Source organism: Camellia sinensis, chromosome 6 (assembly GCF_055761805.1).
Source record: "Camellia sinensis isolate YWXY chromosome 6, ASM5576180v1, whole genome shotgun sequence".
Lineage (NCBI taxonomy): Eukaryota > Viridiplantae > Streptophyta > Magnoliopsida > Ericales > Theaceae > Camellia > Camellia sinensis.
In genome coordinates, this window is record NC_138966.1 from 86,588,642 (window position 1) to 86,660,730 (window position 72,089).

The window sequence follows — 72,089 nt, forward strand, 5'->3', positions numbered from 1 at the left end:
TTGCAATCCAATCGGAGAGTTTTTCGGTGAAGAATGGCTCCATTTGTGGAAAAAACAAAGCTGGAATGAAGAAACTACGAAGTCCTAACTTTTGTAGAAGATAAGGTACTGAGTGGAAGACAAGTGGCAGCAACCTGGTGACTCCCTGCATCACTGGCCGACCGACCAATTAAGGTAGCCGACAGGCTACCTTTTGTGGTCGACCGGCCACTTTAGTGGCCGACAATCACCACCAAGTGGCCGACAGCCACTGTTTGTCTCCAGCAGAATTGCCTTGGTCTCTCTGTATGATAAGAATGCTGAAAACCTGTGTTTTGTTCTACTCTGGATACATTCTGCTGCGGTTTTGTTGAGTCGTTCTCAAGTTTGTTTCAATTTGTTTATCGAGTTGTCTCAATTTGTTTATCGAGTTGTTTTGTTGTTGCTTATTGAGTTATATTTGTTTCATTTATCAAGTTGTTGTTTGTTGAGTTGTTGCATTGTCCCGTTTTTATGTAAAATGGTGCAATGCGATGCTCAGAATATAAAATGCAGTACATTTTTATCCAAAAAATTGTTTTCATTCCAATCATGGTTTCTTTTTACAAAGAGTACAGGTTTTAAAGGAAATAAAACTACCTAAGGCTGTACAATGTGCTAACACTACTAGCAAAAAGAAACAAAGCAAAAAACATTTGAATTGACGCTAGCCATCTCAGGATCCAGAGGCCCTCTTCATCCTCTTCCTGGGCATGGACTCGAAGCTATCGCCATTAGCGCCACTGTCCGAATCTGAGCCGGAGCCTGAACCAAAGCTGCCTCCGCTCCCATCCTCGGAGCCCTCTTCAGCATCGTCACCACCCTCAGAACTCGAGCCATTGCTGTCATCTCCACCCTCAGATGACACTTACTAGGAACTCGCTGGCTCCTTATCCTCACTGGTCTTATCATCGTCACCGCGCATGATAGGCTCCCGACGTCTCCTTCGACCGTGTGCCAGAATCTCTCTCCCTACTGTTGGAGAAGGCTCCGAGGGTCCTGTCTGTAGAGGTGTGACCTAAAAAGGCAGTTTGAATATATTAGCCATAGTATGAGTATCAGATGCAAGTATAGTGTGCAGGGTGAGTACATACAGAAGTCAGATACAGTATGTGAATGCAATGTGTCAGATATGATCTATACATGCAGTGTGGGAAAATGTTCAGTTGGGATGTCAATTTAAGTATATCAGTAGAAATATGATAACCGAAATGCAAGAAAGCTGAAAAATTACCTGAATGACGTGGGAGCTAAGCATCGTCTCTCTCCTCAAGATCATGCCCTCGAACGAGGCCAATACCTTAAGTAATCCCTCGACGTATCTGGTGGAGGCTACAAATGCAAGTTGAAATGATCAGTGAATGAATGAATGTCTGAGTATCTGAATGATAAATGAAAGCTGTAATGCATACCGGTGGTGCATCGGGTGTCCTGACATATCTGTGACTAGGCAACGGAGGCTCAATCGGGATCTAATAAGGCTCTCCAGAATACTGCCAACCCGTTAGCTCGGTTGGAAGGTCTGGCCATCCAAAACTCTGCCAAATAAAGGGTATCCCTCTAGCCATGCCCTTTCGTGCACGGGTCCTGCTTGTTGAAGGGGCATCTACTGCTTGGGCCCTACTCGACGAAGGAATGTCAGCTGCCCTCCCCATGTGAGCACGAACACCTGTCAACGGAGGCATGAGGTACGTCTGTAGATAAGTCGTATAGTCCCCCTTCCCAATGAAGAGGTCTGCACCCCATATGAAGTCAGTGATCTCCTGAGGGGAGAGACTCTCTGTGGCTCGCATAGAAGACAAAGGTGGTAAAGAAACCGACTGTGACGGCAGACCTAGTGTCTGGCGCATAAAGCGCTCGCCAAGAAACCAGGCTTGGCCTACTAGCCCCTCAAACAAAAGCCGATACCGGGAAGCACCCCAAGCTCCGGCAAACTGAAATCTGCCATCCTCTGGCATCGTCACCTAGGGCTGCCAGGTGACCTGCAGACATCAAGGGCATAGACTGATAAGTTGCCATTAGATATGTAAAATGAATTGGAGCTAAAAGTAGAAAGAATTTTGAGTTTTGAGTTACTTCTACCATCCTCACTGTGTCGAAATACCGGCGAAGGAATGAGAGGGTATCCTGGGTCCTCAGCTGGCACCGACCGTCATATCGATGCGAGTATGGCACCTTAAAAGGTGTCTCGACCTCCGGCTCAGGAGCAAGCGTCGGGAAATAGGCGTACACCCATAGCTGTGAAAAGTAAGAAGGCGGCAGTGAGAATACAGATAAACACAGAAAATGCGGAAAACAGAGTATGTGTGCAATGTCCAGAGAATGCAGAATGCAAAGAATACATAATACACAGATAATGCGGAAAGCAAAGTGTGTAGTACAGTGTAAAGAAAGTACAAGTGTAGAGCAGAGACTAGACTTCGTGTGTACAGTGTGTAGTGCACAGAAAGTGCAAAGCAGAAAGCATGGCAGAAAATGTAAAACACAAAAGTAAAGCATACCTCCCAGGCCCTCCAATAGCCGCCAACTCTGTTCCCGCTCCCGTGGGAGGTCGAGCTCACGTAGCAGTATAGGGTAGCGAGGCTGGCACTGCCCCAATCATAATGCCGAACCTGAGATAGGTCCACTAAGGCCCTTAAAAGATATAGCCCGACTGTGTTCGCCCTATCGGCAAACAAGGTAGTGTCGAAAAGGAACATCAGGAAACCTCATGCATACTGCTCAGTCCCCTCCACAGTCCCTGGGTCTGTCCCTCTGTAGTGGTCCCTGAACCAGGTGTATCGGACCATCCTTGATCAGAAGATAGGCGGGTGTGCTCCCAGTAAAGAGGTCCAAACGGCCTCCCACTCACCCATATCGAAGTCATATAGGATCAACTAGCCTCCCACCTCAAAGCCTGTCAACATGGTGAAATCATATGGGGTCATCGTCATATCCCCGGTGGTAGAGAAATGGAAAGAGTTGGTGGTATCCCACCATCTCTCTACCAGTGCACCCAAGAGGGTCCTGCTCGCCATGAGGTGCGATAGCCCCATGCAAAACAAACTGAACCTCGCCTCATCAATGATCTAGCGAACGCGGTTGGGGAGGTCCATGTACCACTCCCTCACTGTAGTGGACCTATATCCGCGGGTAAACCGGGAATCTACCTGTGTTCAGAATGAGCATAAATACAGTGTGTGAGTGTGTCCAGAATGAGCAGATGAAATACAGTGCAAAAGTGCGAGCTATGCAAGAAATGTAAAGTACATCACATAAATGTAAGAATGCAGTACATATCTCAGAGGCACCGTGGGACAGATGAGACTCTGGCATTCGTAATAGGAGATCTGCTGGTACATATCGTGCAAACCTGCTAAAGTGACGGACTGTACTGGGTGGTAATGCATGCGCCTTGGGGTGGTACCTCTCCGGATTGAAAGGTCGTACTCTAGGGAGCAACAACACGTACTCAGGCTCTCCCTCCATCCTCGGAGAACCCCCATCATGTGAAATGTCATCTGCCATGTGGAAAAAAGGTGAGAAAGTAGGCGAAAATGAGCAAAATAGGCAGAAAATGCCAAAAGTCAACAAAAAGTCAGCTCTCGGAGAGAGAAAATGGGAGAAAAAGTCAAAGCTCAGGAAAAGGCGTCAAACTCAAGACAAACTTAAGGGAAACAAACCTCAAGTGGTGAAAATGGAGGAAAAAGCTCCGAAAACAAATTTTGATCGGTTCAAAATGGAGGAAATCAAAAGGTTTTAGCGAATCAACTTTGCGAGGGGCGTTGGAAAACGCGTGTAAAGCACGGATCTAAGAGGAAAAAGTGTCTAGGAATGAAGAAGAGACAATTTTGGCACTGTGGGTGTGAGGAAATGAGATTTGGGAATGTGTTTTTAAAGATCTACATGCAAAAAGACTGAAATAGCCCAGAATTATCACAACTGGCCGACCGGTCACTTAGGTGGCTGATAGAATTTTCAGGTGGCCGGCAGGTTTTCAATGTTCTCCCTGTGTGCTTTTATGTTGTTTTGTGTCCTTGTCTCTCGAGAAAGTGCAAGAAAGGTTCACTTTTCGGCTCAAAGTGTCTCTGCGGAAGTTTTAACTCATGTCTTCGATGCATGACTCATCGTTAGCTGGCACGAACAAGGTGTATCCTTTTGAAATACATTGTAACTCCTCCGAGAGGTAAATCAGAGGTTACAACTGAATCAGTATTGTTAAGACGCGCATTTCTTTATTCATTGTTTTGCATCAAACATGCTATTGATGTTGCATTGAATATGCATTGATTATTGTGCACATAATGTGTATGCTGTGTTGCATTGCACTACACATGTTCTTATGTTTGCATAGAATATGCATGTCGCATTGTATTGCATTGTGCATGCCCTCACATTCGCATAGAAAACATCTATACCTGTTGCATTGAACATGCATTCGGTGTTGCATAGAACTTGCTCCATTTCTCGTTGCATAGAATATGCTTCTGTTTTGTTCCTTGCATGGTGTGCATGAAGCATGCCTCTCTAAGCGTTGTGTTATGGTTATTCATCTTGCATAGAACATGCATTCATATCTTGTTGTATCTATTAAGTTTCTTTCTTGTACAGACACAATATTGTATGTACGGTTCACTCAAAGCTGGTGCAACTAGACGATATTGTATTTACGGTTCATTCAGAGGAATTCCAGGTAAGATCATTCCTGTCCTTGGAACCCCCTTTTGGTTAGAAATATTCGGGTACACCCAGTGTTTATACCACTCCTTGCTTTGGTTAGAAGCATTGGGATGTGTGCCCGATGTTTATACCACTCCCAGTTAGAAGAGTTTGGGACATGTGTCCGATGCTTATACCACCTTGCTTTGGTTAGAAACATTGGGACGTGTGCCCGATGTTTATACCACTGCCGGTTAGAAGCATTTGGGACGTGTGTCCGACGCTTATACTGCCTCTTTGGTTAGAAAGATTGGGACGTGTGCCCGATGTTTATACCATTTCCCAGTTAGAAGTGTTTGGGACATGTGTCTGACACTTATACCGCCACTTTAGTTAAAAACATTGGATTGTGTGCCTGATGTTTATACCACTCCGCCTTTTTGGTTAGAAGCATTGAGACGTGTGCCCAATGTTTATACCACTTCCCAGTTAGAAGCGTTTGGGACGTGTGTCCGACGCTTATACCACATTGCTTTGGTTAGAAACATTGGGACGTGTGCCCGATGTTTATACCACTTCTCGGTTAGAAACATTGGGACGTGTGCCCGATATTTATACCACTTCCTTGGTTAAAAGCGTTTGGAACGTATTCTGACACTTATACCGCTTCTTTGGTTAGAAACATTGGGACGCGTGCCCAATGTTTATACCACTTCCTTGGTTAAAAGCGTTTGGAACGTATTCCGACGCTTATACCACACTGTTTTGGTTAGAAACATTGGAACGTGCTCTGATGTTTATACCACCCTCCGGTGTTTCCACCGCTCTCTTTTCCCTCTCACGCGCGGTGCGTTAGAATGCTTTGGTTAAATGCATATGGACGAATTCCAATCTTTGTACCGCTCTTTGTTTTGGTTAAATGCATAATGGTTGAATGTGTTTCACTTGTTATCACCACTTCTTTCCTTGCGTGTGCCATGCGTTGGGATCTTGTTTGCCCCCTCGAGTGCGCCTGACGGTTGTGGTTCTTACTTTTCCTGCATGATGCGCAATTAAGCTTGTATAATTTTCTTATATCCTTTCTGCATGAAATGTAGTTTGGTTCATGTTTACTTTCTTACATACCAGTTTGCTGTAGCATTTCTTTGCAAAACATTTGCATCTAGATGTTTCATTATAGCCCTCATTGCATGATCATAAGTTATGTTCTGCATCATGCATATCATTTGCATCTTGTCTCAGAACTACGCTGGTTTGATTCCTTGCAAAGGGATACATAGGCAGCCTACAGGCGCAACCGTTCTTTGTTTTGTTTTCCTATTTGTCTGAGTCTTCAGCCTTGTCAAAAATGGGTCATCTCTAGGCTTTGACATTCACTCCCGTCATTTCATGACTTCCGGGTTCTATCAAAGAGAGGCAACTATAGACACCTCATTTTTGACCGACCTCAAGACTTAGACGTCATCATTTGTGCATTCGATGATTGTGTTTGTTTGTGCTCGTTTTGAGTGTCTGAAGTTCTCGGTGGAATGCCTTGCCTTTAAGCCTCTAAACCCTCTTTGTTTTGTGCTTGTTTTTGGACCAAACCTTGGTGCCTCTTGCCTGGGGGGGGGGGGGGGTAGGGCCTTGTTGGCCATTTTTTGGCCTTGTCGGCCACTTTTCCCCTTTGTCGGCCACTTAAAGTGGTCGGTCGATTAGGTGAGGTGGCCGACAACCATTTTTCTCCTTTTTCAGATATTTTCTTTGCCAGCTGTGCAAGCTATTGATCACTGAATGCAATCTCCATACACGTGTATGGAGGGATGAATGCAAGCCTTTGAGGAGGTTGGATATTTTGTGAGCAAATTTCCTCTCTCTTTCTCTCTCTCTAGAATTCTCCCTCTCTCCCTATTTTGTGCTTGAAAGTGGGAATTCTCTACACTTTTGCAAAGAGACCCTTAACCAAACATCCTCATCTTGGAGATAAGGTTCTTTGAGGCCTAAGTGTGAGCTCTTAAGGTTGGTTTAAGCTGGAATTTGGACCTATTCAGTGCTGTGCTTCAAGAGGTATAAGAGTTACCTTGTAAGGTTTGTTTTAGTTGCCTGAATTGCCATCTTTTTACACTATTTTGGCCTAGTTTTCAACTACAAAAACTCTGATTTTTGTGTCTTAACATGTTGGCTTGAGATCATTTTGTGCAAAGGGGTTGTCTACCCTTCTTGTTGCCTAATTGTGAAGCTTTTTGCATCATCTTTAGCATATTCAAACCAAACCTTTTGGCCCTTTAAACCACTGAAATTCGGAGTTATTTCAGTGGTAAAAAGTGTGTTTTGAAGTCCAAAAATGGAGGGGGTAGCCTCCCCTCTTTGTGTCTCACTTCCATGCCTAGTTAGCATCCTATGGTAGTATGTTTTTATGGCTGAACCTAGTTTGATTCAGGCATGTTTTAGGCTCTAATTTGGCATGATCTAGCTCTGTTTTGGGCTTCTTTGATCATATGAACCATGTTTTGTATAGTTATAGTACGAATACCTTCACTAGTTTAGTGTTTTAGGCCTCCAAACACGCTTTGCTTGAGATGATTGCATGCTGTAGTGTCATTTAACATGTGATTTCAGTGTATATAGCTCTGTCACACTCTCAATTATTTCACTCTTTCATTGCTTTTGAGAGTTGTGTATTGAGTCTTGTTTGCGAGCTAACATGTGAGCATGTTTTTGTAGTCTTTTATGCTTCAATCTCAGCATGTTTTAGCCACTGTTTTGGCATGTTTTTGCTCTATTTTGAGCTGGTTTGGTCAGTTGAGCTTGGTATTGCATGCCTCCAGTGTAGTGCTCTTCACTAGCTTAGTGTTTTTGGCTTTTGGACATGTTGTGCATGAGTTGCTTGCATGTTGTAGTATCATTTTTCATGCCATTTTAGCCTGAAGTATTTGCAACCTCCCTCATTTCTTTACTTTTCCATTTGTTTTGAGGGTTGGTTAACCTTAAAGTTGTGTTTAAACTTGAGATAGAGCTTGTGCTCAATGGCTTTGATCCTCTTTTGAGGGTTTCTACTAACAAACATCATGCTCTCTCTCATGTCTTAAGTCATCCTTTGGTTGACCTCTCTCTCATTAGAGGACACTCACCTTGGACTTAACCAGTTAAAAAATGATTCGGTTATGTAAAATGCGTAAACAAAACATGACAAGTAAAACTTGAGCAAGTTAAGCATGTTGTGTTGCATTGCATGTGTTTGGATCAGATGTTAATCCAAACACAAGAAATGTGGGACGTTTCATACTCAAAGTAATGAAACGTGTCACGTTTCTTGGTCATCGTCGCCCTTGATCATGCATGATAGGGTGGTGGTTCTTTGAGTCTTATTTGTGCATTCATTAAGCTTGTACAAGCTTGACTCTTTGGCCATCATGCATTGAAAATGCTTGATTGGTGGCATGAGAGCCAAGTACTACACTCCTTTGAACTTGAGAAATGTTAAGGAGGGTGGCAGCACACACATTTCTTAAAAATTGCATTACTTTGCCTCTGTTGCTCTATATTGCAGCAAAAACAGAAGTCTGGAAAAAAGAGTGGCCGACCGGCCACCTGAAGTAGCCAACCAGCCACTTAAACTAGCCGACCGGCCAGTTAAGGTGGCCGACAGCCACTTTTTGTGGCCGACCGACCACCAGTCAATTTTTGTGCAAATGTGTTCCTATGTTGGAGCAGAGGCATTCTGGAAGTTGGTACGATGTTCAGAGATCACAGTAAATTCAAACAAAGGCAACCGATGGCAAGGCGATGGTTTTTTGGGAAAAAGCCAACCGAGCATACATGTCTCCCTCACCTCCGAGGCCTTTTACTTGCTTTATTTAAATTGCTCTAGTTAGTTAGCGTAGCTAATTGTTCAATTCAAGTGTTGTAATTATGAAGTTTAATTTGGTTTGTAATATTTTAGCTAGCTTAGAATAGTTAGTTAATTTATTTCAATTGTTGTAATTAATTAGCTAGAATAGTTAATTAGTTCGTTTTGTAATAATTAGCTTAGCTTAGTGTAGCTTAGCTTATTCATGCGGACCCTCCTTCATGAGGGCACAATGTTGTAATAAGTGTGCGTGCGTGTGTGCATGTCTTCCAACCCCACGTCTTTCTTCCTTTTATTTATCCGCTTTCGATGGTTAGTTTAGGGTCATATTTCGAATAGCATACCTTATGCTTCCATGTTTGCGTCATTCACTTGTCTTGCATGCACCGAGGCTCAACGCATCATTCAAACTGCATTGTATTTCAATACTTATTTGAATACGTGTTTTCAAAGCATGCTATCAAAGTTTTCCAAATACCATGATTAGGTAGCCGAGCCTATTTAGTTGCATTATTGAGTGTGTTGCATTAGGCATCTAAGCATAGTTAGGATCATGCATTGTTTCTAACTAGCTTTTGTTTTGGCTTGGAGTACACTGTAAGTTTTACGCTTTAGCATACTTGCATGAGTGTGAGTGTTGTCATGTTTCGCATGCTTGCTATGAGGCTATTTGCTTAAATGATTAACTGCATGAATGCCTATGGATGAAGGCTTTGTTTCTTAAATTGGAACAATTCGATGATTGTGAGTTTTAAGCCCACTTTGTGAAGTGGCAAATCATGTTTTAAGCCCACTTGAGGTGGTAAATCTGCGTTTTAGCCCACTTTAGGGTGGCAATTTCAAACCAATTTTGAAAACAAACATGATTTGATTTGTTCCAAGTCTTGCGACTTAGTCTATATTTGATTGTGTGTACATCACATAGTAAGGTTAGCTAAATAACTGGAATAAGAACACATGTGTATATCAAACAACATATCATGTTTAGTAAAGGCTGATCTTTGATCGGGCAAGTGGGGGTGCTCATTCCAGGACCTTCCCCTCTCGTACCCAAGTTCCCGAGCCGAGGCAACTTTGGTGATGATGGACACGTGGCCTTTGGCACGAGTTAGGTTTTCTTAAATTTCCCAAAACAAAATATGTAGGTGGCGACTCTATAATCTAGCAAAGCAGTCCAGTTTTGGCATTATTTGATTCAAAATCTGATTTTCCAAAATGATTTGACGGATTGGACTCTTCGGTGTTTATCATTTTCATATTGCACTTATGAAACTAGATTCAGAACCGTCACAGGAGTCCGAACTATAGGACCAATTCAAGCTCTTCGAAAGGGGGGCGTGAAGAAAGTCGAGTCTACAATTGCCTAGTTGTATCTCCTCACTCTCTACACTCCCAATCCGTAACGAAACCCTAGCCACCATCTCCATTCCATTCAGTGCATTCGATGTTTTGTTGCCTCTTCATCTTTGCTCCGCCACTTCTGCTTACCAGGTTACTCTCTCTCTCTCTCTCTCTCTCTCTCTCTCTCTCTCTCTCTCTCTCTTCTCTACTCCGTTCCTTCGAAGCCTAGAGAGAGAAACAGGGGTTACATGTGTTGTTCTTGGACTTCCGCTCTTATCTTTCATCGATCGTGTTGATCCGATTGCTTGCTTCTGTATAATCTTTGCTACCCATCTCTTTATATCTGGAATTCCTGTGTGATGTTTTTGTTAATAATCGAGGGTTTATGTGCAATTTTATAGTGATCCCTCGTTTTCAATTCATTTGTTTGAATCTATATACGTTATTACATAATATTGTTAGTTGATAATCAAGGGCTTGTGCTTGATCTATATTGATTGTTCCTAATTTTTTTGAGATTCAATGTTTCCTTTTAACCCATTTGTTTTAATCTACCAATTTTTTTTTTTTTTTTGTTTATTGGGTTTATGTGTTGTGTTGGTGGCTATCTAACAGCAGTTGTCATGGACAAGCAATTTTACTATCTATTTTTTTTTTGGGTACCATTTTACCAACCATCATTTTATCTGTGAGCCTATCTATATTTATATTCTGTAAAATTTTCTTCCTCAACTTCTTCCTCTACTGAATTCACAATACTACTTTGTCTTACATATATACAAGGGATGCCTTGGGGGTTGAGGCATCGCTGAGAGAGCAAAGAAATGTTTGATCTGTTAATAATAAGCATGTGTTTGTAACTTAGTTTAAACATGGATTGGGTAATTTTCATTGAGAGTCACTGATAGAAACAAAAATGGTGGTGTTAAATATAGCCTCCAAAGAAACTACAATAATATATAAGAATCCTGATGTTCATCTTCCATTCTTTACCTTCAGAATTCGGTTTTAGTACAGCAACACTACTGTGTGACTACCATAATGAATTATTTACTGCTCTCATTTGGTTTTAACTCTGTTCTATAGGTCAGGAAAGGAAGTCACTTGTTGCACATTATTAATATAAGACATTGTTCTAAACAATATTTCATTAAATTTGATCGATCCACTTAATTTTCTCAATTTTTCCAATGTGCCATTTTTATTGTATTCTTTGCATATGTGATCCTTTGATTGCCTCTATTGTTTCTTAAACCTTTCAAACTCCAGGCGGCATTTATTTAGTTGGCTCTAACTTTGGCTCCATTAATTATTATTTAGTTTAAATTTATGTGCCATTGTATCTAGTACTTTGTCTGCAATTATTAGCTATTAAGAATCTCCATAATTTGTTCAATCACCTCAATGCATCACCAAAATGGCAGTGAACCTGTTCAATCTCCACATACAAAGGCTATTGGGGTATTGAACAAGTTCTAAAAAGTTTCCCAAGCACAGCCCGTAGACCATCTAAATCCCATAGATACTTAACCAAAAGAGATAGAATAAATAAATAAATAAAAGAAACAGTCCCATGCACAACCCACAAGGGATTAGGTATAGGTCTTCAATACAACAACACCTCACCAGCAAAACACCAGCAGGAGCACTACTATTGCTGCTGGCAGCATGAACCAAAATAAAAAAACAAGTTCCAAACATAAACCATGCCTTGTTAAGGCACAATTGCAGCCTTGTCCAAACTTGCTTGCTTTTCAACTACAGCACCACTGCATTTAACATGACCTGAAGGTCCAAACACATAAAAGACAACCCAATGAATAAGAATATGTAGCTGGAATACCTGCAACAAATCTTAACTTCTATTGCTTGTATTGCATCATTTTGTTTTGGGGTGTCAAGTGTTGTAGATTATTTAAACATTAGTTTTTATTTTTCTTTCTCTTATTGAATTCCTCATATATATATATATATATATATATATATATCAATAATACATGCATATGTACTTGTAGTTTTTAGTTTTCTTTATTTCATTTCTTCACCCTTCCTCTCGTTATACTATTTTTAGCCGATAATAAAAAAATTTGTTTTGCAGCTGACAATTCTCTCCTTTTGGTTCTTAAATTCTACTCCTAAATTGGTAATTTTTTTGATAAATTTAATAAAGTTGATTTTTTCTTTGCTTGACTTTACGAATGACATTAGGGTATTTTTGTTTCTATTTTTTAAAACTTTTGAAAACAAAAAAGTAAAATAAAATTAGCCTTCAAAAGATGAAAAAAATTCAGGTTTAAGTCATAGAACTTGTACTCTCTCTCTCTCTCTCTCTCTCTCTCTCTCTCTCTCATTTATGTTTTCTCTACTCATTTCTGTCTAATTTTTTTCCTTCTCTGTTATTGTCATCTATCTATTTTCTCTATCTACTTGTATCTTCTTGCTTTTACTAGGTGTCCATGAGATTTTATGCTTGCATAAAGCCTATAAATAACTTTTTTTCTGTATAACAAAATTGGCCTCACAAATAGGAATAAAATTCATATTTAGTTAATTGGTTCTTGGTTTATTCACCTAACATAATCTTCACTTTATAGGTGACCAAATATGGACAAGAGTTGGATGTCCATTAGAAATAGATTGAGTTCGGAGTACAGAGAAGGGGTTAAGTTATTTCTCCAATTTTGAAATGACAAATGTTGGCCTAGATAATAGAATTCGTTGTCTGTGTATGGATTGCCTAAATTTTGAACATCATACCATTAAGGATGTGGAATATCATTTGATCCGAAAAGAGATGTCGCTTTCATACAAGACTTGGGTGCACCATGGGGAAACTGGTCCTGTCAATCAACCTTGTGTGTGGAATAATGACAATGGGGTTGAAGGTGCTATTGATGAAGGGACAACCAATGAATGCCTTGACCTTGAAGATGAATTGTATGCTATGTTAGAAGACCGTCGCACGACGAATACTTTTGATGATGATGAAAAGGATGAGTGGCATGATAATGAGCAAAGAGAGAATGCACAGAGCTTTGATAAATTGTCAGAGGATGCTCGGCGTCCGTTATACTTTGGATGTCAAAAGTTTACTTCGTTATCGTTTGTCATTAAGATGCTTCATGTGAAAGTGTTAAACAAGTGGAGCAATAAGTCTTTTGACATGTTGTTGGGTGTATTGAAAGACGTTTTACTGGAAAGTGATCAAAGGGTTCCATGGACCCTTTATGAAGCCAAGAAATTTTTGCATGACTTGGGTTTAGGATGTGTGCCTATTCATGCATGTAAGTATGATTGTGCTCTTTTTTGGAAAGAAAATGCAAATTTAGAAAATTATCCGATTTATAAGGAGCCTAGATACAAACTGAATGATGGCAAAGGTAAGATGATCCCTCATAAGATTTTGAGATATTTCCCGTTGACACCAAGGTTGCAAAGATTATATATGTGGAGAAAAACAACTATAGATATGAGATGGCACAAAGAAAAACATGTTGACGATGGCATATTAAGGCATCCAGCCGATGGTGAGGCATGGAAGGACTTTGACAGGCAACATATTGTGTTTGCCCAAGAACCACGTAATGTGAGGCTAGGGTTGGCCACCGATGGTTTTAACCCATTTGGAAATATGAGCAACTCATATAGTATGTGGCCAGTGGTAGTTATGCCTTATAACCTGCCACCGTGGAAGTATATGAAACAACCATTTTCCATAATGTCATTGCCTATTCCTGGACTGCAAGCACTAGGGAGAGATATTGATATTTACTTGAGGCCATTAATTGACGAATTGAAGGAGTTGTGGGAAGATGGTGTAGTTATGTATGATGCCTCAACTAGGGCAAGTTTTCGAATGCATGCAATTGTTATGTGGACTATTAATGACTTTCCAGCTTATGGCAACTTGTCAAGGTGGAGTACAAAAGGATATTTGGCTTGCCCCAATTGTAATGAGAATGTATCATCACAATGGTTAAGAAGTAAGATAGGGTACATTTTTGCCCACCGATACTTGCCTGAAGACCATTCTTGGCACAAAAGTAAGATCTTTAATGGTAAGGCAGATGATCGAGCAAGACCTTTGGAGTTGTCAGGTGAACAAATATTAGATCAACTGGATTTAGGAACATTTAAACCATTTGGAAAGCATCCAAGCAACGAGAAAAGAAAAGGGAATAAAAATACAGCACTGAATTGGACAAAGGAAAGCATGTTTTTCGAATTGCCTTACTGGAAGACACTCAAGGTACAACATAACCTCGATGTCATGCACATAGAGATGAACATAGGTGAAAATTTGATTGGGATTTTGTTAAGCATTGATGGAAAGAACAAGGACACGGAACAAGAACGCATGGATTTAGAGAATATGAAAATTAGAAAATATTTTCACTTAAAGAGGCGCGCGGATGGCTCCTTTGAAAAGCCCCTTGCATTGTACACATTGTCCCTAAAGGAAAGACAAGGTTTTTGTGCATTCTTAAAATCAATTAGGTATCCTGATGGATATGTAGCAAACATCTCTAGGTGTGTAAGCACTAAGGGCGGCAAGTTTATCCGATTTGAAAAGTCATGATTGTCATGTCCTTGTATAATGACTTCTTTCTATTGGGATGCGTGGGTATCTTAACAAGGACATTTCTATTGCATTGTTTGAGTTGGGAAATTACTTTCAAGAGTTATGTTCGAAAACAGTAAGGGTGAATGATTTGGAGAAATTACAAGAAAGCATAGTACTCATATTTGCAAGTTAGAAAAAAAATTTCCACCTGCATTCTTTGATGTCATGGTCCACTTAGATATTCACTTGCCTCATTAAGCCATTCTTGGAGGGCCAGTGCAATATCGATAGATATACCCTATCGAAAGGTATTATTATACGCTTATTGTAAAATTATTTTTTTAATATTATAGTACCGTATATGTGGTTTGTATAGTAATTTCATGTTATTTGTTGAAGATTACTCAGGATTTTGAAAGGGTATGTAGCGAATCGAGCTGGCCCAGAAGGTTCAATTGCAAGAGCTTACATTGTCAAAGAATGCCTCACTTTTTGCTCTATGTATCTTGGTGGGATTGAAACCGTATTTAACAAAGAGGAAAGAAATGAAGATGTTGGTGATGTTGGCATGGGGTATTCAGTTTTTTTACAAAAATTCATACTTTGGGCTAACTCAAAGGGCACTCAACGTGTCTGAAAATGAAATAAAAGTGGCTCAATGGTTTGTCTTGTACAATAGTCCTGAAATCGATAAATATCTAAAGTATGTTCACATTGTTCTAATTTAGTTACTATATGCATAACTTTTTCATTATGGTCGTACTTAAGTACTAATTATTCACATTTTTTTGAAGTAGAGAACACAAGAATCAATTACAGAATGCAAATGTACATGATATTACAAGATGGCAACAAGAAGAATATCCTATGTGGTTCAAAGAGCGGGGTAAGATATATAGATAAATATGTAATAAACATCATAAACATAATTCACTATTCCTAGATTGATATTAACATCATACATTCTAGTCACATGTTCATGTAGATAAATCAATTACAAGCTGAAGGATCATCGGAAGCAACTGATGAGTTATGGTCATTAGCTAATGGTCCTAGTCCAATAGTGAATATTTATTCGGGCTGTATTTGTAATGGCATTCAAATCCATACCAAAGATCGAGACAACTGTCGTAAAAGTCAAAATAGCAATGTGGCCATTCAAGGGGATCATCAGGGTATGTTAATTGATTTCTATGGTCACTTGACTAAAGTTTGGGAAATGGCATACATGTGCGGGCATCGAGTTATGTTGTTTCAATGCAAATGGTTTAATAGTTGTAGCTGCAGAACATTTTGCACTGAAACACATTTAACAACCATTAATGTAAGAAGTCGTTGGTATCAAAATAACCCATTTGTCTTGCCAAGTCAAGTGCAGCAAGTTTTTTATGTCAATGATACCAAATTAGGTGAACATTGGAAAGTCGTAGAGCGACTTCAATGTCGAGGAATATGGAATGTGCTGAAGCTTGAGGATGTAGATCCCAATGATACTGAATTGCCTATTCCGAATGATGTGTTCCAGCAGGATGAGACCACTGTAATTGTCCAAATCACCATTATAGATTCCATTAGCAACACTTTATATAGGACCGATATTGCACCTGATATTATTCCCAGTGAAGTGGTTCTGCAATCTGGTAGAAGTGTATACGTAGAGGCTACAAACAAAGATGATTTTATCTGTGATGATGATGATGATCAAAATGATTTTGTGGGGTGTTATATGTAAGTATACCTTCACTATATTTGTTGTTCATATTCCTAACTACTTGTTTTGTGTTTTCTTGGATTAATTACACTTTAACTCCTCCTGGTTTTACGCAAAAGCACTTTACCCACCTAAAGTATAAAAATATATACACATAGTAATTAAAACTACATATATAACCCCCTACACAACCCGTACAAGTAGGTATTTATACTAGAGACCAAATTAACCACCAATATAGAAATAGAGATCTACACATAATAATTAAGATTACACAGACTTTCCAACCAATAACATGGTAGGGCGCATGTTGCAGCCACCACCAAGTTAATAGTCTATTCCTTTGAAGAACAAGAGAGACATTATCCATGGAAGGGAGCCCATTCCAGCCACCTCCAAACCACCAAACCAGTCCCAACAGCTTTACATGAACCTGTCTAGAAAATAGGTTCAGTGATGAATTGCCAAGACAACACAAACTGTTCCAATAACATGCACTTAATATATGGGCTCACATCACTCAATCCACCAATATAACATAATAAATCATAAATTGATTATGAATAGGACATGTACTTTGTGTATCAAGACAATCATGTTCAGGATAACATATAGGCAGTATGAAGAAGCTTCGAATTATGAATAAAATTGCAAAAGTTCAACCTGTTGTCTTGGTTAGGACTTTAAGAGAGTTAGGATTTGCATTTTAATCCAAAGTGCAATAGGGTTATGTGTACAATTTTAAACTTTAGGGAGTTTAAGTGTTTTTTGACAAAATTACAAGGGGTAAAATGTAATTAACCCTTTTTAAAAATATAAAAAAAAAAAAAAAAAAAATTGATAGGAGAAGATAGACCAACTTCGTGAGGAAGCTTCACAGCCTGGAGCAACCCCAATGATACAAAAGCAATTTTATGTTCAAGTCCTTAGGAAGGGGCCAAGGTATTTGAAAGGTTTCGGGGTTGGTCCAAAGCCGTCTTCTGCTTTCAAGTCTACAGCTAGGTCACAAGCACATGCTGAAGAGGTAACATCACTGAAAGAGATAATTCAATCATATGAATGATGCTTTGAGCAGTTCGAACACTTTATGACACAAATGAAGGGTGATCATAGTGGATATGACTCTTTTGATGAGTAAGTACTTTAAATTTTATTACATATATTAGTGCTTTTAAAATAGTATTATTTTATAACTAACCAATTTCACTTGTTCCCTTTATGCATGTTGTTGAATTGACTGTTAATATTTGTTCCACTAAAGATATCTTTAATTTTCTAATCAGGATCCAAATCCTTAAATTTTTAATGAATTTGTATCATGGTAAGGAAACTTAATATATGTTAAGTGAAATTGAATATGTTAAAATCATCATCTTAATACAATATGTTAAGCTGTGATCATGACGTTCAAAAGGCTCTGTGTGATTGCTAGTTTGGGAGTGGAATTAGATCCACATAATTTTACAAAATTAAATAGAAGTGTAAGCAAAAATATTATTATTAACAACGCTTTCTTCATTTTTTATTTATTTATTTTTTTTAACTTGCAGGTAGCTAGAGGTGTAGTCATGCATGTTTATGGACATGATCAGTTTGCTGGTGCATGAATTCTAAGTTATGCTTATATGTGGACTTTTTGATATATTTCGCATTAGACAAATATGACACACACTTGGATATGAATGGTTTTTGAAATCTTTGATAATTTTCTCATATATGTTTTTGATTTGGTGAATATTCATTATAAACTAAATGGATGAATGGATGGTTATTTTGTAAAGTAAATCGATGGATGGATGGTAATTTTGTAAACTAAATGATGGATAGATGGTTATTTTGTCAAAAATTAATGTGTTCATGTTGACATGTGGTAGTAATTAGATGGATTAATTATTATTTTGACTTCCTTTTTTTTTATTGTAGATTGGATTGTTGATGGATTGATATGTTGAAATTAAGTGGATGGACATGAATTATGCATTAAATGTAAATGTATTACAAGTATTACAAAAAAAAAAAAAAAATAACATTACATTGACAAAAATGTTGTTTAAAATTGAAAGCTTTTTTGCAACCAATAAAATTTTAGTCGCAATAGGTCCTTGACAAGCTTGTAGTTGTGTTAGACTTTTCACGACTAAGATAGTTTTGGTCACCAAAAACCACATTTCAGTGACTACCATCGGTGGTCGCAATTGTTACCTTTCAGCTACTAGATTTTTCGTCGCAAAATGAACTACTTTCGAGAAATTGAAATACTTTCCGCAGCCAACATATATGGTCACAAATTCCTACTTTCCGCAACCAACTTTTGTTTTGGTCACCAAAAACCACATTTCAGTGACTAACATCGATGGTCACAATTGTTACCTTTAGCGACTAGATTTTTCGTCGCAAAATAAACTACTTTCGAGAAATTGAATTACTTTCCACGACCAACATTTATGGTCATAAATGCCTAATTTTTGTAACCAACTTTAGTTTTGGTCACCAAAAACCTTCTGTGATCGGTTTTTAGCTACTACATTGTGACCAACTTTTTTTGGTTGCTACAAATAATCAACGACTAGATATGAGCTTTCTGCGACCACTTTTGTGGTCACTAAAAGTGTTATTTCTTGCAGTGGTTTATGTGGTTCCGTCAAATGAATACATTCACTAAACCAAAGTCCAATTCCATTATCACTAAATAGTTCTACAAATAGATTATAAATCGAGGCACAAAAGTCTCGTAAATGGCTTTGGGTAAGTTTCAATAATAACAAGAGAAATGGATCTCACCAAATGACAGAGAAAGAAGCCTTCGAAGTAGAATTGAAGAAGATACCAAAATAATGGACCATGCTAATGGTGTTAGGAACCTTTGAAGTAAATAATGGACCATGTTGATGGTGCTAGGAACCTTCAAAGTAACCGTAAAACACCTTTAACACAGTAGAGATGCACCAAATCAATCCCTTGAAATTGGTAGTAAATAAATAAAAGATCTCTTCGAGGCTACTAGTACTAGTAGAACAAAGAGACACGTATCCACTCCAAGTGTACATGAGTACACACTCCATGTAATGAAAACATAGAGCCATGGTATTGATGAGCTCTTAGTCTTTCAAGTGTTGCTAATGCCTCCAACAAAATCAATGAGAATAATTCTATTACTTGAAATTTGGTAAGCTGGTTTTCCAAATTATGTTAACTGCTATCAAGCTAATTAAATGATATATTGGGTTTCCAAAGGTCACCTCATATATAGAATATATATATATATATATAGTCCATATACAACCCACACCAAACTTAAAAAATAATATTTGGTAAATGAATTGGATCCTATATTTCACTAAGGAAACAACTCCAATTCGAAGATGTGCAACCAGGTTTTGAAGGTGTATTATCAAGCTTCAAAGGTGTACAATCAAGTTTCGAAGGTATTGAATCATTGAATTTCCTTGGCCAATCTCAAAAACAACCATACAACATGTTACCATGAAGATAGCCATAATTTTGTTATTTGATTGGCCATTTTTCATGCTTTCCATTCTAGAAAATTTTAGCGAATATATTTTTTGAAATTTCATTTTTTGTTAACCATTTCATCAAAATTAAATTTTGATGTGAACTACAAATCCAAAAAGGATTTTGAACACCAACAATCATGGTACAAGATGGCCTTAAAAATTCAAACAACTTGACATTTTGAACAATCTCCAAAAATTCAAATTCATGAACATTATGTTGTTCATCATTCTCAGCCATGTTTGGCTTAAGAACATGTTCTTTGGTCACTTGATTTTCATCATTTTTTTGGCCTAATAGGTTGATTTTTCTATTTTAGCCAATAATGGCTTATGAAAATCCACCGTAGATATGTTGTTTCCATGGTCTAACTATCTAGGAATGGGTTTTTCAACCCTTCAAGCCTTATATGAAACATCATTTTTAACTGTATTTGGCTCAACAACATGCTATTTAGCCATGTAACTTCCATAAGTTGGTTTTACAAATGAGTTTTTTTGACCACCCAAGCCATTGATCAAGTCAACTCTTTTCCAATTTCAATTGTTAATGACTTGGAAAAAAATCTGAGAACGCTCACCAATTCTAGCCATTAAAGACTCGGTTAAAGTCTTTGGTAGTGAGAGTTACAAACTCGTTTCTCCATTGGTGAATTTCCATATCAAGTTACAGAGTTTCTCTAATTAAATAGTATCTTTTTTCTTCCACCAATAATATTGTAATGGATGAAAGTTTGTTTCATCAAGAAAATGGATCTCTTCCAGAAGATCTTTTTTTTTTTTTTTTTATGCCAAAAGATTTCATCTAAGCTATTTGGAATGGACAAATCCAATTCATTTTTCATTTCTTACACTTGACGTCCCACTGGGCGTGCAAAAAAATATATGTTGGCTATTTTGACACTTCAAAGGATAGAAACATAATTGTAGCATGCCAGTAAAGATCTGAAAAGTCCTTACAGATATTAATAAGCCAATTTATTAAACTATTGTGATGAGATTATTTTAGCCTCAATAAAGAGGACTTTATTGTAGTGTGCTAAAGTAAGAACCAATGCAATTTAACTTGACTTCGAAACAAAATGGGAGGGAGAGACTGGGAAGAAATGCAGTTGATTAATCAAAAAATGCAATTACAATCTTGCCTTTAGTAAGGGAAACTTTGAAGCTTTAACCGAGTTCTAGAATTATAAGAGTTATAGTAATTTACTCCTATGAAAAGTAAGTTTAGTTGTAGACATCCCATTTTTGACTAACCCTAAGACTTTGGACGTTTATAAGCTTCTCGATGATGAAATGGTAATTACTTCATCCCTAAAGATGCTTAAGGTTGTTATGAGCTGCTGTATAACCCCGTTTTAGCCAAAATCGTCTTTTTGTAAAAATGACCATTTTACCCCTTAACCCATTTTAATCAAAACCTAACTTTTTGGTCCCACTTAGAGGATAAAAGTCCAATTGAGCTTGGATTGATGAATGATTTCAAAACCTTTGACCTATTTTATATATAAACATCAATTGGGAGTCAAACGGACCTACTTAGGTCATGGGAGGGTCCAAAGACCCAAAACCACGTACTTGTGCAAACATGTATGACACACATGCCTAGAAGGAATGTGTTGCCACACATAGATTGCTCAGCCACACATGGTCTGTGTGCCCACACATGGCTTGTGCAGTCACACAATCCTGCGACGTCAAATTTTGTTTCAACGCTGGACTATTGGTGCGAATTGGACGGGAGGCCCAATGACTTAGCGATGAGGCAACCCTAGCTACCTCTATAGTGTTCCCTAGGCCTCCCCTAAGACTATAAGTAGGACCCCTGGCCCCCCCTCTTTGGGGGACCAAGCTTTTAGGCAATTTTTGAAGTGTTTAGAGTGAGTTAGAGTTGCAAACTTGACCCCCCCCACCCTCAAATCCTAAAATCCAACCTTAATACAGCAACTCTATAACCAAAAGTAGATCTAGGGTTTGAAGAAAAGTTGATCAAATCAAAACCAAGCCTAAAGGAAGCTTGCAAGCAAGGAAATCTCTTCTTTTCTTGCCTTTTCGGTTGCTTTTTAGTTTGATATTCAAACCAACAAGTAAGTGGTATGTTTTTTTTTTAAATATTATTTAAGCACGTTTTCATTGTTTGATAATGGTTAGGGTTTTAGTAAACATGAATCATTATCTAGGTTAGCCATCTTGCATGTTTTTGTTTTTTTTGTTTGATTGTTTTTTTTTTTTTTTGTATTTTTTTTGTATTTTTTTTGTATTTTTTTGCATGCTGTAATTAGTTGTATACTTGTTGCATGTTTAGGTCTTGATATCATCATACATATAACCTTGTTTAGTCATCATATAATGTTTAGTATGTTTAGATTTGTTTGTGTTAGTTGCTTTGTTTGCATTGAATCATGTCAGTAGCCATTAAATTGGGCTTAGGTTAATGATTTCTTGATTAGTAGCATTTTTACGATCATTATACATTATTTAATTCATGACATGCATGTTTTACACTTGACGATATAATCCAAGTAAGTTTCCTTGTTCTTCATAGTATATACATCTCATTTTGACCGACCCTAAAACTTTGAGTGCTTGTAGGCCTCCCAATGATGAAATGCTAATATCTCCACCCTTGGAATATTGAAAATTGTTTAAAGTTACTATTACACCCTTGCTTTGTGCTAAAAAATGACTTTTTTCAAAAAATACCAAAATACCCCTGAACCTGTTTTTCATCCAAAACCAATTTTTCGACCTCGAGAGATATAGGAAGCCTAATTGCACTTAGATTGATGATATTTTCCAAAATCATTGATCAGTTTTATCGAAAACATTAATTGAAAGGAAATTTGAGCTTACTTGGGCCATAAGCACGCAAAAGCCATGCAAAACCTCATCTAACTTGCAAAATTGACACCTAGACCCTTGGTTGCACGTATGCCTACAAGTGCGTTGCATGGCCACACCTCTTATGCATCATTGCACTTCCCCTTGATAGACAAAAATGGAAACCTTGCAAGGATAGCAATATGGCATTGGAGGGAGCCACTACAGAGAAAGGGTAGACGTGCTCGAACGTCACGAGCTCCGCGCGTGGAATGGTGCGAAATCCTTTTTGTTCTTTGGCTTACTACAGTTCGGACTCAAAGTCACAGTTCTGAATCTAATCCTGCAAAGTGCAATGCAAAACTGATAAATCACCAAAGAGTCCAAATACGACAAATCGTTTTGAAAAACTAATTTTTGTAAAGAAGTGCCAAACATGGACTGCTTTGCCAGATACAGAGTCGCCACCTAAATATTTTATTTTTGGAGAAATTTAGGAAACCCTGACTCGTTGCCTAAGGCCACGTATTCGTCATCACCAAAGTTGCCTCGGCTCGGGAACTTGGGTACGAGAGGGGAAGGTCATGCAATGAGTACCCCCGCTCGCCCGATCAAAGATCGGCCTTTACTAACATGATATCTTATTTTTGAAAACACATGCTTTCTTATTCTGGTTATAGCTAGCTTTACTATGTGATGCGCACAACGCACAAGTACAGACTAGATCGCCTAAGTTGGAACAAAACATCTCATGTTTGTTTGAAAATGGTTTGAAGGTGCTACTCGCAAGTAGGCTAAGACGTGGATTTTGTCACCCCCAAGTGGGCTTAGAAAACATGGTTTTGCCACTCTCAAGTGGGCTTGAAACTCGTATTTTGATGAATTGTTCCAATTCAAGTAATCCAACCTTTACCCACAGGCATTCAGTCAGTTATATCATTTAAGCAGTTAGCCTCATGACAAGCATGCTATCATGGCAATACTCACACTCATGCAAGGATGCTAAAGCATAAAAGCTTACCTAGTACTTCAAGCCAAAACAATAGCTAGTTAGTAATCAATACATGATCCTAGCTATGTTAAGGTGGCCAATGCAACACATACAAAATGCAACTAGAAATAGGCTCGGATATTCTAAGATGGCATATGAGATGCAACAATTGATACATGTATTCAAGTTGGAAATTGAAATACAATGCAGTTAGTATTATGCGCCGAGCCCGGTGTATGCAAGACTGATGAATGGATGCAAACATGCAAGCATAGGAATGCTAATTGAAATGTGACCTAGAACTAACCATCGTAAGCGGTTAAGTAAAAGGGAGAAAGATGTGGGGTTGGAAAACATTCACACACTCACGCACACTTATTACAAAATTCGCCCTCTCCACGGAGGGTCCGAATAAATAATATAAATTAACTAATTAATTAACTACCCTAACTAATTAATTATTACAAAACTCTTAACAAATTAAACAAATTAATTAAGCTACAAAACAGTTAAAGCGGCCTCGAGAAGAGGGGCAAATGCATGCTCGGTCGGCTTCGCTCAGAAATCCGTTGCCATGCCTCATGTTGCCATGCCTCATGTTGCCTCTGTTTGCACTGTTCTGCACCTCTGAAAATTGTGAGAATCTCTGTAATGCTTCTGAACCACCTCATGGTCATGCTGAAAGGCCATCGGCCAAAAGATATGGCCACCGGCCAGAGAACAATGGCCATCAGCCAAATTTTATGATATCGGCCAAAAATTGTTAGCCGATCAGCACTGCAGATAGCCGATCGGCCATCTCTTCTTGCAGACTGCTCCTTTTGCTGCAACAGAGGACAAACAAGGGCATGGCAATACATTTGTAAGAAAATGTTGTGCAACTACACCCCTTATCATGTTTGGAACTCAACAGAGTGTAGTGTTCGACCCTCGAGCCATCAATCACGCATTTCGATGCATGATGGCCAAAGAGACCGAATTGCACAATTCAATGTGAATGAAATGCACAAAAACACACAAATGCCTTGAACTCTATCATGCTGGATCAAGAATGTCGGCAATCGAGGATTGAGGCACGTTTCATCACTTCAAGTATGAAACGTCCCTCATTCCTCGTGTTTGGTTTGACACCCCAAACCAAACACAATGCAATGTATACAACATGGAGAAGCTACGCAATGCAACTTAAGCATGCCAAATGCAATATGACTCAAGCATCCACATAAGGCTAAGGTAACAAGCATACCAAATGCAATGCAACCTAAACATGCAAACATGCAATGTACCAAGCATGCAAAATGCAATGTATCCACAACAAGCATGAGATAACATGCAAACTAACAAGTATGCAACAACACGCAAGACGGATAACCATGCAACAACATGCAAAGATGGACTTAAACCAAAATGGGTAGGCCTCAGCCATGCCCAAATCAGTGGCCAAAATGCAATGAAAATGAAGACAAAAGCACATACAAACATGCATACACTTCGGTTCACAAACAAGGCATGAAGATACAAACTCTTAAGAGCACTTAAAGAGTGAAAAGTGTGGACATGTCACAAGCATCATAAGCTCTGAAATCATTCATGGAATGGGGCCAAACCATCCAAACTACACAAGTATGGCATGTAAGAGGCTCAAAACTTGAAGCTAGGAAAAGGGACTTGCACTAAGGCTATGCAAAACATGAAGCAAATGGCAAGTACAACCCAAAACAGTCCTAGATCATGCCAAAATGAGTCTAAAACAAGCATGGAGCAAAGCCAAAACAAGCCAACATGAAGGGCATTAGGCATGATACATACAAGGCCAATATGGGGTATTACACTACACCTATTAAGACCAAACATGGCATGACTTAACCAATGAAAAATAGAGTTATGGCATGTCAAAATAAGCCCCAAAACCCACTGAGATGGCATCCCAAAGGCCTAAGTATGGAGGCATGTACAAGGATCCATTCATGAGGCATAAAACACCAACTCTTCAAAGCATCAAAAGGGTGACAAATGCAAGTGTATGACTACACTGCATGGACTAAAATCACATATGGAATGATGCCAAATCATGAAAATGGTCTAAGCAATGCATGCTAATGACTTGGACACTCAAAGCCAACAAGCTAGATTGAACCAAGGCTATACAAAACAGTGCATGCATGACTAAAACAACAAGAAACAGAGCTCAAGCATGGTAAAACATGACTAAAAGCTTCTTTGAGTTGAGCCAAAATATGCAAGAATGATGGTCCAAATGCATGATGCATGTTAAGGCAAATGAGAGGATTGCAAGACAAGTGCGTGGTGCATGCAAGAAGCTATTAAACCAACCTTAGACAGAGGTATAGCATGCTAAAATAACAACAAATACTTGCTAAAATGGGGCCAAAACATGCTAAGAAAACATGCTACCATTATGAGCCCTTTATACTAGTGTGCAAGACACAAGGAGAGGGGGGTGTCCCTCTCCTATTCAAGACTCTAAAACCACCTTTCCACCACTGAAAATCTTCTGGATTTTAGTGGTAGAAAGGTCATGCAATGGTGGTTCCAAAGCTCAAAAAGAAAGGCACAAAACAAGGTCAAACAAGGCCTAAGAGGGGGTAAACTACCCCCAACACAAAAGTGACCTTAAACAAACATCACAAGCATGAAAAATCAGAACTTTTTACAGTTTAGAGTTAAGCTTAAAACAATATGCAAGTGGGTCTAAAAGCTTAAGCCAAAATGGGGGATTAAAAGGTAGTTGACTCACCCTTGAAGAACACCTTCAAGAACACAACTCCAGCAGCTTTTCTCTGACCAAAACCAGTCCAAGAATACTAAAACCAACTCCTAAGGACCTTAGCAACCAAAGGATGGTGTTCTACTAGGTGTTTGTGTGCAATAGTATGAAGATTCTACACTTTTGAGCACAAACAAGGGTAAAACAAGAGAGAGAGGTAAAATATGGAGAGAGATAGATATAGAACTTGTATCTCCAGATTTCAAAACCTCTAGAAAGGGAGGGGAGGCCGCCTTCTTATAGAATTTCAGTTCTCAAGCTTGTTGAACAAGCTTGAGTCTTGAAACAAATCCCTCCATACACGTGTATGGAGGATTAGAATTGTGCCCACCAGCTGTCACAGCTGGCACAAAATATCTGCAAAAAGCAGATGGAAAGGTCTCGGCTCAAAAATGTGGTCGATCGACCAAAAAGAGTGCTGATCGACCAAAAAGAGTGCCGATCGGCCAACACTTATGGCCGATGACAAGAAAACAAGGCTGATGGCATCATGCCTTAGCCGATGGGTTGTAGGGATGGCCAACAAGCCACCCTCTTCCCTCAGAAGCAAAAACACAAGTCCTTGGTTCACAACAAAGCACAAAACAGACAAGTTGAGAGATCCTGAGGCAAGGTGTGCAGCCGAGACCTTCGAGAACTCAAAACGAACACGAGCATGGATGATCATCGAGTGTTCAAACGATGGCGTCCAAGTCTTGAGGACGGTCGAAAATGGGGTGTCTACAGTTGCCCCTCTTTGACAGAACTCGAAAGTCATAAGATAACGGGAGCGAATGTCAACCCATTTTCGACAAGGCCGAAGACTTAGACAAGCATACAAGATGACAAAGAGATGCGCTCGCAGGCAGGGGCAATATGAAAAGGACATGCACGATGCCGAACATAACTTATGATCATGCAAAGAGAGCTATAATGAAGCATAACATGCAACAGTTTAAGTAAGCGAATAGGAATCAAACTACATTTCATGCAGAAACGACGTAAGAAAATTATACAATTCTCACTGCGTCTCACGCGGAGATGACTAAAAGCGACTACTGAGAACACCTGGAGTCTCAAACACAACATCTCTCAACGTAGCGCACGCAAGAGAGGAAATGAGCAACACTTCTCAGTGTATCACACGCAAGAGAAGGGAAGGAGCATCTCTCAGCGTATCACATGCAAAAGAGGAAAGGAGCAAAATTCTCAGCGTATCACACGCAAGAGAAGGGAAGGAGCAAAACTCAACGTATCACATCGAGCGCACCGGGGTGTTTCTAACTGAAACAAAACGAATTCAAAGGATAAGAAAGGTCTCACCTGGAATTCCTCTGAATGAACCGTACATACAGTACCGTCTGGTATCACCAGCCTCAAATGAACCGTATATACAATATCGTGCTCTGCATAAGAAAGAAACTCAACAGGTACAATATAGTAACAACACCTGTTCAACGTTACGTCAAGATATAATTCCAATATGAAACAAATGCATTCATACGCAATGCAAGCGAAAAGATGCATAGCAGCGCGAGTGAAAAGTGCATAACAACACACGTGAGAAGTGCATAACAATGCAACGAGTAGTGATGTATACTCCATGTAATATTATGGTGCATATTCTATGCGAGAGGGAGAAACGCACATTCTATGCAAAACAACAACAAAGATGTATGCTCAATGCAACAAGTTTGCCCTATACAATGTAATTGTGGATACATATCCGACACAACATGCACATATTAGGCGAACGTGATGGTGCATATTCTAAGTGACGACGAAACACGCATGTTCCACGCAACGACATAGAGATGCCATATTCAATGTAAGCATGGTAAAGGCATGTTATCCATAATATTGAAATACAACTTCAAGGCAAGATGAGGCATGCTCAATGCAAGAACGAGAAGACGTACAACAAGCGCACCTATTACAAACACAACAAAACTTTGTAATGCAACATATTCACAGCAATTCTCGGGCAATTCTTAAATCTTGCAATATACAAAAGGATACGAAAAAAGGATATACCTCGTACGTATCGAGTGCCGCACACGGAAGACACGGTTCGAGGTCAACACGAAGGCCGGTTAAGCTTCAAAAGTGTACTTTCTTGCATTTTCTCGGGTCTTTAAATATAGGGCCTCAAACCCTATTTCCTCACTTCTCCTTTGCCGAAAATCCTTGCTCTCTCTCTAGGTCATTTTCCAACCTTAGATCCGAGATTTTCTCCCATTTTCAAGCCTTTTACATCGTTCGATTCGTGAAACCCTCTTTGTTTTGCACACTTTGAACTGAACAAAACTTGATTTCGGTGCCACATTCTTGATTTCCTTCATTTGGGGTTTGTTTCCCCCAACTTTGCCTTTATTTTCGCGCCCTCTTCCGAGCCTTGTCATTTTCCTCCGTTTTTCACCCCTCAAGGTTGACTTTCGGTTGACATTTTGCATTTTCACCGATTTTTCGTACTCTCGACCACTTTTGCACCCTTCTCGAGATGGAGGACGACATTCCACGGGGTGGGACTCCCTCAGAGATGGACATGGACCCAGAGGTCGAGCTCTTGCCTCTTAGCGTTCGACCGTTCGACCCAGCAACATATCGGCCAGCGATTCACATATTGCTTCCTGATAGCATCCGTCAGTTCAGGAGCTACGCGCGAGGCGCACCCTTGGAGCTCCTACTATGCGAGCCGGAGTTGCACCTTTCCTATGGCGCTGCTGAGGTACATTCTTTCCCTCTTTTACCTTCTACAATGTAGATTGTACGCTTCGAATAGCCAGTACTGTTCCGTAACTGAATAACCCAAACACACTGATACATCATATGCGTAGTTCACCGTGAGCACACCCACACGCGATATCTGTTTAAACTTGAACACATGCACACACACTGCATTTTCATTAATTCTGAACGCATTCAAACACTGTATTTCTAACACCGCTTTGCATCTGTTTGTCTTTGAACACAGGGAGATTCCCATGCCTTCTGGGGGTATGGGAACACCATTGCCCGAGATTGGTACATGGAGTTGCCCAACGCGGTTCGCCACATCGTCGACTAGGCCAGCTTCATCGTCTTCTGCATGGGACTCTCGCGTCTCACTGCGAGTAGGCCCCCTTGTTGGCGCTCTGGTGGAGAGGTGGTAGGACACCACCGACTCCTTCCACCTTTCTGCTACAGGGGAGATGACAATGACTCCCTTCGACTACTCGATGCTCACCGGCATCGGGGTAAGGGGTAATCTGATTCCCTTCGACACCGACATGGGCGAGTGGGACGCTACCCAAATCTACTTGCTCGACGCTCGACCAACTCTCTCCCGGCCAGGGTTCATGAGGTATTCTTGGTTCGAGGACCAGTTCCGGATGCAGGCGCCTACGACCCACGAGGAGGTGGAGCAGTATGCTCGAGGTTTCATTATGTTTTTGCTGGGGACCACCCTTTTCACCGACCGAGGGAACAATGTTGCCCTTTAACTGCTAAGTGCATTGATGGACGTGACGCGGATCCGCCGCTACGACTGGGGTGGCGCAGGCTTGGCCACACTCTACAGATATATGAGCTTATCCTCTCGCCGCAACGGACATTTGCTCGGAGGCTACTGGCGAGCCTGGGAGGTACATTTTCCTTTTTCAGTTTCACAGTTCTATTTTACACTATCTATACACCACACACACTGCACACATGCAATCTGTTTTACACTAGCTGTACCCTGCACACACTGCATAATACACTGCACACACTGAACAAAACACTGCACACACTACACAATACACTGCACATGACTCTAATTTCTGCTTTATCTGCATACTACCTTACTGATAAGCATACTCATTCTTACCCTATTACATTCTGTAGTTGTGGGTGTATGCTTACTTTCCTAGGCTTGCTCCAGAGCCAGAGGTGGAGATGCCTCTCACCGTTCCATTTTCTCACCAATTCGATGTGAGGTGCGAGCGGAGGCCGCAAGAGTCCTTCTTGTTCTTCCGCAGATACTTCGGCACCATCACCACAGCTGAGGTATGTCAAACATTACAGTTTATTCAAGCTTCACTTTGCATTGTACTTTCAATAGTAGATAACAAACAGTATATCATTTGCAGATCACTTGGTAGCCTTGGGCTCCGTTGCCTGACACAGTTTGAGACCAGTATGTTGGTGCTCAAGAGACTGCCCAGTTTAGGATCTTGCTGGAGGGTCCGGTCTGCCGGGCATGGTATTTTGGGGAACGCTTCCTGCCTCAGACCCTCAACCTACTAGAGCAGGCAGCCCTGAGGCCACCTCCTACCCATACAAGGGCCACCGAGAGGTACACCCCGGAGGAGATGATGGATTATACGATCGACTGGGACTCTGACTTCTTCAGAAGTGAGGGCGACTACACTGAGTTCATCCAGACTTATCTGATGCGACCCTTGGCCAGTGCTCGCCGAGTCGAGAGAAAGAGGCCTGCAGCGCCAGTAGAAGGAGCAGGAGCACTGAGGGCGACTTAGGCCCGTGACAGGAGTGGATCCCAGAGGGGACACGGAGTGGAGTGGCCAGCCCTACCTACCACCATAACATGCCGAGGGCAGGGTGGGGAGACTTACCAGATGCCCATCGCTCCTCCTCCGGCTGATCATGAGCTCGTCGAAGTTCGCAGATCGACCCGGGTATGTACTATACTTTGCATTCCGTACAGTCATTTCATTTCATTTTATATCCCGCAGAATACTAAATACTTCAACACTTTTACAGGCTTCGATCGAGTACACTTACAGTCTTTGGAGCTGACGGCCTCAGTGATGGGGACGCTGCAGAGGAGTATTGACCTATTGACCATCTACGGCATCCCGGTAAGTTCTTTCAACCTCAGTTTCAAGACCTTGCATAGTCTGTTGCATATTGATATGATGCATTGCATTATCACTACGGCGCTACACTGCATTCACATACCACTCACGGCACTGATACACTGTAACTCTCATACTGCTCATACATTGCTCACGACATTCATACACTATACTCATACACTGTATTCAATATTCGTATGCTGCTCACGACATTCATAGATTTCTCACGGCATTCATACACTGTACTCACGGTAGTTATACACAGTACTCATACATTTGCCATTTGTTCTTTTCAGGCCCCATTTTAGATACCGGTCATAGAGGGTGCCTCAGCAGGACCTTCAGTGCCTCCCAGAGCAGTAAGGGGAGCCAGACAGGGAACGACGATACACAGCTGAGGCAGACACAGGCGTACTCGTACCGAGAGCAGCTCACGGGAGCCTACCCCAGATGACGACGAGTTCGATGCGGAGGCAGAGTCATCTCAGGATGAGGCCAGGGATGGCTCAAATTCCGACTCTGACGGTAGAGATCCTGGACCTTCATCCAGGAAGAGGACCAGGACGGACTCCCGGACTTGAGGCTACCGGCGCCGATCTAGACATTTCGCGGCTTTTCTCCCTTTTTGCTTTATTTTTCTTTTTACTGGTAGTTTAAGCACATTGTACTACCTCAGGCAGGTTTTATTTTCTTTAAAACTATGTACTTTTGCAAAAGAACACATGATGAAATGAAACAGCTATTTTTGTTGAAAAAGTGTTGTATTTGTACATTCTATGCATTGTATCACATTACATAACAATGTAAATGAGATTGAACTTTGTTTTGAAAACTAAACACTCAAATTACATTAACCAGGTAGTGAACCGACTAACAACAAAACAACTCGATAAGCAAAACAAAGAACTTGACAAGCTAACCAAATGTAAATACAACTCGATAAGCAAAACAAAAACTTAAAGAATGCAAAATACAACTCGATAAACAGATTGAAGTAACATAGGCGCGACTTCGCAAAATCATCACCGAAAGGCACTTGAAGTGGAACCAATCACAAGTTCTCCACACCTCCAACTCATAGACAGCTCAGAGAATAAGGGAAGAGGCCATCGGCCAAACTAAAAGGCCATCGGCCACAAGAAATGGCCATCGGCCAACATTACTAGCCGATTGGCCAAAAAAGATGGTCAGTCAGCACTTTTTTTGGCTGATCGGCCAAAAATGGCAAGCACCTTTAGAATCCTGACACCTGTCTTCCACTCAACACCTTATCTTCTACAAAAGCCTTAGCTTCGTAGTTTTCTCCATTTCAGCTCAGATTTGCACCAAATGGAAAAGTTTCTTGTCCAAGATCTCACAAATTGGATTGCCAACTTGGATGGCTCGGAAAAACTGAATTTCCAAGGCTTCGGCATAAATGCACTATTCACGTTGAGTCGCACCCCGCTACATTTTTCGTTCCTCCATGTCGTGGCAAGGTTTTAGAATCCGGTGACACACGTCTTTAGCTTTCGCGAACAAGAGATGTGTCCCACTTTCGAGGATTTCCAAGCTTTAATGGAATCCGAGCACGATGAAGAAATGTTGCCTCAGCTCCAGTTCGACCACGTCCAAGCCTTAGGACGGATGTGCGGCCTTACTTTGCACGACGCTCGGTCATTAATTCACGACAGAGAGATGGACATTCCGAGCTTGGTTCGTCGATTTTTTGATGTCGGTGACCGCAGTGATCATCATTGGCAGGGCTATCGGTGACACGCGCTTTGCTTGTGCACGTTGTCTCATTTCTTGCTTGCCCCAAGCTCTGGAGGATTTAGCACCTGTTTGATTGAAGTTGCCGAGGGCTTAAAAGAGGGCAAGAGCTGCGTTGCCATGGCCTTAGCCGAGACATTGATGGGTTTAGATGCTTTTCATCGCCAGGAAACGACTAGATTCGTGGGGAGTCCACTACTACTGCAGGTAATGTTTCCCACCCCATCTCACATATATTGCTCACATCACTCGGCCCTCAGGCTCGGTTTTTCTCTCAAAACCTTTTTCTCACTTTTTCTCTCAACGCACAACTCTCTATTCTTTAATCTCTCATTTTTCATCCCTCCCCAGGTATGGTTGATGGATAAATTGAAGGTTGTGGACTTATGCCTGGCATACTCAGCTCACAGCTATTTCTTCCGGCGACGTCTAGTCGATGCCCCGGATGAGGGATGGTGGTACAACTGGATGTGCAACTTGTCTGCTCTCGACATTGCTTGGCACTGCCCCTGGCTCAATTTACCGGCGATGAGTTACAGCATGACTCGCCAGCCCGGGATTCAGTTGATGGGCCTGACACACTGTGTCTTTTACTTTTCGTTTCGGATCCGGCACCAGTTCGGACAAGATTAGACTTGTCCGGAGGAGGGGATAGAGTGCCCTGCTACATTTTTGGTCCGAGGCGCACAGCTAGCTCGGCATGCCACAGCATGGGGGACGAGAGAGCTTCTAGCCCCTGCTCTCATTTTTCAGTTGCACCCTCTCTGATGAGTGCACAGCTTGGCTTGATGAGGAGGCGCAGATCGGGCCCACTTTGGCATCAGAGGCTTCGACCAGCTCTGGGAGGGGACGCAAGAACACCTTACTATGCCCCAGATTTATTTTCTTTAATCGAAACTTTCAAGTTTTCTTTATGAATGTAATGAAAAGCAACTTCAATTCGTATTTAAGAGTAGGAGAACTCTGTATTGAAATCAAAGTAATTGAACGTTGTGGGTACTGAAAATTTTCCATTTGGTTCGAAAATGGTCTAAGTTGTAAAAAGATTAATTTGAGCAAAATCAATTTTTATTAAAACTTTTGAAAACCATTTTCGATATGGATCACAACTGGACACGCTTGAGATCTATCACTGAGATGTACAACCCCGGATCCCAGCAACTGGAAAGTTGCCCCTAGTCTGAATAGCACTGTACCGGAGAGCACAGCCGAGCTCCTAAATGCAGAATAGACGAAGATGACCAAACATGATCACATGGACAAAGTTGATCGGGGAAGTGTTTATGGCTGGACTTCAGGATGAAGTTGCCTATGTATCCCAAAGATGGGAATCAAGCCTTACGTAGTTCGGCTTGGGTTCGCTCGTGTATTAACTCTCTCCTTTTGCGCTCTAACTTTTGCCAAGCCGCCCTTTTTGGGTTTTCAACCTTGCGAGCGCAGTTTTTATCATTTCAAATTTTTTATGCTCTAACTTTTGCCTAGGTCGCCCTTTTGGGTTTTCAACCTAGCAAGCCACTCAGGGAAAATATTTCTTCACCTTGTCCATGTTGATCGGTTGGGAGAACTCTAGGCCATCTAGGTCCATTAGAATGATAGCTCCACCTGACCAGATAGACTTGATGATGTAAGGACCAGTCCAATTGGGTCTGAACTTGCCCCTAGGGTTGTGGATGGGAGCTCGATTGTCTTTGAGCACCAAATCTCCTTCTTTCAAATTCCTGGACTTAACCTTCTTGTTAAAAGCCCTGGCAATTTGTCGTTGATAACCCTGAACATGATACAGTGCTTTCAGCCTTCTTTCATCAAAGAGCATGAGTTTTTCGAACCTGCTTTGCTGCCAATCTACCTCAGCTATCTGACACTCAGCCAATACTCATAATGATAGAACCTCAATTTCGATAGGCAGAACGGCCTCCATCCCATAGACCAAGGAATATGAAGTCGCCCCAGTAGAAGTTAGAATTGAAGTTTGGTAGCCCCACAGAGCAAATGGCAGCTTATCTGGCCAGTCCTGGTAGGTTTCCACCATCTTCTATAGAATACGCTTGATGTTCTTGTTGGCGGCCTCAACTGCTCTGTTGGTTTGCAGCCGATATGTAGACGACTTATGAAAAGTCACGTTGTGCTTCTCCAACAAGTCGATCACTTCCTTCTTGAAGTGGGAACCATTATCTGAAATAATCTCGTTCGGGACCCCGTAGCGACAGATGATGTTGTTCCTGATGAACTTTGCAACGTGCGACGCCTTCAATACCGCATAAGACTGGGCCGCAACCCACTTCGTAAAGTAATCTATCACGACCAGAATGAACTCATGCCCATTGGACCCCTTCGGAGTGACAGCCCCGATCACATCAATCCCCCAGACTGAAAATGGCCATGGCGAAGTCATGTTGTACAGCTTCGACGATGGAATGTTCATGCGGTTTGCATGGATTTGACATTTGTGGCATCGCTGAACAAAGCCAATACAATCTTCCTCCATGGTGGACCAGTAATAATCCTATCTGAGAATTTTTCGAGTTAGCATCACCCCGTTCATGTGCGCTCCGCACTCTCCTCCGTGGATGGCCTCCATTAGGTGCTTCGATTCTTCAGCATCAACACACAGCTTATGCATCTCAAGATGACCTCTCTTATACAGTTTTTCCCCCGTAGACGATGAACTGAGCAGCCATTCTTCGAATTGCCCCTTTATCCTTGGCATTTGCCCCTGGTGGATACAACTCTTTTTCCAAGAAGTTCCAGACATCGTAATACCAGGGGTTCTCATCTTGTACCTCATCTATGGCAGCAATCTGCTCGTAGGCCGGCGTAAATTTTTGTTCGATGATGATCGGATGCATCCGGACTCCGAAAGGGATATCTATCATAGAAGATAGAGTTGCTAATGAATCTGTGAACCTGTTGTTCTCTCTTAACAGATGAGTGAAATTCAGTTTCTCAAACCGAGGAATCAGCATGTCCAAGGTCTGGTGGTAAATTCTCATCTTTTCTTCTTTAACTTTCCAATCTCCTTTAGCTTGAGATATAACAAGGTTCGAGTCCCCGATGACGTCCAACCGTTTTGCCCCTAGTTCCAGAGCTGCTTCTAGTCCAGCAATACACGCCTCATACTCTGCCTCATTGTTCGAGACTTTGAACCGAAGTTTGAATGCTAGAGGTATACGGGAATTGTCGGGTGCTATCAGCAACACCCCTATCCCATACCCGTATTGGTTTGACGCTCCGTCAAAGTACATCGTCCAAAACTCTTCTTCGACATGCACAATGGCCTCATCTAGGAACAGATACTCAACTTCTTCATCCCCTTCCACTGGTTGATCGGCTAGGAACTTCGCTACTGCTCTCCCTTTCACTGACTTGCGTGTCATATACTTTAGATCGAATTCGGAAAGCAGAAGCAACCAACGGGCTAGCCTACCCATAAGTGCCGGTTTCTCGAAGAGATATTTGATGGGATCTAATCTTGAAACTAGTATTACAGAGTGAGCTAACAAGTAGTGCCGCAGCTTCCTGGTAGCCCATACCAAGGCCAGACAAGCCTTCTCTAGCGATGTGTAGCGGGTCTCGTAATCCAACATTTTCTTGCTCAGGTAGTAGCTCCACTTTGTCCTCAAACTTCTGTGCAAGCATGCAACCCATTGTAGTTTCAGTCACTGAAAGGTACAGAATCAACGGTTTCCCCGGCTCAGACGGTGACAACACAAGTGGGTTCTGTAAATATTGCTTGATCTGTTCAAAAGCAGCTTGGCATCGGCCGTCCTATTGGAATTTATTTCCTTTCTTTAGGAGACCAAAGAGTGGTTTACAACTCAAGGTTAATTTTGCAATAAAGCATCTTATGAATTGTACTTTACCTAGAAAGCCTCGCACATCCTTTTCAGTCCTTGGTGGTGGTATTTCTAAGATGGCCTTGATTTTGGAGGGATCGACTTCGATATCTCTCTGTGTAATTAAGAACCCCAGCATTTTCCCTGCTATAACACCAAACGTACACTTCTGAGGATTCAGCCGCAACCGATACTCCTTGATCCTTTGAAAAAAATTTTGCAAGGCGGGGTAGTGGCCCTCTCTTTCCTTAGACTTGACAATCATGTCGTCCACGTACACCTCAACCTCTTTGTGGATCATGTCGTGCAATATTATGGTCGTAGCCCGTTGATATGTAGCTCCAGCATTCTTCAACCCAAATAGCATCACCCTATAACAATAGGTCCCCTATGGGGTGGTAAAAGTAGTCTTCTCTCGGTCTTCGGGTGCCATCAGAATCTGATTATAGCCAAAAAAGCCATCCATGAATAAGAGCAACGCATGCCCAGCAGTGATGTCCACTAATTCGTCGATATACGACAAAGAAAAGTCGTCCTTTGGACTGGCTTTGTTCAAATCCTTGAAGTCCACACATACCCGAATTCTACCGTCCTTCTTCGGCACTGGAACTATATTGGCCAACTAAGTTGGGTATTCAGATACCAGCAGGAGTCCTGGTCAATTTGCTTGGTGACCTCTTCTTTGATCTTGATAACCCAATCCAGGCAGATCCTCCTGAGTTTCTGTTTAATGGGTCGGGCCTCTGGGTCAAGAGGGATCTGGTGTTGTACAATCTCAGGATCAATTCCAGGCATGTCTTCGTAGAACCACGTGAAAACATCTTTGAAATCTTTTAATAAAGTGACTAAGCGCTCGTGTTCTTCCAAAGACAACGTGGACCCAATCTGGACCAGCCGCAGGTCCTTCTCAATACCCACATTAATTGTGGTTATTTCATCAACCAAGGGTTTTACAAACCTCTCCTGCTCTTGTTCTAGCAAATATTACAAAATCGGAGGAATTTCTTCCTCGTCGTTTTTATCGAAGTTTTGAAAGTCTGAATTAATGCAATAAATTAAGGGCACAGAAAAGTACTCGAAGGCCACAACCATTTCATTCTCATTAATCACTTCCAAGTTGCCTGATTCCTCTGTTATAACAGACTCAAACGAAAAAGAAAAAGACGACCTAGACAGGACTGTGGCATCCGGGTTGTCACCCCCAGCAATACCGGACTCAAACTCAAACGAGCTGGAACCTGATTCTGACTCCACAGACTCGGTGGAATCAGATTCTGGCTCACTACCTGACCTGGTGCTGTTCGATAAGAATCCCTCCTCGTATTGCCAGATAAGGGAGGGTGCGATGGACGTATCCAAAATGCTCGAAGATGGGCTCGCAGTCGTTTCATTCCCAATCATGACACTGAGTTATCCCGCAAGCACTCATGTACAATCGGGGGATCTGATAGTAGACAAGCCAGTGCTACCCCCATTTCAATCTCTGCGCTCTCAGAATCCACTTCCTTACACTGCTCGGCCTCATCTAATGGGTCTGTTTGCTCTTCGGCAATATCATTCCCGGTCAACTGTAAGTCAAAGAATATCTCGAACATCGGCAGGTGCCTCTTCTCTGCGTTTAGCCATGGCTCTGGGAAGCCGTAGAATGGAAAGTCTTCCCCCTCCCAGACAAAGCGTCCGTTTAGGGTGCCTTGAATAGGCCGATGCATCAACTCAAAATGCCTCCCAGTCTGCTTTGCTCTAGCTCTCCCAGCCATTTCTTTGCCCTTTCTCACCCAGTCCTCTTTGGTAGGCAGATAACCTAAACCAAAGGTATGCGGGTTGTGCGGCACCTCAGCCAATACTGCAATGCCTTTCCGGCCACTTTTTTGCAGTCCCATCCCAGGGATATGCTGGAGCTTGTTCATAAGGTACACTGACTGTGCGCTAACATATAACCCCTCATCAACAACCAAAATGTTCTATACGACCTGGGCCTCGGCTTGGGTAAATCTTGACAGGAACACATCCTCTGTGCCATGCTCGATTTCCAAGATCGGTGTAGACACCTCTGGTGGCGGATGGATTGAAGAATTTCCAAAAACTATAGCCACCTCTTTCCCGTGGGGGTATTTTAACATTTGATGCAAGGTGGAAGAGACTGCCTTCACCTGGTGCAGCCACGGCCGCCCTAGGAGTAGATTAAAGGTTACGGGAACGTCTAAGACGTGAAAGTCAATATCATGTTGTCCTGGGCCAACATGAGTCCAAATCTTCACGGTCCCCATCACCTCTCTGCTTGTATTGTCGTATGCCCTTAGCACCTGGGCAATTGGCACAAAATTTGTGGGCTTCAACCCGATTGCATATGTCGTCCTCGACGGGCACACTTTAATGGCAGATCCCGTACCGACAAGAACTACCGGTATCCAGTTTTTTTCTACACTCAACAGAGATGTAGAGAGGTTTGCTATGGTTTGCGCCCTCAAGCAGCAGCTCCTTGTCAGTGAAGGTCAACGTCGAGGAAGCTCCTTCCGAAAAGACCAGTCATACCAGTTGCTTAGGCGTGGTTTCAATTGAAAGTTTGGCTTTGTCCATAGCAGAAAGGATAGCCTGGCGGTGAACTCTTGAGGCCATTAGCAGTCCCCAGATGGAGATATTTGCTTGTATCTTTTTCAACTGTTTAAGCACTGCCTCCTCCTTGAGCAACTTATCTTTTTGCTTCTCAGCCTCCTTGTCCTTTCCGGATGCTCCCGGTTGATCTAAGTATGGGGGCTTGAAATACCGCCCGCTCCTAGTCATATGGTTAACTTCGCCAACATACCAAGTATCATCCGGCTGGCTTTGCCCCCAGTCTTCATCGGTTTGGGCAAGACATAGGTCGCCATCTTTCGACCACATGTCATCGGCGGCCGACAGACACCTGTCCAGCTCCGTTACAACAATTCCTGTGCCTGCAGCACGTTCCGTTCCTGTGCTCGCAGCACGTTCCGTTCCTGTGCACACAGCACGTTCTGTCTCCACAGGGGCTTTGGCCTTTCTGACCCTCTCAGAATCTTTGATCCTTTCCCGCTCGAACTGCTTTAGCGCAGCCTGCTGTTCAACATCTCCTATATTCAAATTGCTCGGATCCCGAACGAAATTCTTAACACCGGTGCTCTCCAGCAATGTACTCTGCTCTTCGGCCCTTCCGGCCACTGTTGATGTCTCCGTCCTTGACGGACCCTGTTCTGGCTGAGACTGCTCAACAACATCCGGCTCGTCGCTGAGCCTCCCAGTAGCTTCCGCCGACCCTTCCAGGCCAAACCAGTTGACAATCATGTCCCCTGAGTCCTGTTCGTTGAAGAATTGAAGGTTCGCGATGTCCTCCTCCAGTTCTGCCAGGTCATCCAGTCCCTGATTAAGTCCATCCTCTCATACTACACAAATCTCTGCCCTACCGGTAATTCCACATTCGGCCTAGCCTGGCCTACGGATGTAATGTAACCGCTCGGGTTATACTTGAAGCTTGCAGACCCCTCAGGCTCTGTATAATCATTCTCATCTGCCTCCTCAGTCGACCAAATTCTATCTTCGATAGCCACCACCACCATTTCAGGTTGGGTTTGGGAGATGTCCAACACACACAAGTCAGTGCTGTCAGGAATGAACACCTCCGGCTTGGGTAGGTGGGAAGGGGTGATATATATGCTAGGGTCGTATGGCATAACCCCAATTTGGATTAGATTGATACGTTTGGGAGGTGGAGCTTGGTTATGTGGTGGGAGAGGGTTGGTTGTGACATTCGGTTTCTCCGGAGGCACGATCACCCTATTGTCAATGAGATCTTGAATCTCATGACGCAATCTAAAGCACTGGTCGGTGTCATGACCATGCTGTTGGTGAAAGGCGCAGTACTTCGCCGGGTTATGGGTTGGTAGGAGATTACTTGGTAAGGGCCGCAGCTCTAGGGGCTTCAAGTGCCTTTTCCTGATCAAAACCCCCAAAGCTTTGGACGGAGACATATACAGTGGGGTAAAGGTTCGAATTTGGTTGTTGGTGAGCCACTTCCAGACGCACCGGTGAATGGCTTAGCTGCAAGGGTTTTGGGAGGGGTGGTGGTGACCATTCCCACATCTGAAGATTTGGCAGTTGCAGCACTGCTTGTGCCTGCATTCGTACTACGGTTGAATGCCCTCTTAGGCTGCTCTCTCTCATGATCAATGAGCCCATGTTTCATGGCGTCTTCGATCTGCATCCCTATCTCATGTAGATCTGCAAAGGTGGGGAGGGAGAGGACGATCATCTTCTGCATGAGCTTGGGCTGGAGGTTGCACACAACCATCCGAATTTGATTTTTCTCAACAGGCCTGATGGTCATCATCGAGGCCTTGGCCCTCCATCGGGTCACAGAATCGGAGAAGCTCTCCTTCAGCTCTTGCCTAGTTGTCTCAAGATCACGAGTTGTGACCTTGATCTGTGTATTGTAGGAGTATTGAGCTACAAAGGCCTCAGCCATCTCCTCTCAATTCCTCTTGACGGAGTCCTCCAGTTTTGCATACCAAATAGCCGTTACACCCGACAGGGTCCGGCCAAATAGAGAAAGCTTCTACAATCTTGAGAGGCCCATCGGCCTTAAGATATTCAAAAACAACCGCAAATACACCATAGGATCTCTAGATCCGTCGAAACGGTCTATGTACAGAATTTTAAACCGATCTGGTAGAGTCACGGCTGAGTCGGTGTACCCATCCTCAATATTTGAAATGGACTTCGCACCCTGAGACTTCTTAAAAAGCTTTTCCAGCTTGCTCACTTTTAACGTCGTTGGGTCCACCTGGACGTGTGTGGTCTCCCCAAGTATTGGAATTCTTGGTGGGGGAGGAGGTGGAGGCGAAGTAGATGCTCCGGCTTGCTGTGGTGGTTGTTGTTGCTGCAGTCTAGCAATTAACTCTGCCTGTTGGACCATAACCTCGGCCTGGCGTGCGGCAAATTCTGTTTGACGGACAGCATCCTCCTGCATGGCTTTCATACTCTCTTGGAGCTGATGCATCATCTCCTCTATACCTGTCATATTGTGTTGATCTATCTGAACCACCGGTATATCTGTCCCTATAGTAGAAACTGCGACCTCAGCCTGACTGTTCACTAGTGGGGTAGACCACTGATTTGGCGACCGTTGTACCGATACATTGCGCCTTTTTTACCTTCGTCTGGTAATCGGGGGTAAAGAAAGGAACATTGCTTGTCCGTCTATCAGATCCCTGGATCGATTAAGTCTACGACCTCTAACCCAGAGTGCTCGGGGAATATCTATCTGGTGGATGCGATGGTGCTAAACTACCTTGCAAAAAGATAAATAAAGCATAATAAGAAAATAATGAACAGAAAAACGGACAGCATAACAGCTTAAATAAAGACAACACACAATTAGCAAACACAAGCTGAAAGAACTGTTCTCAACCACTAATCACTGTTCCCAAGTCACTGCCCCAAACCTGAATATGATACTCACAGGTAAAACTGATTCCCAAATACTGATGCCCGCAGGCCTGATATCCAGACTTGCAAACTGATACGTGCATTCCTGTAGAGGCCAACTCTAAAAGCACATAACAAGCAAGAGAGAGCCAAAACACCCCTATGGACGGGTAGGGTTCCCTGTCCTATTGTCAGGAGCTAGGGTTTCACTACGCATGCAGCGGTTTCAAACAACCTATAATCGGGTAAGCAACCTGTCCTAGCTTGGAATGGTCACTACAGTTTCTGATATGCACTAGGTCGAATGGTCAAAAAGGGTGCCCCGGTAAAATCGGGGTTTGTGTTCCTGTCGTGGCAGAGCCGGTAACCGGACAGCCTTATGGCACACTTCTCAAAGCAAGCCTTCGGCAAACCGTTCAGGAATAGCATACGGCAAACACGGTGTCCTAGGCGCACTAATGCAAATGCAATGCAAAGAGACACATAAGTGTAAACAAAACAAGATATCATGAGTTCGAGTCAAGTTCCCTAAATCCCCAGCGGAGTCACCAGAAACTGTAGACGTGCCCGAATGTCACAAGCTCCGTATGCGGAATGGCGCGAAATCCGTTTTGTTCTTTGGCTTACTACAATTTGGACTCAAAGTCACGGTTCTGAATCTAATCCTGCAAAGTGCAATGCAAGACCGATAAATCACCAAAGAGTCCAAATCCGACAAATCGTTTTGGAAAACTGATTTTTGTAAAGAAGTGCCAAATATGGATTGTTTTTCCAGATACAGAGTCGCCACCTAAATGTTTTATTTTTAAAGAAATTTAGGAAACCCTGACTCGTTGCCTAAGGCCACGTGTCCGTCATCGCCAAAGTTGCCTCGGCTCGGGAACTTGGGTACGAGAGGGGAAGGTCATGCAATGAGCACCCCTACTCGCCAAATCAAAGATCGGCCTTTACTAATATGATATCTTATTTTTCAAAACACATGCGTTCTTATTCCGATTATTAGCTTGCTTTACTATGTGATGCGCACAACACACAAGTATAGACTAGATCGCCTAAGTTGGAACAAAACATCTCATGTTTGTTTGAAAATGGTTTGAAGGGGCTACTCGTAAGTAGGCTAAGACGTGGATTTTGCCACCTTCAAGTGGGCTTAGAAAACATGGTTTTGCCACTCTCAAATGGGCTTAAAACTCGCATTTTGATGAATTGTTCCAATTCAAGTAATCCAACCTTTACCCACAGGCATTCAGGCAGTTATATCATTTAAGCAGTTAGCCTCATGGCAAGCATGCTATCATGGCAACACTCACACTCATGCAAGGATGCTAAAGCATAAAAGCTTACCTAGTACTCCAAGCCAAAACAATTGCTAGTTAGTAATCAATGCATGATCCTAGCTATGTTAAGATGGCTAACGCAACACATCCAAAATGCAACTAGAAATAGGCTCGGATATTCTAAGATGGCATATGAGATGCAACAATTGATACATGTATTCAAGTTAGAAATTAAAATACAACACAGTTAGTATGATGCGCCGAGTCCGGTGCATGCAAGACTGATGAATGGATGCAAACATGCAAGCATAGGAATGCTAATTGAAATATGACCTAGAACTAACCATCGCAAGCGGTCAAGTAAAAGGGAGAAAGATGTGGGGTTGGAAGACATTCACACACTCACGCACACTTATTACAAAATTTTCCCTCTCGACGGAGGGTTCGAATAAATAATACAAATCAACAAATTAATTAACTACCCTAGCTAATTAATTATTACTAAACTCTTAACTAATTAAACAAATTAATTAAGCTACAAAACAGTTAAAGCGGCCTCGAGAAGAGGGGCATAAGCACGCTCGGTCGGCTTCGCTCAGAAATCCGTTGCCATGCCTCATGTTGCCTCTGTTTTCACTGTTCTACACCTCTAAAAATTGTGAGAATCTTTGTGATGCTTCTGAACCACCTCATGGTCATGCTGAGAGGCCATTGGCCAAAAGATATGGCCATCGGCCAAATTTTATGATATCAACCAAAAATTGTTAGCCAATCGGCACTGCAGATAGCCGATCGGCCATTTCTTCCTGTAGACTGCTCCTTTTGCTGCAACAGAGGACAAACAAGAGCATGGCAATACATTTGTAAGAAAATGTTGTGCAACTACACCCCTTATCATGTTTGGAACTCAAAGGAGTGTAGTGTTTGACTCTCGAGCCATCAATCACGCATTTTGATGCATGTTGGCCAAAGAGACCGAATTGCACAATTCAATGTGAATGAAATGCACAAAAACACACAAATGCCTTGAACTCTATCATGTTGGATCAAGAGTGTCGGCGATCAAAGATTGAGTCACGTTTCATCACTTCAAGTATGAAACGTCCCTCATTCCTTGTGTTTGGTTTAACACCCCAAACCAAACACAATGCAATGTATACAACATGGAGAAGCTATGCAATGCAACATAAGCATGCCAAATGCAATATGACTCAAGCATGCACACAAGGCTAAGGTAACAAGCACACCAAATGCAATGCAACCTAAACATGCAAACATGCAATGTACCAAGCCTGCAAAATGCACTGTATCCACAACAAACATACGATAACATGCAAACTAACAAGTATGCAACAACATGCAAGATGGATAAGCATGTAACAACATGCAAAGATGGACTTTAATCAAAATGGGTAGGCCTCATCCATGCCCAAATCAGTGGCCAAAATGCAATGAAAATGAAGACAAAAGCACATACAAACATGCATACACTTCGGTTCACAAACAAGGCATGAAGATACAAACTCTTAAGAGCACTTAAAGAGTGAAAAGTGTGGACATGTGACAAGCATCATAAGCTCTGAAATCATGCTTGGAATGGTGCCAAACCATCCAAACTACACAAGTATGGCATGCAAGAGGCTTAAAACTTGAAGCTAGCAAAAGGGACTTGCACTAAGGCTATGCAAAACATGATGCAAATGGAAACTACAACCCAAAATAGTCCTAGATCATACCAAAATGAGTCTAAAACAAGCATGGAGCAAAGCCAAAACAAGCCAACATGAAGGGCATTAGGCATGATACATACAAGGCCAATAAGGGATATTACACTACACATATTAAGACCAAGCATGGCATGACTTAACCAATAAAAAACAGAGTTGTGGCATGTCAAAATAAGGCCAAAAACCCACTGAGATGGCATCCCAAAGGCCTAAGCATGGAGGCATGTACAATGATCCATTCATGAGGCATAAAACACCAACTCTTCAAAGTATCAAAAGGGTGACAAATGTAAGTGTATGACTACACTACATGGACTGAAATCACATATGGAATGATGCCAAATCATGAAAATGGTCTAAGCAATGCATGCTAATGACTTGGACACTCAAAGCCAAAAAGTTAGATTGAACCAAGGCTATACAAAACAGTGCATGCATGACTAAAACAACAAGAAACAGAGCTCAAGCATGGTAAAACATGACTAAAAGCTTCTTTGAGTTGAGCCAAAATATGCAAGAATGATGGTCCAAATGCATAATGCATGTTAAGGCAAATGAGAGGATTGCAAGACAAGTGTATGGTGCATGCAAGAAGCTATTAAACCAACCTTAAACAGAGGTATAGCATGCTAAAATAACACCAAATACTTGCTGAAATGTGACCAAAACATGCTAAGCAAACATGCTACCATTATGGGCCCTTTATACTAGTGTGCATGACACAAGGAGAGGGGGGTGTCCCTCTCCTATTCAAGACTCCAAAAACACCTTTCCACTACTAAAAGTCCTCTGGATTTCAGTGGTAGAAAGGTCATGCAAAGGTGGTTCCAAAGCTCAAAAAGAAAGGCACAAAACAAGGCCAAACAAGGCCTAAGAGGGGGTCAACTACCCCCAACACAAAAGTGACCTTAAACAAACATCACAAGCATGAAAAGTCAAAACTTTTTACAGTTTAGAGTTAAGCTTAAAACAATATGCAAGTGGGTCTAAAAGCTTAAGCAAAATGGGGGATTAAAAGGTAGTTGACTCACCCTTGAAGAACACCTTCAAGAACACAAAACCAATAGCTTTTCTCTAACCAAAACCAGTCCAAGAATACTAAAACCAACTCCTAAGGACCTTAGCAACCAAAGGATGGTGTTCTACTAGGTGTTTGTGTGCAATAGTATGAAGATTCTACACTTTTGAGCACAAACAAGGGTAAAACAAGAGAGAGAGGTAAAATATAGAGAGAGATAGATATGGAACTTGTATCTCTAGATTTCAAAGCCTCTGGAAAGAGAGAGGAGGCTCCCTTCTTATAGAATTTCAATTCTCAAGCTTGTTGCACAAGCTTGAGTCTTAAAACAAATCCCTACATACACGTGTATAAAGGATCAGAACTGTGCCCACCAGCTGTCACAGCTGGCACAAAATATCTACAAAAAGCAGATGGAAAGGTCTCAACTCAAAAATATGGTCGATCGACCAAAAAGAGTGCCGATCGGCCAACACTTATGGCCGATGACAAGAAAACAAGGCCGATGGCATCTTGCGTTGGCCGATGGGTTGTAGGGATGGCCAACAAGCCACCCTTTTCCCTCAAAAGCAAAAACACAAGTCCTTGGTCCACAACCAAGCACAAAACAGACAAGTTGAGAGATCCTAAGGCAAGGTGCACAGCCGAGACCTTCGGGAACTCAAAACGAACACGAGCATGGATGATCATCGAGTGTTCAAACGATGACGTCTAAGTCTTGAGGACGGTCAAAAATGGAGTGTCTACAGAAAGCGATGGCTAATCCTAGTAGCCTTTCTTGGCTTCATTCCCAAGCTAGGAGCGCTTATAAAAGCACCCCCTCCCCTCCCCCCCTCTGGCGCTTTCTTTCAAGGGATTAGAAAATTAAGACCTTTAAGAGCATTTTAAGAGCTTGTGAGATAGAAACCTCCTCCCCATACCCCTATTCTGAAAATCCTACCCTAATAGCAACCTAAAGGCAATTAAAAATAGCCTAAGGATTGGAAACTTGAACTAAACTCAGAAACCTAAACTTGAGAGAGGCCTACAAGCAAGAAAACATAGTTTTCTTGTCTTGTTTTTTGGGTGCTCTTTGGCTCTCGAAAACCAATAGGTAAACATTTACTTTTTATTTATTTTAGTACTTATTTCTCATCTCTTTTCAACATGTAATCATCTAGGGTTGTTGGGATGGCATGATCATCATGTAGTTTCATAGTTTTGTTCACTTTATCGCCTCTTCCTGCATGTCCTCTTTATTTTTCTTAGAACATCATGTTTAGGATCATTTAATCATGTAGAAATAATGTGTTAGGCCTAGTTTGAATCACCAGGTAGATAACTCGCATTGTTGTTTTTCTTTTCACTATTTGTTTCTTGTTTTTGTGCATAAGCATCATTCTAGTAGCCTCAAACTAGGCCTAGGTTCATCACTTGTATGAATAGTTACATGTTTAGGATTCATATTCACCTTGTTTTTTGCATGTAAGATGCTGAAAGTGGGCATCCGGGTAAGTTCCATTAATCCTTATAGCATATGCTTGTTCTATGCATTGTCCTTTAAATTATGCAAGTTAAATGTTTTTTTATGCAAAATTGTGTGTTTTGAATGGTTTAATGATTATGACTTGACTTAGTTCATGTGTATGATCATATCCTTGGAAAATCTATTTTTGGTAATAAAATCTTTGTTTTTGGAAACGATATGATTTTATTCATAGAATCTAAGGTAGGTGATGTCCAGTTTTCAAATCATCTAGTTTGTAAGGTTAGTAAAAAATTCTTGGCTTAAAATGAATTTTGTGAATAATTAACCACTAAAATCATAAAATAGAATGTTAGTAGAGTCCAATCTTCAGATTGGGCAAAAGGGAGTGCTATCATTCAATGACTTTCCCTTTTTGTACCTAAGCTCCCGAACCTGAAAATCTTTGGTTATGATGGATCAGTCCTTAACTTAGTTTTCATTATTAAAGGTTTCTTAATTCCCCATAAAATTAAGAGGCGACTCTTTGTTTATTAAGCAAGTTTGCATAACACTCGTGTGGGAACGAGTTTTAGACTTGAAAAAAGCAAGGCGCCCACACATAGCATATTTTTTGGTTTATGCATTGTTCTTTAAATAGTGCAAGTTAGGTGCTTTTCATGATCAATTGATTGTTTTGAGTGTTTTTATGAATATTGCTTGATTTGGTTCATGTCTATAGCCATGTGGTTTTAAATATTGCTTTCTGATGAAAAAGTATGATTTTATAAAAAAAAAAAAATATATGGTTTTATTCATTGGATCCGAACTAAGTGGTATTTCATATGATCACCTAGTTTATTAGGGTTAATAATGAATTAGGGTTTATAATTGAGTCCATGGAATTAATTAATTATTTTAATTGAGTCCATGGAATGGGCAAGAGGTGTGTATCAATTCATGACATTCACCTCTTGTACCTAAGTTCCCGAACTGAGATGTTTGGTTGTGACGGACTAATGTGTGTACTTAATTTTCATTGTTAATGGTTTCTAGTTTCCCATGAAAATTAAGTGGCAACTCTCTCAATGTAAAAAAGTGAGTTGGTCCAACATAGTGTAGAAACATGCCTAATACTCCAAAAGGCATGGCGTCCACAATAGTGCTGAAATTTAAAGATAAATGAAATGACAAAGAGGTAGAGTCTAGATTTGGTAAAGGATCTTCTTTGTCTTTGTTATCATCTATTTATAGTCTTCATTTTTCCCTTCGAAGTAGTTGAGTTGCTATTTCTCACCATGATCTCCTTTGTTTTTGCTACTTCCAAGGGCCACTTCTTCTCCTTCTGCCTGTGTAACTACTAGTAATCGTTCTTTTGATAACTTCCCTTCCATGTGCTTTTCACGTATTGATTAAAGCTTCAACTGTTGAAATTCACACCAACTACTCATGTGAGCTTCTTTGAAAGTGGGAGCTCTTTAATACTCCATGTATTTGTATAATTCCCTTGTTTGCCATATGTCACCTTCTAACTGGATGGTTTAAATATGGCACTAATAGGTTCATAGGTAAAGAAGGTAAAATAATATTCATTAATAGTTGAGGGGTATAAACATCCCATTTTTTTCTTACCTTAAGATTTTGGGCGTTCAATACTTTTTTATGTTGAAACAGTAATTACTTCATCCCTAAAAATATTTGTAGTTGTTACAAGCTCCTGTATCATTCCGCTTTGGCCAAAAATTATCTTTTTGTTATAGACATCCCATTTTTTACTTACCTTAAGATTTTGGGCGTTTAATACTTTTTGATGTTGAAACAGTAATTACTTCATCCTTAAAAATATGTGTAGTTGTTACAAGCTCCTGTATCATTCCGCTTTGGCCAAAAATCATCTTTTTGTTATAGACATCCCATTTTTTACTTACCTTAAGATTTTGGGTGTTTAATACTTTTTGATGTTGAAACAGTAATTACTTCATCCCTAAAAATATGTGTAGTTGTTACAAGCTCCTGTACCATTCTGCTTTGGCCAAAAATCATCTTTTCATAAAAATAACCATTTTGCCTCTAAACCCATCTTTATCAAAAACCTAACTTTTTGGTCCCACTTAGAGGAAAAGGTCCGCTTAAGTTTAAATTGATGAATATTTTCAAAATCATTGACCTATTTTGTGTAAAAATGTCAATTGAGAGCAAAACATACATACTAAGGTAGTCAGAGGGTTCAAAAACCTAAAAACCATGTACCTGTACATGCATGCATGGCTTGCATGCATCGAGGGCATATGTGTCCGTGCCTAGTGGCTTGGCTATATGCTAGAATGCACATGGGTCTTGCGGCCGCACAAGCTACACTAATAGGCTATGCGGCCGCACAATTTATTGGTAGTGCTGACTGAATTTTGGCAGCGAATTGATCAGGAGGGACAAGTAGAAAGCGATGAGTAATCCTAGGATGACCTAGGGTGTTCCAAAACCTTCCCCCATTGTCTATAAATAAAACCCCTACCCGTCATCTTTGAGGGACCAAGCTTTTAGACTATTTTGAAGTGTTTCAAAAGAGTTTGGAATGTGTTCTCTCTACTCCAACCCTCAAATATGAGATTACCCACCTCAATATAGCAGCTCTACAACTAAAAGTAGATCTAGGGTTTGAAGCAAAATGAATCAAAGCAAAGCCTAAGCCTGAGCGAAGCTTTCAAGAAAGATTTTTTTCTCTTTTCGGTTGCTCTTTGGTTTGATGTTCAAACCAACAAGTAAGTGGTCTGATGTCTTTGTTTTTAAATATGATTTAAGCATGTTTTTGATTATTAGATCATTGTTAGGGTGTTAGTAATCATGAATCATCATCTAGGTTAACAATCTTGCATGTTTTCATATTGTTTTGCATGTTTTAATTAGTTGTATATTTCCTACATGTTTAAGCTAATTTATTCATCATATTTACATGCATATAGCCCGGTTTAATCATCATATAATATTTTTCATATTTATTTTTATGTATTTGTTGCTTTGTTTGCATTAGATCATGATAGTAGCCTTAAACCAAACTTAGGTTTGCATTGTGTGTGTTTGGTTGCATATTTAGAATCATTGTATCATATTTAATTCATATCTTGCATGTTGGATGCTTTTCCATGAAAGGAGGTAGATCGAAGGCGGAGCCCAAGAAAGATGATTCCAACGGCCACGAAATTGCCATCCGCCGCCTCATTCCGATTGATCTGCTCCAGTTGTCACCCTCCCTCTCTATATATATATATATATGTGTGTGTGTGTGTGTGTGTGTGTATCAAATTTGTTGTTTTATGAATATTAGAGATGTGTATATATCACAGATCTGTGTAGAAATCCAAAGTTGAACAAATTTGTGTGTGAATTTGAACAAATTTGTTATTTGTTCATTTTTTTTTTCTTTTTTTTTTTTTTGATCTGGCTTGTTGTTGTTGATGATGTTGTTATTAAATTTTTTTTTCTTTTTTGTTGATGTTATTGTTGTTGTTTATTGCATAGCTAGAGAGAGAAAAGAGAATTTAAACAAATAACTCTCTCCTCCTACTATTCCCACCCATTTCAATAGACCATCACCTTTTGTTTCAATTGATGAAAAAAAAAAATAGAATAGATAATTTTAATAGATAGGAAAAAATAAAAAATTTAATAGATAAGAATAAACAGATTCAATTTTTGATAAATAAAAAGAGACAGATAAAGTAGGTTTAACAAATATGTGGATCCATGGGCATCTCTTAAGCACAACCAAATGTAAAATATCCTGGATTTCCGTCATGGTAGGGAAGATCGAAATTCGAGGCCTATAATTTTTTGATGGAAAAAATGACTTCAAAGATGGTAGGATAGAAGAACACACTCCTATCTTATGCGAAAAATGAAGTACTCATCAAAGCAGTGGTCCAAGCCATACCTTCTTATGCCATGGCGTGTTTCTACCAAAATGTTTCTATAACAAAGTTAATTCGGTTATTTGAAACTTTTGATAGAAGGGTGATTCGTTGAATCGAGGTATCCACTAGGTTAGATGAGATAAAATGAGTTTGCCTAAATCTCGCGGTGGCATGGGCTTTTGAGATTTCACGGCTTTTAACCAAGCCATGCTTGCTCAGCAAAGCTGGAGATTGATCAAAGAACCACATTTTTTTGGGGCACAGATGTTTAAAGGTTTGTATTATCCTCATTCGACTTTTCTTTAATCCACAAAAGGAGCAAAGACATTATGTAGTTGATCTAGTTTGTTAAAACGGCATGAATTTCAATTGAAATGGACTAGATGGCAGGTTCAAAATAGGAAATCAATTCAGTTCTGGAAGGATAAATGGCTCCCTACTGCTGGAGATTTCAAAGTCTCTTTATATAAACCTCCAAACTGTTTAGTTAAGCTTGTTTCAGATGTTATTAATCAAGCCGACAAATAGTGGGATTTGGAAGTTGTTAAAGACTCTTTATCAAAAGAGAAAGTCCAAGTTATTCGAGTCACCCCAATCTCTTTCGAAGAGAGGGAGGATGTCATGGTGTGGCACCCAAACAAGACTGGGATCTATTCGGTTAAATTAGGTTATGATCTAGCTCAAACCTCAATTGATATATCATCGAATGTCCAACCCTCTGTCTCTTTTCATTTTCCTCTAAAGTTCTGGAAACGGGTTTGAAGGATGGAGGTACCTCCAAAAATTCAGTATCGATGCGCTAGCTGCTAAATCTAATTTGTTCAAACGCAAGTGCTTCCCCTCTGCCTTATGCCCTGTGTGTTTGAAGGAAACAGAATCAGTGGAACATATGCTCTTTGATTGTACATGGACGAAAGTGGTGTGGTGTGAAAGCTTACTTTCTTTGTCGATTGAACGGGGCATGGTACATAATCTTGTACAATGGACAACAAAATGGTTGGAGATGGCTCCGGATTCTAAGGTAGTAAATGACATAGAGGTGGTCAGCAAAATAGCCTTGATTGGATGGTTTATATGGAAAGCTTGCAACGATCTCATTTTTAATCATATGTTAGTTATCCTAAGTAAAGTCATTCAAAAGTATTCCAACACTTGGTTTGAGTATAAACAACATTGGAATGCTTCATCTGCTTTGCCTAGGGTTGGAGGGTTTTTCGTTACGTCCACCTTCTTATAAGTGGCATCCAGCTATACACGGTGGAGCCCAGATCTGTAATGCCCCAACCCTTCACATGTCATCGATATTGTCCGCTTTGGGCCATATCGGCACGGATTTGTTCTTCCTAGTGGGTTACCCATCCCAGAACTACTCCAACTTAAGCACGCTTAACTGGGGAGTTCTGCAAGGGATTTCACCACTTGAGGGTCTAAGTTTTTACTTTTATAGCCCAAGAACTCCCCCTCCATTCCCGATGTGGGACACCAAGACCTTACAATGCACCCCTCTTAGGGTTGTACGTCCCCGTGCAGTAGCCTGCTAGTTCACGAGCCTGCCCACATGCATCGAGAGACGCCAGGGGCTTACACTCAGTACTCCGGAGAGTCGGCTCTGATACCATTTGTAACGCCCCAACCCTTCACACGTCATCAATATTGTCTGCTTTGAAGCACATCCACATGGATTTATTTTTCCCAGTGGGTCACCCATCCCAGAACTACTCCAGCTTAAGCACACTTAACTGGAGAGTTCTGCTAGGGATTTCACCACTCGAGAAAAGGCCTCGATGCTATATAAGGGTCTAGGTTTTTACTTTTATAGCCTAAGAATTCCTCCACATTCTCGATGCGGAACACCAGGACCTTAGAAGATTAATTGCGAAACAAGTTGTAATCATGTACATCTGAATGCATCTGTAGTTGTTATTATGCATGACTTAAGAGGAAGGCTTTTGGACGATTTGGTTTCATTTTTCTCAACATCCTCTACTTCACAAGCGGAAGCTCATGTAATCGCCCGGCATGCTCTTTAGCCCAAGCACATAATGCCTTCTTGGTTGAGATTAAAAGTGATAATCGATCTCTAACCAAGCTCTGTGTGTCTGAAGATGTGCCCCCATGGGAGTGTATGGTAGTGGTGCTTGACATTTGAAGTCCATCAAAGTTGAGGCAATGAAATTTTGGATGGACCAAACGAGCAAACAACAGGGCTGCGCACTGGGTCACTAATTCCTATGCTACAAAAACGCTTTATGCTAATTGGGTGGCTTATCCACCTTTGGCCCTTGTTTTCGTTTTGTCTAGTGATGTATCTAGTCAGACGTTTTAATAGATAAAGCTTCATTTATTCAAAAAGAAAAAAAAATAGATAGATACAAAATTCCAGTTGATAAAAAGATTTTGACAATAGATAGAGTTGGTTTGGCAAATACAAACAAAATTTGAACTGAAAAGATCAAAAAATGAAATGATAGGGTAAAAAATTGAACAGATAAGGGAAGAAAATTGAACAAATAGTGAAAAATTGAACAGATAGAAAATAATTTGAATAGATAGCCACAAGTTTGAACATATAGTCAACAAAATGTGAACAGATAAAAAAAAAAAGTTAACATATAAATTAAGAGTTAAAATTGGAAACAAAGGTTAAGAAAATGACTTCTCACCAAACTATAGCACAAATGGTAGACATTTCATCAACAAAAAATATCCATTGGGCCTAATGCTTAATATACTCTTTACCTTGGACTTTTCAACCATTCTCTCCTTTTTAAATGAGTAGGTTGGGCTCAAATTCATTATCCCAAACTCAATTTGAAAATTAAATGGGTTAAAAAAAAAATTGAATCAGACGAGTTGGACGGACAATCAAGTCGATGGCTACCCCTACCCAATAATACCGTTCAGCATGGACCGAAGACAAATCGAATCCAAAATTAGTATCTCATATCTAATAATTTCAATAATATGATATAATACTCTAAAACTATCAAATAATTTCTTTATTTCGACAAACTTAACATTACAAGACCCCATGATGTGAAATGTGTATGTGGGGATATATTTTCTGAATACCAACACGTGGCATGGTGACGCCGACATGTCAGCCGAGGTGCCACGTGTCGTGGTAGTTAGGCAGAGATGATCTCGAAGAAGCCGAGGTTATCTCCGAAGATATCGGAATCCGAGATAAGCGAATAAAGGACAAGAGTCCTAAGACGAAGAGGGGACTTAACCAAGATAAGGATAAAGCTCTTAGGGAGTTTATCTTTATCTCTTAAAGAGTCCAAAGTAAGCACTAAATTGGAGTTCATAGAATTCATACTTCTAGTAGGACTTGGATTGAGTATATTATAAAAGAGAGGCACCCCCGTGGGTCTAAGGTATGCAATTTATGTTTTGAGTATTAAGTTTTGCACTTGATTATCTTTGAGGATATACTGACTTGATCGTCGGAGTGCCCCCGGGTGGAAGAACCACCGCCGGAGCCTTTTCTTTCTGTTACAGGTTACTGAAGCCATCTATTCTGCCTGTGCTCTCCAGCTGGTTACTAAGCAGGCAGTGTGGTCAGATTTTCACCCACACAATTTGGCGCCGTCTGTGGGAACGAAGGAAGAATAGATGGCCAGTAACGGACAGCAGGAAAATATTGGGGATGACGCTCCCGCTGGGAGTGGCAGACCAATTGACCTTGACATTGAAGGAGGCAACCACAATACAGAAGCCCGTGACCAGGGTCACAGAGAGAAAGACGTCATCCAGGAAGGCGACACGTCAAAAAGGACAGACCAAGGAAAGTACTACAATGAAGATAACCTCCAGGTATGGAGGGACAGATGCCTACGGAGGGCTGAGGAAGTAAAAGAATTGGCGAACAAGTTGGCAGACTCTCAGTCAGTCGTCAACTTCATGATGCAGAATAATGTTATGCAGCCACCATACCCGCTACAAGATACGCCAATGCCAGCAACCAATGCCCAGAAGGGCAGAAGAAAAACAATCCCCGACGTCCCTCAGCATACCAGGAGCGGAAGGCATTCTCACCGGCCTTCCAGGGAAGTCAGACGAGAAGAACCGAGGCAAGAAGAGTCCCGAAGGACGCACCACATGAAGAATCCAGAGCCCAAAGAACATCAGCATGTTCAAAGGCAAGCACTCTGCTTTGACACAACCCATGGAGAAAGATCCAAACGGGCCCACCACGAGGACGAAAGCAGTGTACCAAAAAGACTAAAATTCATAGACAGCCGAGCTCCAGGAAGAAGCAAAGAAGACCTAAGGGACTACCTCAAAAGGAGGCAGCAGAATGTTGAAGCCGAGGTAAACTCCCCAGTAAAGCCGAAGACAGCCTTCTCGGTGGAACTGGACAAATTCGAACCACCAAAAAGATTCAGTATGCCGAGGTTTCAAATTTATGATGGAAAGTCAGATCCAAACTTTCATGTTGGACTATACTTGAATTCAATGGCGTTATATAGCGGGAACGAGCCGTTGCTCTGCAAAGTATTCCCCTCATCCTTTGGGGAAATTGCATCTGATTGGTTCCATAAATTACCAAAGGGAAGCATAAAGACATGGGAAGGCCTGGCCGAGATGTTTGTGGCCAGGTTCGTGACCAACAAGCTGCAACCCCTGAGGGTTGATGCTTTGATGGCTCTAAGAATCACCAAGGAAGAAGGCCTTAGGGCCTATGCGAAGAGGTACTACGAGGTGTTCAACCGAATACCCGAATGCAACCAATAGGTAGTGGTCGTGTCTTTCAAGAACGGCCTAAAAGATGACTGCCCACTACGGAAGTCTTTGGCAAAAACATTGCCAAAGAGCATGGAAGAACTCATGGCAAGAATTGAGAAGTACGCCAGAGCCGAAGAAGATACATCGGGAAACAAAGAGGTAAAGCAAGAAAAGGGCAATGGCTCGCTGAAGCGAGGCCGAGGCAACAATGGGCCGACCAAACAAGAAACAGAGTTGAGAAGTAAACAGGCGGTAACGACGGTATTCCGAATCCCAATCCATAAAGTCCTAGATCAAATTCGAAACCAACCTTATTTCAGGGCTCCAGCAAGAGCACCAGGGGAATTCATGGGAAAGAACGTTGGTAGACGTTGTGCCTACCACAATGAAGAAGGACACCCAACTCAAGGTTGCAGAGCCTTGAAAGCACACTTGGAGGACCTAGTGAGACAAGGCCTTCTGAGGGACCTGGTCGATGAAGCCAGGACAAGGGAAGAACAGGCAAGGTTGCCTCAAGCACCAGCAGCGCTGCCTCCCCCAGCACAGCCTCCACAAGCAGGAGGACCGAGGGTGGTTAATGTGATCCACTCAAGGGTCAACGAAAACGAAGTCAGAGGGGAGACCCAGAAGGTAAGACATTTACAGCATGTCTACCAAGTCGGGGAGAAGAGACATCGGCCAGAAGAATGCAAGGGTCGATGATAGCCTTTACTGAAGCCGACTTGGAATTAGTCCAACATCTGCATAATGATGCCTTGGTAGTATCCCTCCAGGTTGGGGAGTGCCAAGTGAAACGCATCCTAATAGATCAAGGCAGCTCCTGTGACATCATGTATGTCAGATGTTACAAGGAGCTGGGCCTTCACCCTGATAACTTAGAACAATCCAGCGGCCCGATGGTCGGCTTTAATGGAACGCCGACATGGCTACTGGGCGCAACAAGCTTGGAAGTACAAGCCGGCACTAAGAAGATCCAGACGGAATTTCTGGTAATTGACACGCCCTCACCATACAACATCATCTTGGGAAGGCCGTGGTTGCATGCAATGGGGGCAGTTCCCTCAACGTTGCATCAACTACTGCGGTTCCCAACAGAGCATGGGATTGAAGAAGTCAGAGGGGATCGACTGCAAGCAAAAAACTGCTCCATGACAACAATGAAGTCCACCTGTAGTATACGAGAGCCAAGGAACGCAGAAGTTGAAGATAAGGACATGGAGGTCCTAGAAGACGTCGGAAAAGAACCAGCCGAAAAAAGCGAAGAGGCGCTAAAAAAAATCTTCGTCCAGGAGGACGACGAAGAGCGTTTCTTTCTTCTCGGCTCAGGCTTAACTAGAGAAGAAGAGAAAGAACTGGAAGATTTTTTAAGGGTAGACATAGAGGCGTTCGCCTAGACACGTTATGAAATGCCAGGCATTGACCCCGAGGTCACTTGCCACAGACTGAATGTCGACAGATCGGCAAAACTTGTGATTCAACGAGCCAGAAGACCGACGTTGATGCACGTCGAAACAGTAGAAGAAGAGGTAGACACACTCCTGGAGGCCAGGGCCATCCGAGAAGTTCAGTACCCCACATGGCTGTCCAACACAGTAGTAGTAAAAAAGAAGAATGGAAAATGGAGGGTTTGTGTAGACTTTACCAGCCTCAACAAAGCTTGCCCCAAAGACAACTTTCCTCTGCCCAAAATCGACCAACTGGTAGAGGCCACTTCAGGACATGAAAGGATGAGTTTTTTGGATGCATACAGAGGGTACCACCAGATTGCCATGTACCCTCCAGACGAGGAGAAGACCGCGTTCATCACCCCTAAAGGCCTATACTGTTACAAGGTAATGCCTTTTGGGTTGAAAAATGCAGGAGCAACCTATCAGAGGTTAGTGACAAAGATGTTTAAGCACCTGATTGGCAAAACAGTAGAAGTCTACATCGACGACATGGTCGTGAAGACCAAGGAATCAAAGGGTCATCTTGCCGACCTAAAAGAGGTCTTTGACATACTCAAAAGATATCAGCTCCGACTCAACGCCTCGAAGTGCGCCTTTGGAGTTGGATCAGGTAAATTTTTAGGATATCTGGTAACAAGAAAGGGCATTGAGGCCAGCCCAGACCAAATCAAGGCCATCCTGGACTTACAGAGCCCGACATCGGCAAAGCAAGTTCAAGTGCTTACTGGAAGGGCCGCAGCCCTAAACAGATTCATCAGTAGAAGCTCAGATAAGTGCAGACCCTTCTTCAACCTGGTAAAAAAAGCCACAGACTTCCTATGGACAGAAGAATGTGAAGCCGCCTTAACCGACCTAAAAAAGTACTTGACCACAACTCCGGTTCTTTCCAACCCAGTACCAGGGGAGGAACTGTTTTTGTACTTAGCAGTCTCAGAACACGCAGTCAGTGCAGTGCTAATCCGAGAGGAAAAAGGAGAACAAAAGGCTGTTTATTATGTAAGTAAAACTTTGGCCGACGCAAAAACAAGATACCTACCACTGGAAAAATTAATGCTGGCCTTAGTAATGGCTTCAAAGAAGTTGAGCCATTACTTTCAGGCACACAAGATTGTGGTCCTAACAGAGCACCCACTGAAGTCCTTGTTGCAACAAGGAGACTTAACAGGAAAGATAGCAAAATGGGCACTAACCCTGGGCCAGTTTGACCTGGAGTTTAGGCCGAGAACAGCAATAAAGGGCCAAGTTTTGGCCAACTTCGTCGCAGAACTCACACCTGAAGCCATCGCACATCGGGCTCCGTCGAGCCAAGATGAGCATTGTCCCAACAAGCAAAAAGAATCCCAGCCAAAGACAAAAAAGCAAGAGAAAGAGAAGCTCAGACCCTGCAGCATCTACATCGGCGATTCCTTCAGACTATTCGTCGATGGAAGTTCAAACCGCCAGGGAGCAGGGGCAGGAGTACTGCTGATATCTCCAGATGGAGAAATAGTAGAACAGTCCATCCGTTTGGGGTTCAAAGCCTCCAACAATGAAGCAGAATATGAAGCATTAATTGTAGGGCTAAAGCTGGCAGCAGCAGCAGAGGCAGATGAGGTAATTGTTTTTTGTGATTCACAACTCATTGTTAACCAGTCAACATGAGAATTTGCAGCCAGAGACGAAAGAATGTCGGCATATGCAAAGGAAGTCATCAGATTGGCAGCCCTATTTCAGAACTGCAGATTACTCCAGGTTAGCCGAGATGACAACACCCACGCCGACGCGTTGGCTAACCTGGCCAGTTCAATTCAAACTGGAAGAACAAGGACAATTATGATCGACTACATGTCGGCCCCGAGCATAGATAAACAGAGCACCGAACAAGAAGCAATGTGCGTGGACTTGGGACCAAGCTAGATGGATGCAATCATTGCATTCCTAAAAGAGGGGAAGCTGCCAGAAAACCATAAGGAAGCACATAAAATCAGACTGAAGTCGGCCAGATTCAGTCTAACAGCAGAAGGCCATCTCTACAGAAGGTCCTTCACTGGGCCACTTTTAAGGTGCGTACACCCTTTGCAGGTTGAAGATTTTCTTTACGAAATTCATAAAGAAATTTGTGGATGCCATGCTGGGGGTAGATCATTAGCCCACAGGGCCATTACCTAGGGGTATTGGTGGCCCTACATGCAAAAGGATGCCGAAGCCTATGTGAAGAAGTGTGAACAATGCCAAAGGTTTGCACCTTTGATACATCAGCCAGCTGCCGACCTAAACTCAGTATCCAACCCTTGGCCATTTGCCCAATGGGGGATGGATCTGGTTGGACAACTTCCCCAAGCAACTGGGCAAAGAAAATACTTGCTGGTAGCGACAGACTACTTTTACAAAATGGATAGAGGCAGAACCTCTTGCCAAAATCTGAGATGTGGAAGTCAAGAATTTTATATGGAGAAACATTATCACCAGATTTGGGATTCCAAGAGCAATAGTTGCCGACAACGGAACACAGTTTGACAGCAAACTCATCAAGAACTTTTGTGCAAAATTCAAGATCAAGAATTATTTCTCAACACCAAGTTTTCCTCAAAGCAATGGACAAGCAGAGGCATCCAACAAAGTAATTCTGGATGGAATAAAGAAGAGGCTGCAGGCAGCAAAAGGAAAGTGGGTAGACGAGTTGCCCAACGTACTTTGGCCATATCGGACTACGCCGAGAAGATCAACAGGAGAATCCCCCTTTGCCATGACTTATGGCACAGAAGCAGTCATCCCATTGGAGATCGGCATCCCAGGGATCAGAACCCAGGGAGTAGAGAATGCCACAAATGACATACTCTTAGCCCGAAATCTGGATTTGTTGGAAGAACGAAGAGAGAAAGCTGCAATTCAGCTTGCAGTATACCAGCAACAGTTTGCCAGAGCTTACAACAAGAAGGTCAATCCAAGAGATTTTCAAGTCGGCGACCTAGTCCTGAGAAAGGTCGTCGGGAACAAGAAGGATCCCAGGGAAGGCAAACTTGGCCCAAACTGGGAAGGACCCTACAGAATTTCTTCAGTATTAGGCAATGGAGCTTATCGGCTTGAGGACAATGAGGGCAAAGCATTACCCAGACCTTGGAATACTTGTAATTTGAAATTTTTCTATCATTAGATATACATCATTTTTTGGTCGATATCATCAATAAAGTCATTTCAGAATTCTTTCAACACATATGATTGATAAAGTTATACATTGATGTTTGTTGAAGACATAATTAATGTGAACCCAAGTCAAACTCAGGTTCACATTGGGGGCAAAGAAAAAACTGAGATTATTCCTTAATTCACTTATTGAAATTTGTAGCAATTTACAAGTTGGAATTAAGCTGATTCCATATCTTCACTTGTTGAAATTTGTAGCAATTTACAAGTTGAAGTTAAGTCGAGATTATTCCTTAATTCACTTGTTGAAATTTGTAGCAATTTACAAGTTGGAATTAAGCTGATTCCTTATCTTCACTTGTTGAAATTTGTAGCAATTTTGCAAGTTGAAGTTAAGCTGAGATTATTCCTTAATTCACTTGTTGAAATTTGTAGCAATTTACAAGTTGGAATTAAGCTGATTCCTTATCTTCACTTGTTGAAATTTGTAGCAATTTACAAGTTAAAGTTAAGCCGAGATTATTCCTTAATTCACTTGTTGAAATTTGTAGCAATTTACAAGTTGGAATTAAGCTGATTCCTTATCTTCACTTGTTGAAATTTGTAGCAATTTACAAGTTGAAGTTAAGCCGAGATTATTTCTTAATTCACTTGTTGAAATTTGTAGCAATTTACAAGTTGGAATTAAGCTGATTCCTTATCTTCACTTGTTGAAATTTGCAGCAATTTACAAGTTGAAGTTAAGCTGAGATTATTCCTTAATTCACTTGTTGAAATTTGTAGCAATTTACAAGTTGGAATTAAGCTGATTCCTTATCTTCACTTGTTGAAATTTGTAGCAATTTACAAGTTGAAGTTAAGCTGAGATTATTCCTTAATTCACTTGTTGAAATTTGTAGCAATTTACAAGTTGAAATTAAGCCGAGGTTATTACTTAAGTTCTCATAGCAATATATGGGTTGCTTAAACCTAAGGAAGATGCTTAAACACTTGTTGAAATTTGTAGCAATTTACAAGTTTATGTTAAGCCGACATATGATCACCCGCAGAGGTATACAGAAATTTACAGGTTGAAGTAAAGGCTAAGTATATTGTTTACTACTTGTTGAAATTTGTAGCAATTTACAAGTAGGACAGACCGAGATCACTGTTTAATACTTATTGAAACTTGAGAAGAAGCTTGCAAAGTTTACATTGAGTAGTATATGCTTTATACTTGTTAAAATTTATGCAAGGTTTGCAGGTCAGTATCTTGCCGAAGTAAAAGTTTTGTAGTTATACCCGAGGTATGTAACCCCGAAAAGATTGCACAAAGGAAGCAAAATGGAAAAGCATGCAAAAATTTCTAAGTATAGGATTACGCAGACGCAATCAACGGAACATCACAAGATTAAAAAACATCTATAGAAAGAGCAGTTGCAGTTACATACAGAAAAAGCAACGTCGGCCATAAGAAGGAGTTTTTCATTGTCCAGAAATTAAAAGAGAGTACAAATTGCAAAGTGCAGAAAAAGAAGAAAAAAGTTCAAAAGACATTTTTTCAAGACTCTTCGGTGTTAGCCGCTGCAGGGACTGGGACCTCGGACGATTCTGGTGGAACCTCATCGGCAACCTTTTCTGCTTCAATCTCAGCATCAATCTCAGCCAGCATATTGTCTAGATTTCTTTCAGCCAAAAGAAGGTCGGATGATAGTTGCCCGATGGCAATTTCCTTGGGTGCCCCCCCAACCTCATCACCCTCCTCATCCAAGGTTAAATCCATCACTTGCTCAGCAGGAGGAGGGGACTTAGCTTCAGCAGCATCCTTGGGTTTTCTCACCAAGGCCTCATCATCATTTTTTCCTTCATCCTCATCTTCGGCATCAGCCTCAGTCTCTGATTCAACCTGACTTGGAGGAGGAAATGGTAAAGGAATGGCATCGACCTTACGAAAGGGCGAGTCAACAGGAAGATCAAGTTTTTTTATCAGGGACATCCAACCAAGGGAAAATCCCCTGTTGCATGCCTGCCTGACTTGAAGTTTATAATCCTCTGCGACGTCGACCATACCCTGGGCATAGGCCTTTTCATCGGCCTCTTTGACTTCGGCCTCTTTGGTGGCCAGAGCTTGCTGGAGCTCTTTCTCCGCTTGGGCCTTCTTAGCCTCGGCCTCTCTTTTCTCAGCCTCAACAACTTTTCTAACGGCTTCAGCGGATTCGGCCTTCTCAAGAGCTAAAGTTTGGGCCTTAGTAGCCGCCTTGGCCTGATCTTCCAATTTTTTCATCCTTGATTCAAGAGATTTGATCTCTTTCTTCATGGAAGATGCTTCCCTCTTCATATCAACCAACCTTTGCCTATTTTCAAAAGATTGCATTGAAAATGAATGGGCGTGTTGGATGGCCTAAAGAAAAAACAGAAGTATTAGAAAATATTCTCAGTAAGAAACAAGAAGGAAGAATCACAAGTACAAACAGGAACACTTACTTGAACGGAGTGTTGGAGCATAAGAGCGTAATTCTCATACTCACTAAGCTCAGCATTTCGTTCCAAATCCTTTGGAAGGAGAAGAGCAGTGCTGAGGGCAACACCAACGTTAATATCGTCGGCACTTTCACTAGCCATAATAGGCCTATCCTCCAGGGTTAGATCAGGGGCCCATGGAACGTCGGGCTTCTTGGATGTCGAGGTCATCGCAGACAATGACCTTGGCCTCTTTGATTGTGTGGACCCCGAGGGTTGGGTTCCAGCAGACCTCTTGGTGGAAGCAGAGGTTGATTTTTTGCTTTCTGCCAGCTGGGAGATAGGCAAAACATCCTCAACCTCGGCGTCAGTAGCCTTGGGCTTGGGCTGAGCCTTTTTTACTCTCTTTGGCTTTGGTGGGGGCATCGCATGCGATGGTTCAGCATCAGCGTCGGTTGGAAGGTCGGCAAGAAGATCTTGAACGACAGGCCTTGGACGAACCATCTCGGCAGTCTTTACAAGTCTTCGTCGACGTTTACGTTCTGGAATTGGTATTAAATAGGGGGCCGAAGTGGATGGAAGATCAGCTAGGTCAGAGGTGGATCCTTGATCTGTTCGGGATGAAGACGCAGTTACAGTTGTGGCAGTAGGAGGAGAAAGACTCTTTTTCTTCCTTTTCGGGACGTCGGGTAAAGTGGATTTATATGTCGGAATGAAGTTCAGCAACAGGGGAGCCTTACGCTTATGGATTGTGTGTGGGTGAAAATCTGACCACACTGCCTTGATCTATTAACCAGCTGGAGAGCACAGGCAGAATAGATGGCTTCAGTAACCTGTAACAGAAAGAAAAGGCTCCGGCGGTGGTTCTTCCACCTGGGGGCACTCCGACGATCAAGTCAGTATATCTCTCAAAGATAATCAAGTGCAAAACTTAATACTCAAAACATAAATTGCATACCTTAGACCCACGGGGGTGCCTCTCTTTTATATTATACTCAATCCAAGTCCCACTAGAAGTATGACTTCTATGTACTCCAATTCTGTGCTTACTTTGGACTCCTCAAGAGATAAAGATAAACTCCCTAAGAGCTTTATCCTTATCTTGGTTAAGTGCCCTCATCGTCTTAGGACTCTTGTCCCTTATCTGCTTATCTCGGATTCCGATATCTTCGGAGGCAACCTCGGCCTAGCCGAGATGACCTCGGCACAATGACCAAGACACGTGGCACCTCGGCTGACACGTCGGCGTCACCATGCCACGTGTTGGTATTCAGAAAATATATCCCCACAACTGCCCCCTAGGTTCTATTACCTCGGCATTCTGAGGTGATGGAACCTATATCGATTTTTCGACATTTCCTTCCTGAGTAACGGCTTAAAAACTGTTTAGCCGAGATAATCCATTTCCAGCCGATGTGTTCTCTTCAGAGAACAAGGTTTCGAACGTACTCTCCCACGCGCATGAGCTGTCATGCACTTCTAACCGTTCCCTTCAAATGCTTTATTTTTATTGGTCCGTTCCTGCGACGCGCCTTATGGCTGTCTCCTCATCCGTCTGCGCCGTCTGACGTATACGGTGCTCCAGGCGTAATAAATGCCCTATTTTTGCCGCTGTTTCAAGTTTTGATAAAACTTTTCCTTCCATCTTTTCCTTTCTTTACTTTTTGCATTCTGATTTCTTGCATTCTTTCTCTCTAAACTTTCTGAAATCCACCATTGTTCTAACTCGAAGTTCTGCGATTTTTTTTTCCCTTCACCTTAGCGAAGTTTCCTCTGTTTCGTCGTGCCTGCAATCGTTACCATTTCTCGGCGTCGTTCTTTCCGACTTCATTTGTTTTGGTAAGGCCCTGTTTCCTTTACTCCCAATTTTTTATGTGTTTTTACCATTACTGCTTTGTTGCTCGATTTCTCTTATATTTTGAACATTTGCACTGTTTCAACATTTTTCTTGCCATAAATCTTGACCTTTATCCCTTTGTATTCTTCGCGTTTCTGATAGTCCATCTTTGTTCTTGAATCTGAAACTTCGTCTTTGTTTTCTTTTTTTTGTATCTGTCCCAGATCTGTGCCTTCGATCTTGATCTTTATAGTTCTTAGGCTTGGAATTTGTGTGTAGAACCTTCAAATTTTAGGAAAAACCGAAACAAGCTTTATCAGTCCTTTCCTAGGCCTTTGGCGAGGTTTTTGCAATCCTTCTAAAACGCCCATCTTCTGAAACACACTCCTTTTTGTTTAGACCGACGTAATGGGTATGTGGAGGCATAGGGTAAATACCCCAACAAAACTTGAATACTTTAGGCAGGAATTCTCTATCCCAGCCAATGTTCACCTTAAGCTAGCTGGGGACGATGACACCATTATGCCCACAGATCATACGATGTCCTTTCCTATAGTTGCCTTTACTGAATGTGGACTTCGACTTCCACTTGATCCCTTGTTTCGTGAAGTTCTTTATTTCTACAAGCTGAACCCCATGCAACTTACCATCAACTCCTATAGGGTGATTAACGGTATTATAGCTTTAGCTAGGCAGGAGAATCTTAGGATCACCTTGGCCGACCTTCAGTACTGTTATACAATGTGCCCCCTCAACCTGAAGGAAAGGGGCTTTGTTTATTACCTTAAGCCGAGGTCTACCAAGTACAAAATTGTAGCCGACCTCCCAGACTCCAACAAGGGGGCTGGGGATGACTTTATTATCGCTTCGGGAAATTGGGAATTTGGCCCAGATGAAGATGTCCACCTCTACCCTCTTCCTCGAACAGTAAAAGAGGGCAAGGGTAAGAGCCCTGAGCCAACACTTAGTTGTTTTTATTTAAGTCTTTAATACTTTCTGTTGCTGACGTCTGTTTCTTTGTCCTGCAGATCTTCATCAGCCACCGAAAAACTTCCGTCAATCCTTCTTCCCAGGAACAGATATGAAAAAACTCCTTGACCTTCCAGCCCATAAACGAAAAGCCCCACTGTTACTAAACTTCATCCCTACATATAAATCCACTTTACCCGACATCCCAAAAAGGAAGAAAAAGAGTCTCTCTCCACCTACTGCTACAACTGTAACCGCTTCTTCATCCCGAACAGATCAAGGATCCACCTCTGACCCAGCCGATCTTCCATCCACTTCGGCCCCCTACTTAATACCAATTCCAAAACGTAAACGTCGACGAAGACTTGTGAAGACTGCCGAGATGGTTCGTCCGAGGCCTGTCGCTCAAGATCTGCTTGCCGGCCTTCCAACCAACGCCGATGTTGTGCCAACGCATGCGATGCCCCCACCAAAACCGAAGAGAGTAAAAAAGGCTCAGCCCAAGGCCAAGGCTACTGATGCCGAGGCTGAGGATGCTTTTCCTATCTCTCAACTGGCTGAGAGCAAAAAGGCTACCTCTGCTTCCACAAAAAGATCCGCTGAGACCCAACCCTCGGGGTCCACATAATCAAAGAGGCCAAGGTCATCGTCTGCGACGACCTCAGCGTCAAAGAAGCCCGACGTTCCATGGGCCCCTCAACTAACTCTGGAGGATAGGCCTATCATGGCCAGTGAAAGTGCTGACGATATTAACGTTGGTGTCGCCCTCAGCACTGCTCTTCTCCTTCCGAAGGATTTGAATCGAAATGCTGAGCTTAGTGAGTATGAGAATTACGCCCTTATGCTCCAACACTCTGTTCAAGTAAGTGTTCCTGCTTGCACTTGTGATTCTTCCTTCTTGTTTCTTACTGAGAATATTTTCTAATACTTCTGTTTTTCTTTAGGCCATTCAGCACGCCCATTCATTTTCAATGCAATCTTTTGAAAATCAGCAAAGGTTGGTTGATATGAAGAGGGAAGCATCTTCCATGAAGAAAGAGATCAAATCTCTTGAATCAAGGATGAAAAAACTGGAGGATCAGGCCGAGGCTGCAACTAAAGCCCAAACTTTAGCTCTTGAGAAGGCCGAATCCGCTGAGGCCGTTAAAAAAGTTGCTGAGGCTGAGAAAAGAGAGGCCGAGGCTAAGAAGGCCCAAGCGGAGAAAGAGCTCCAGCAAGCTCTGGCCACCAAAGAGGCCGATGAAAAGGCCTATGCCCAGGGTATGGCCGACGTCGCAAAGGATTATAAACTTCAAGTCAGGCAGGCATGCAACAGGGGATTTTCCCTTGGTTGGATGTCCTTGATTAAAAAACTTGATCTCCCTGTTGACTCGCCCTTTCCTAATGCCGATGTCATTCCTTTACCATTTCCTCCTCCAAGTCAGACTGAAGACGAATCAGAGACTGAGGCTGATGCTGAGGATGAGGATGAAGAGAAAAATGATGATGAAGCCTTGGTGAGGAAATCCAAGGATGTTGCTGAAGCCAAGTCCCCTCCTCCTGCTGAGCAGGTTATGGACTTAACCTTGGATGAGGAGGGTGATGAGGTTGAGGAGGCAGCCAAGGAAATTGTCACTGGGCAGCCACCATCCAATCTTCTCTTGGTAGAAAGAAGTGTTGAGAGAACATTAGCAGAGATTGATGCCGAGATACAAGCGGAAAAGGTGGCCGACGAGGTTCCACCAGAATCGTTCGAGGTCCCAGTCCCTGCAGCTGCTAATACTAAAGAGTCTTGATTTAAAATGCCTTTTGTAATTTTTTCTTCTTTTTCTGTACTTTGCACTCTGTACTCTCTTTTAATTTCTGGATAATGTAAAACTCCTTCTTATGGCCGACGTAGCTTTTTCTCTATGTAACTGCAACTGCTCTTTCTACAAATGTTTTTAAATCTTGTGATGTTTCGTTGATTGCTTCTGCGTAATCCTATACTTTAGAAATTTTTGCATGCTTTTCCATTTTGCTTCCTTTGTGCAATTTTCTCGGGGTTACATACCTCGGGTATAACTACAAAACTTTTACTTCGGCAAGATACTGACCTGCAAACCTTGCATAAATTTTAACAAGTATAAAGCATATACTACTCAATGTAAACTTTGCAAGCTTCTTCTCAAGTTTCAATAAGTATTAAACAGTGATCTCGGTCTATCCTACTTGTAAATTGCTACAAATTTCAACAAGTAGTAAACAATATACTTAGCCTTTACTTCAACCTGTAAATTTCTGTATACCTCGGCGGGTGATCATATGTCGGCTTAACATAAACTTGTAAATTGCTACAAATTTCAACAAGTGTTAAGCATCTTCCTTAGGTTTAAGCAACCCATATATTGCTATGAGAACTTAAGTAATAACCTCGGCTTAACTTCAATTTGTAAATTGCTACAAATTTTAACAAGTGAAGATAAGAAATCAGCTTATTTCCAACTTGTAAATTGCTGCAAATTTCAACAAGTGAATTAAGGAATACTCTTGGTTTAACTTCAACTTGTAAATTGCTACAAATTTCAACAAGTGACGATAAGGAATCAGTTTAATTCCAACTTGTAAATTGCTACAAATTTCAACAAGTGAATTAAGGAATAATCTTGGCTTAACTTCAACTTGTAAATTGCTACAAATTTCAACAAGTGAAGATAAGGAATCAGCTTAATTCCAACTTGTAAATTGCTACAAATTTCAACAAGTGAATTAAGGAATAATTTCGGCTTAACTCCAACTTGTAAATTGCTACAAATTTCAACAAGTGAAGATAAGGAATCAGCTTAATTCCAACTTATAAATTGCTACAAATTTCAACAAGTGAATTAAGGAATAATCTCGGCCTTTTCTTTGCCCCCAATGTGAACCTGTATTTGACATTAATTATGTCTTCAATAAACATCAATGTATAACTTTATCAATCATATGTGTTGAAAGAATTCTGAAAAGTCTTTATTGATGATATCGGCCAAAAGATGATGTACATCTAATGATAGAAAAATTTCAAGTTACAAGTATTCCAAGGTCTGGGCAATGCTTTGCCCTCATTTTCCTCAAGCCGATAAGCTCCATTGCCTAATACTGAAGTAATTCTGTAGGGTCCTTCCCAGTTTGGGCCAAGCTTGCCTTCCCTGGGATCCTTCTTATTCCCGACGACTTTTCTCAAGACTAGGTCACCGATTTGAAAATCTCTTGGATTGACCTTCTTGTTGTAAGCTCTGGCAAGCTGTTGCTGGTATACTGCAAGCTGAATTACAGCTTTCTCTCTTCGTTCTTCCAACAAATCCAGATTTCGGGCTAAGAGTATGTCATTTGTGCCATTCTCTACTCCCTAGGTTCTGATCCCTGGGATGCCGATCTCCAATGGGATGACTGCTTCTGTGCCATAAGTCATGGCAAAGGGGGATTCTCCGGTTGATCTTCTCGGCGTAGTCCGATATGCCCAAAGTAAGTTGGGCAACTCGTCTACCCACTTTCCTTTTGCTGCCTGTAGCCTCTTCTTTATTCCATCCAGAATTACTTTGTTGGATGCCTCTGCTTGCCCATTGCTTTGAGGAAAACTTGGTGTTGAGAAATAATTCTTGATCTTGAATTTTGCACAAAAGTTCTTGATGAGTTTGCTGTCAAACTGTGTTCCGTTGTCGGCAACTATTGCTCTTGGAATCCCAAATCTGGTGATAATGTTTCTCCATATAAAATTCTTGACGTCCACATCTCGGATTTTGGCAAGAGGTTCTGCCTCTATCCATTTTGTAAAGTAGTCTGTCGCTACCAGCAAGTATTTTCTTTGCCCAGTTGCCTGGGGAAGTTGTCCAACCAGATCCATCCCCCATTGGGCAAATGGCCAAGGGCTGGATATTGAGTTTAGGTCGGCAGCTGGCTGATGTATCAAAGGTGCAAACCTTTGGCATTGTTCACACTTCTTCACATAGGCTTCGGCATCCTTTTGCATGTAGGGCCACCAATACCCCTGGGTAATGGCCCTGTGGGCTAATGATCTGCCCCAGCATGGCTTCCATAAATTCCTTCATGAATTTCGTAAAGAAAATCTTCAACCTGCAAAGGGTGTACGCACCTTAAAAGTGGCCCAGTGAAGGACCTTCTGTAGAGATGGCCTTCTGCTGTTAGACTGAATCTGGCCGACTTCAGTCTGATTTGATGTGCTTCCTTATGGTTTTCTGGTAGCTTCCCCTCTTTTAGGAATGCAATGATTGCATCCATCCAGCTTGGTCCCAAGTCCACGCACATTGCTTCTTGTTCGGTGCTCTGTTTATCTATGCTCGGGGCCGACATGTAGTCGATCATAATTGTCCTTGTTCTTCCAGTTTGAATTGAACTGGCCAGGTTAGCCAACGCGTCGGCGTGGGTGTTGTCATCTCGGCTAACCTGGAGTAATCTACAGTTCTGAAATAGGGCTGCCAATCTGATGACTTCCTTTGCATATGCCGACATTCTTTCGTCTCTGGCTGCAAATTCTCATGTTGACTGGTTAACAATGAGTTGTGAATCACAAAAAACAATTACGTCATCTGCCTCTGCTGCTACTGCCAGCTTTGGCCCTGCAATTAATGCTTCATATTCTGCTTCATTGTTGGAGGCTTTGAACCCCAAACGGATAGACTGTTCTACTATTTCTTCATCTGGAGGTATCAGCAGTACTCCTGCCCCTGCTCCCTGGCGGTTTGAACTTCCATCGACGAATAGTCTAAAGGAATCGCCGATGTAGATGCTGCAGGGTCTGAGCTTCTCTTTCTCTTGCTTTTTTGTCTTTGGCTGGGATTCTTTTTGCTTGTTGGGACAATGCTCATCTTGGCTCGACGTAGCCCGATGTGTGATGGCTTCAGGTGTGAGTTCTGCGACGAAGTCGGCCAAAACTTGGCCCTTTATTGCTGTTCTCGGCCTAAACTCCAGGTCAAACTGGCCCAGGGTTACTGCCCATTTTGCTATCCTTTCTGTTAAGTCTTCTTGTTGCAACAAGGACTTCAGTGGGTGCTCTATTAGGACCACAATCTTGTGTGCCTGAAAGTAATGGCTCAACTTCTTTGAAGCCATTACTAAGGCCAGCATTAATTTTTCCAGTGGTAGGTATCTTGTTTCTGCGTCGGCCAAAGTTTTACTTACATAATAAATAGCCTTTTGTTCTCCTTTTTCCTCTCGGATTAGCACTGCACTGACTGCGTGTTCTGAGACTGCTAAGTACAAAAACAGTTCCTCCCCTGGTACTGGGTTGGAAAGAACCGGAGTTGTGGTCAAGTACTTTTTTAGGTCGGTTAAGGCGGCTTCACATTCTTCTGTCCATAGGAAGTTTGTGGCTTTTTTTACCAGGTTGAAGAAGGGTCTGCACTTATCTGAGCTTCTGCTGATGAATCTGTTTAGGGCTGCGGCCCTTCCAGTAAGCACTTGAACTTGCTTTGCCGATGTCGGGCTCTGTAAGTCCAGGATGGCCTTGATTTGGTCTGGGCTGGCCTCAATGCCCTTTCTTGTTACCAGATATCCTAAAAATTTACCTGATCCAACTCCAAAGGCGCACTTCGAGGCGTTGAGTCGGAGCCGATATCTTTTGAGTATGTCAAAGACCTCTTTTAGGTTGGCAAGATGACCCTTTGATTCTTTGGTCTTCACGACCATGTCGTCGATGTAGACTTCTACTGTTTTGCCAATCAGGTGCTTAAACATCTTTGTCACTAACCTCTGATAGGTTGCTCTTGCATTTTTCAACCCAAAAGGCATTACCTTGTAACAGTACAGGCCTTTAGGGGTGATGAACGCGGTCTTCTCCTCGTCTGGAGGGTACATGGCAATCTGGTGGTACCCTCTGTATGCATCCAAAAAACTCATCCTTTCATGTCCTGAAGTGGCGTCTACCAGTTGGTCGATTTTGGGCAGAGGAAAGCTGTCTTTGGGGCAAGCTTTGTTGAGGCTGGTAAAGTCTACACAAACCCTCCATTTGCCATTCTTCTTTTTTACTACTACTGTGTTGGACAGCCATGTTGGGTACTGAACTTCTCGGATGGCCCTGGCCTCCAGGAGTCTGTCTACCTCTTCTTCTACTGCTTCGACGTGCATCAACGTCGGTCTTCTGGCTCGTTGAATCACA

General features: G+C 41.8%; 1 protein-coding gene across 1 annotated transcript; it reads left to right on the forward strand.

Moving 5' to 3' along the window:
• Nucleotides 1-12,620: 12,620 nt before the first annotated feature.
• Nucleotides 12,621-16,122, forward strand: LOC114285184 (uncharacterized). The gene is made up of 3 exons (XM_082876217.1): nt 12,621-14,356; nt 14,790-14,970; nt 15,376-16,122. The coding sequence occupies exons 1-3, from the start codon at nt 12,621-12,623 to the stop codon at nt 16,120-16,122; spliced, it is 2,664 nt and encodes an 887-aa protein (XP_082732343.1).
• The last annotated feature ends 55,967 nt before the right edge of the window (nt 16,123-72,089 follow it).

Coding starts and splice junctions, on each gene's coding strand:
- LOC114285184 (XM_082876217.1), top strand. CDS start 12,621: ATGTCGCTTTCATACAAGACTTGGGTGCACCATGGGGAAACTGGTCCT. Junction 14,357..14,789: donor TATGTAGCAAACATCTCTAG/GTGTGTAAGCAC, acceptor TATTTGTTGAAG/ATTACTCAGGATTTTGAAAG. Junction 14,971..15,375: donor ATGTTGGCATGGGGTATTCA/GTTTTTTTACAA, acceptor ATGTTCATGTAG/ATAAATCAATTACAAGCTGA.